A 72,089-nucleotide genomic window follows, 5' to 3' on the forward strand; every position below is an offset into this window, starting at 1 on the left:
GTATATTTAAAGTGGAAGTTGATTGGTTCTTTACTAATCAGGCATCATAGGGAGAAGGTGGGATATGGGTTTGGGAGCGATAATAAATCAGACATGATGGGATGACGGATCAGACCCGAATGGTCAGATAACCTAAGTCTAATGGTTTTATGGTCTGGACCACCTCATTGAGAGGTCTCATCGACCGGGTTTTGGTAATCCCCTTTCGGTGGGAGATTATTTAGGAAATAGTGACCATAAGATGTTGCTGCACTTGACAGCAGTGGCACATTGGTCCTAATAAAGGTGCATTTTTCCATTTTGTAACTCCTTTTTAGATCGCAACTCACTGCTGGATACTCAGTTGTTCAAGTACAGACAGATGACTCCATCAGTACCATCACAAGTTATTCAGTCATGGTGGAGCTGGATTATTGTGTATTATTGTAGTGTTGTCATTTGGCCTTGTTGTGTGCTGCTATGCCAAGATGTTGGGTGATCAAGAAATAGGGCGAGTGATTGTCTTGGATGTTTTTATTGGACTTGCAAGACCAGGTTGGACATTGGTAATGTAGAAACCTGCTACTCTGCTCTTTGGCTAGAACGACTGCAGGGGAACTGCATTGCCTTGGTTATGGTGGGGACTCGGCCTAGACCATGGGGTCACCTTAAATGACATGACCTGTTGCAGTTGCCAATGAGTGAAGAGCTGAGGAGGTGTAGGAGAGAGCAGAGGCCTCTGCTGAGCATGCTGGAACCAAGATGGAGTGAGTGCTAGCACCTCCTGTCTGTTCTGCCTTCAGGTTATCGCTAGGTGAACCAAAGGATCTACAATCATGCTTCTCAGGAGCTTTGGCTATCTTCTTTTCCTTTGTAACTCTGTTTATTTTCTAAAAGTGTAACCATACATGCTTTTTTCTGCTATGGGCGGTGTGACGTGTGCTCTTGGTAACGTGTTTTGCATTTTGGCACTGGAGGCACCCTGTTTCTTTTGTCTATATTCAGGTGTAGTTGGATGATATATAAACTTAAATTGAAACTAGAACTTAACTTGTCAAGGATTAATATAAGTATAGATGTCATACCACAAGCATGTCAGCTGAAACTTCCTTTGAAGCAAACTTACTTTGTTCCACTTGTCGTTCGATATTGCACAATTTGTAATTCAGTATTCCCAGAAAGTCTTTGCACTGGAAAATGAAACTGATGTACGAATCAGAACGCAATCTGCATGACTCCATCTCAGTCTGCAGAGTGGGAACCCAGGGCATACTTGAACATGTTCAGGGTGTCTTTCCCCTCCAAACATCACCACCTACATTAATAACAACTCCAGGATTCATTTAAAGGCACCTCAGCACATCAGATCTCCCAGCACAGGCGATTCTAATCAGCCTAGTGAAGCACAGAGTCTGACCCATGTACTGATAGTGCAAGTGGGGTCTCACAGGGAGTCCATTCAGATCATCGTTTCAATTCCTCATCTGCTGCAGACTGACACACGAGTGAAGCCTGTTGTTTTTGAGTGTTGTTTTGGTGTTTGTGTATGTGTGTGCGCGTGCACCATAGCTTGGGGTGTTTCTGTCAATTACTAATTTTTGGTTTAAATTGATATTTCCATTTGAAGATACCAAACCGCCTCTTGTTCACGAAATGACTAAGTGGTCAATAACAATCTACTCTGCACTATTCTATTGTAGTCAGTAAACTTAGTTCAGACTACAGAGCAGTACAGCACAACACAGCATGAAGCCACTGATCTCTGTTGTCTGTGCTGACCAGGATGCCAAAGGAAGTTAATCACATCTAAAATAGGCATTTCTTGTATTAACAAAGTGTACATTTTTTTTTTCTTTCTGAATGCGACTTAAATAATTTTATGTGCCTGTGATGCTGATTCAACAAAGTTTTAATTACACCTGTTCAGACATGTTCTTGTGTGTATGACGAACTTGATTTTGACTGTTTCATTTGCTGTACTGTACACCCTCTCCACTTCCTAACTGTTCCTGTGCCAGTGTAGAAGCATTTTGAATCTTGCTGTGGTATTAATTATTACACCCCAGTGTTCTGTAAATGGTAGCTGAGGAAATTGTGACTAATTGGAATGCTTGCTGAATGCAGTAATATTGCAAATATCACAACACCCTTTATGAAGGAAGGGTAGTTGAGAAAGGAAATTATATTCCAGATAGCCTAAATTCAGTGGTTGGAAAAATAATCTATTATTAAAGACGTAGTTTTGGGGTACTTGGAGTAAAATGATAAACTAGCCCAAAGTCAGCATGGTTTTCTGAATGCAAAACATTGGTTGGAATACTTTAAGGAGATAACAGCCAGGAGTATGTGGGCAGGTTTGTGGACAATATGCAGATAGTTGGAGCAATAGGTACAAAGCAAAAGGAAGCTGGGTATCTCTGAAGGACTGGCTGATTGGGCGAAATGGGCAGATGGAATATAGTGTAGAAAGTTACATTCCCCTGCACTTTGACAGAGAGAATAAAGGAGTGAACTATTTTACAAATAGGGAGAAAATTCAAAAGGCTGAGTTCCAAATGGATTGGGGTTCCTCGTGCAACGTTCCATGAAGTTTAACTTGCAGATTGAGTCATTGGTAAGAAAGGGAAGTGTAATGTTAGGATTCATTTTGAGAGGACTAGAATACAGAAGCAAGGACTAAGTGCTGAGGAACACACATGAAATGTTAGAGGAACTGAGCAGGCAGCATCTATGGAAATGAGTGGAGTCGACATTTCAGGCCAATACACCTCCTCAGGACTGGAGAGAAAAGATAACAAGTCAGAGATAGAAGTTGGGGGATGTTTTCTAGAGTGGGGGGCGTCTAGGAACAGAGGGCACAGACTTAGAACTGAGGGACGTCCACTGAGGACAATATGAGGAAAAATTCTTTTGCCAGAGAGCTGTGAATCTAAGGAATTCATTGCCACAATCACCTGTGCAGAGCAATTCAGTGGGTGTATTTAAAGTGGAGTTTGATTGGTTCTTTAGTACACAGGGCATCATGGGGGAAGGGAGGGAATGGGTTTGGTGTGATTATAAATCAGACAAGATGGAATGGTAGAGCAGACTCGATGGGCCAGATGGCCTAATTCTGCTCCTATGTCTAATGGTTTTATGGTTTAAACCAACTAAATGAGGGATGTCATGGACCAGGTATTGGGTAATCATACTGGGAATAGTGACCACAAGATAGCGGTGTGCTCAGAGGCAGCAGCCACTTTAGGTTCAAATAAAGGTGTATTTTTTCATTTGTAAGTCTTTTTTATGGTCACTATTCACTGCTGGATACTCACTACTTCAAGTACAGACAGACAGACAGACATACTTTATTGATCCCGAGGGAAATTGGGTTTTGTTACAGCCGTACCACCAAGAATAGTGAAGAAATATAGCAATATAAAACCATAAATAATTAAATAATAGTAAGTTAATCATGCCAAGTGGAAAAAATAAGTCCAGGACCTGCCTATTCTTTCAGGGTGTCTGACACTCCGAGGGAGAAGTTGTAAAGTTTGATGGCCACAGGTAGGAATGACTTCCTATGACGCTCAGTGTTACATCTCGGTGGACTGAGTCTCTGGCTGAATGTACTCCTGTGCCTAACCAGTACATTATGGAGTGGATGGGAGTCGTTGTCCAAGACGGCATGCAACTTGGACAGCATCCTCTTTTCAGACACCACCGTCAGAGAGTCCAGTTCCACCCCTACAAAATCACTGGCCTTACGAATGAGTTTGTTGATTCTGTTGGTGTCTGCTACCCTCAGCCTGCTGCCCCAGCACACAACAGCAAACATGATAGCACTGGCCACCACAGACCCCTTGGATGGAAACAGGGGTCACCGGTGCCTTAGCCCTCCTCAGGTCCACCACCAGCTCCTTAGTCTTTTTCACATTAAGCTGCAGATGATTCTGCTCGCACCATGTGACAAAGTTTCCCACCGTAGCCCTGTACTCAGCCTTATCTCCCTTGCTGATGCATCCAACTATGGCAGAGTCATCAGAAAACTTCTGAAGATGGCAAGACTCTGTGTTGTAGTTGATTTCCGAGGTGTAGATGGTGAAGAAAAAGGGAGACAGGACAGTCCCCTGTGGAGCCCCAGTGCCGCTGACCACTCTGTCTGACACACAGTGTTGCAAGCGCACGTACTGTGGTCTGCTAGTCAGGTAATCAATAATCCATGACACCACGGAAGCATCCACCTGCATCACTGTCAGCTTCTCACCCATCAGAGCAGGGCGGATGGTGTTGAATGCACTGGAGAAGTCAAAAACATGACCCTCACAGTGCTCGCCGGCTTGTCCAGGTGGGCGTAGACACGGTTCAGCAGGTAGACGATGGCTCCTAGTCTGTACTGATAGGTGAACTGGAGGGGGTCTAAGTGTGGTCTAACCATAGGCCAAATCTGCTCTAGAACAAGTCTCTCCTGGGTCTTCATGATGTGGGAGGTCAATGCCACCAGTCTTTAGTCATTGGAGCCACTGGGGCGCGGTGTCTTCGATACAGGAGCGAGGCAGGACATCTTCCACAGCACAGGAACCCTCTGGAGACTCAGGTTCAGGTTGAAGGCATTGTGAAGTACTCCACATAGCTGGGGGGCACAGGCTTTGAGCACCCTGGGGCTGACACCATCCGGGCCTGCAGCCTTGCTTGGGTGGAGACATCTCAGCTGTCTTCTCACCTGTTCAACTGTGAAGCCCACTGTGGTGGTTTCAGTTGTGGGAGGGGTGTTGTCACGAGAGCAGGGTGGGGGGCTGTGAGGAGGGGTAGGAGAAAGGACGATTCTATCGGTGACATCAGCAAGTTACTCAACAGCAATGACAGCAATGAATTGACACCATTGACACTATTTTATTGTATTATTATTGTGTTGTCGCTTGGACTTGTTGTTTGCTATTATGCCGAGACATTCGACAATCAAGGAAATGGAGCGAGTGATCATCTTGGACACTTTGACTGGGCTTGCAAGTTCTTGTTGGGCATTGTTACTGCAGCTCCATTCAATGGGAAGACCGACGGTGGGGAAGCTGCATTTTCTCAATCCTGGTGAGGTATAGGGATAGGTTGCTGGGTCCCCCAGATGCAGTGGCCTGTTGCAGTTGATCAGGCGTGGAGAGCTGAGGAATTGTAGGAAAAAGCAGAGGCCTCTACTGAACACACTGGAACCAAGCTGGGGTGGGTGTGGCCTCTCCCATCAGTGCTGTCTTCTGCTGTTCACTGGGTAGAAGGACAAGCTGGACCAGGACCAGGACAATCTACGCTCGTGCCTTTCCAGATCTTTGTCTATCTTCTTTTCCTTTGTGACTGTATTTTTTGCCCGAAACTGTTACTATATGTGATTTTTGTGTGATGTGCAATGTGCTGTTTGCTGTTGTGCTTTCAATACTGGCCCTGGAGGAATTATTTTTCTTTTGGCTATATTCATGTATCGTTGCATAATATTTAAACTTAAAATTGAACATTGAAATTAACTTTCTCAAGGTTTAATATAGCGATAGATAAGGATACGTATGGACCTTGTGGGATAGAATTACTCTGGAGCACACCAAATTACAAGACTTTCAGAAGGAACTAAGGAGAGTAAATTGGGAACAACAGAATCAAAAGGTGGTGTGAAGGGGAAGGTGAGAATAGAAGATTGCAGGTGATAGATGAGGCCACATGACTTATGTGGGTGAGGTACGGGTAGGAACCTAGGAGATGGAGGAGGTAAAGAATTGAAGAAAAAGAAATGTAATGGGAGACCACAGCGCTCCAAGAAGTAACATAAAAGGAGGGGAACCAGATGGAGGAGATGAGGGCTGGGGAATCGAAAATAAAGAAGAACAGCGAGGGGAGGATAGTGCAGGGTAGAAATTATGGGAGGATAGTGAAATCGATGTCATTCCACGAGGTTGGACACTACCCAGGTACTGGAATACATCCTACGTATGAGGTGGCAGTAGCAGTGGCCACAAACAGACCTATCGGTGTGGGGATCGGATGCTGAATTGTAATCAGTGGGCACCCGATGGCATGAACATCAATTTCTCCAACTGCCGGGAATCTCTCCCCACGTCCTCCACTCTCTTCCCCTTAACTGACAATATGGAGAGTGAGTGCTGAGTGAGTGCTTTCCCGCAACTCTGCAGCATGTCAGCAGAAACTTCCTTTGAAACAAAGGACCTCTGTCCATTTGTCTTTCGATATTACACAATACATAATTCACCGTTTCTCGGAAAGTCTTTGCACGGGAAAAGGAAACTGATGTGCAAATCAGAAAGTATATCTGCACAACTCCATTCCAGTCTGCGGAGAAGGTACCCAGGGCTGTACTTGAACAGGTCGCGGTGTCTTTTCTCTCCAAATATCGCCACTTATACTAATAAAAAGTCGAGGATTTGTTTGAAAACACCTCGGCACATCGGAGCTCTCAGCACGGGGAACGCTAATCGGCCCAGCGAGGTTCAGAGTCTGACAGTGCAGGCGGTGTTTCCAAGGGAAACCATTCAGACCATCGCTTCATCCCTCATCAGCTGCAGACGGACACTCGATCTACAGGTGAGTGAAACCTGTTGTTTCTGAGTAATGTGTTGGGATGTGTGTATCTGTACGAACACGTGCACAGTGGTGCGGGGTGTTTTTGTAAGTCCCTAATTTGTGTTTATATTGCAGTTGTGTATAAATGTATTTGTGTGTATGAAAATAAACTTGATTTTGACTGTGACATCGGGTGTACTGTGCACCCCACCTTTTCTTTTCCTGAATGTGATGCTGAGGCCTTATAAGACACTGGTGAGTCCTCAGCTTGAGTATTGTGAACAGTTTTAGGCCCCTCATCTTAGAAGATATGTACTGGCATTGGAGAGGGTCCAGAGAAGCTTCACAGGGATGATTCCAGGTATAAAAGGGTTATCATACAAGGAACGTTTAATGGCTTGGTGTCTGTACTCGCTGGAATTCAAAGGATGGGGGGCGGGGTCTCATTGAAATGTTTCAAATATTGAAATGCCTAGACAGAGTAGAGGTGGAAAAGATGTTTCCCATGATGGTATAATCTAGGAAAAGAGGGCACAACCTCAGGATAGAGGGGCACCCTTTCAAAGCAGAGGTGCAGAGAAATTTGTTTAGCCAAAGGGTGGTGAATTTGTGGAATTTGTTGGCACATGCAGCTGCAAAAACCAGGTCATTGAGTGTATTTAAGGCCGTGACTGCTAAGTTCTTGATTGAACATGGCATCAAATGTCACAGGGAGAAGGCCAGGAACTGGGGTTGAAGAGATGATTGAATGGCAGAACAAACTCAATGGTCTAATTCTGCTCCTATGTCTTATGGTCTTATGTTCCTGCGCCTGTGTAGAAGCATTCTGAGTCTTGCTGTTGCATTAATTTCCATCTCTTCTAACATATAAGAATGACCACCATGATACTGAGGAACTGGATGTTGGTCTTTTTTAATGGGGTCTTTCTGGTTTGTTTTCTGGCTGCCTGTAAGCGTACGAATCTCGTGGTTGTACAATTTATACATACTTTGACAATAAATGTATTTTGAAATTTGAACTTGAACTAAAGAGAGTAGAGATGAAATATGAAGGTAAGCGAATTAAGAATATATAAAGATTGAAATTGAAATCAGAGTGGATTTCAGACCACTGATTGATTACGCTGGAGAGGTAGTAATGGAGGTAAAAAAAATTGGCTGTGGAATTTAATAATCATTTTGTATCAGTCTTTACAGTGGAAGACACTAGCAGAATGCCAGAAATGCAAAAGTGTTTGAGGGCAGAAGTGAGTGTTTTAGCTATTACTATGGAGAAGGTGCTTGAGAAGCTGAAAGATCTGAAGGTAGATATATTACATGGACAAGATGGACTACACCCCGGTGTTCTGAAAGGGGTAGCTAAGGAAATTGTGACTGGATTCTGGAACAGTTGCTGAAGGCAGGAATATTGCAAATGTCACTCCACTCTTTAAGAAGGGAGGGTGGCTGACAAAGGAATTCATAGACTGGATAGCCTAACTTCAGTTGTTGAAAAGATGTTGGAACCTATTATTAAAAATGTGGTTTTTGGGTACATGGAGTCATTTGTTAAAATAGGTCAAAGTCAGCATGGTGTCCTGAAGGGGAAATCTTACTCGACAAACCTGTTGGGATACTTTGAGGAAATACCAGCCTGGATAGACAAAGCAAAGACACAGGAAATAGTTTATTTGAATTGGCAGAGGTCTTTGACAAGCTGCCACACGTGAGGCTGCTTACAAAGATAAGAGCCCCATGTTCTTAAAGACATGTACTGGAATACATAGATTAGTTGACAGGCAGGAGATAAAGGGTTGGAATAAAGGTGCCCTGTCCTGCTTGGCTACTGGGGCCTAATGGTGTGTAACAAGGGTTGGTGTTGGGACTGCTTTTTATCACATTATACAGTATGTTACGGATTGGATGAAGGAATTGATGGTTTGTGGGCAAGTCTGTGTATGAGGAGAAGACAGGTGGAGTAACAGGGAGATGAAGAGAAAGCAGGGTATCTTAGAAGGACTGAGAGATTGGGAAAAAAGGGCAAAGAAGTGGCCGATGGAATACAGTGTAGTAAGTTGCATAGTCATGCACTTTGGCAGAGAGAGTAAAGGTGTGAACTATTTTCTAAATGGAAATAAAATTCAAACGGCAGAGTTGCAAAGAGATTGGGGGTCCTCGTGCAGCATTCCATAAATGTTACCTTGTAGATTGAGTGGGTGGTAGGGAACAGAAATGGAATGCTAGCACTGATTTTGAGAGGACTAGGATACAGAAGCAAGGATGTAATGCCGAAGAACACACACAAAACGCTGGAGAAACTCAGCAGGCCAGGCAGCATCTATGGGAATGAGTGGATATGATGTTTCAGGCCGAGACCCTCCCTCAGGACTGGAGAAATAAAGATCAGAAGTCAGAGTTAGAAAGTGGAGGATGTTTTCTATAGTGGGGGGGGGGAGTCTAGGAACAGAGGGCACAGTCTTAGAACTGAGGGAGATCCATCCAGATCAAATATGAGGAAATATTCTTCTGCCAAAGGGGTGTAAATCTGACAAATTGATTGCCACAGACAGAGGTGCAAGGCGTTTCACTGGGTATATTTAAAGTGGAAGTTGATCGGTTCTTTACTAATCAGTCATCATAAGAAGAAGGCAGGATATGGGTTTGGGAGTGATAATAAATCAGCCGTGATGGGATGGCGGATCAGACCCGAACGGCCAGATGACCTAAGTCTAATGGTTTTACCATCTGGACCACCTCATTGAGAGGTCTCATCGATCGGGTTTTGGTAATCCCCTTTCGGTGGGCGATCATTTAATGAATAGTGACCATAAGATGGTGGTGTGCTTGGACACAGTGGCACATTAGTCCAAATAATGGTTTGCTTGTCCATTTTGTAAGTCCATTTTAGTTCGCAAGTCACTGCTGGATACTCAGTCAGTCAAGTACTGACGGACGACTCCATTGATGCCATCAGCAAGTTACTCAATAGTGATGGAGCTGGATTATTGCGTATTATTGTGGTGTTGTCGCTTGGACTTGTTATGTGCTGTTATGCCAAGATGTTGAGTGATCCAAGAAATGGAGCGAGTGATTGTCTTGGATGATTTTAGTGGGCTTGCAAGACCAGGTTGGACATTTGTAACTTAGAATCCTGCTACTCTGTACTTTGGCTAGAATGACTGCATGACACCTCGGTTATGGTGGGGACTCAGCCTAGGCCATGGGGTCACCTTAAATGACATGACCTGTTGCAGTTGCTCAGGACTGAAGAGCTGAGGAGGTGTTGGAGAGAGCAGAGGCCTCTGCTGAGCACGCTGGAACCAAGTCAGAGTGAGGGCTGGTGCCTCCCATATGTGCTGCCATCTGGTGCTCACTGAGTGGAAGAGCAATCTGGACCAGAGCAATCTACAGTCGTGCCTCTCAGGAACTTTGCCTATCTTCTTTTCATCCATGACTATGTCTATTTTCTGAAATTGTAACTATATATGTTTTTTGTGCCATGTGCGGTGTGCTGTGTGCTTTTGGTAATGTCGTTTGCAGTTGGCCCTGGAGGAGCTCTGTTTCTTTTGTCTATATTCAGGTATGGTTGAATGATATTTAAATATAAAATTAAATCTTGAACCTAACCTTCTCAAGGTTTAATATAACTATATTGAGTATGGACCTTGTGGGAGAGTATTCAATTAGAGCAACAAAGATTACGAAACATGAGGCTAGAACAAGGCAGAGTAAATTTGGAACAGCAGAATCCTAAGGTGGTGAGAGGAGGATGGTGTGAATAGATGATAGCAGGTGATAGGTGAATCCACATGGGCTGGGGGGGGGGCGAGAAGCTTAGGTGGGTGGGGGAGGGGCATGATGTAAGAAGCTGGGAGATGGAGGATGTAAAGGATTGAAGAATAAGAAAAGAAATAGGGGACCACAGTGCTCTAAACAGTAAAGGATAAGGGGAAGGGGAACCAAATGGAAGTGATGGGCAGTTCATGAGGATTGTGGATTGAAAAAAAGAGTACATCGAGGAGAATATGGTGCAGGGGAGAAATTATAGGAAGGTAGTGAAATTGATATCATACCATGAGGTTGGACACTACCCAAGCACAATATGAAGTGTTGCAAGTTTGGCCTCAATGGCAGTAGTGGGGGCCACAGGCAGATGATGTCGGTGTGGGAACAGAATGCTGAATTGTACTGAGTGGACACCTGATGGCCTGAACATCGGTTTCTCCAACTTTCGGTAACGCTCCCCAAACCCCTCCCCCACCCCCTCTCTTTTCCTCGACTGAAAATGAGGAGAGAGAGCGCGGTCCTGCAAATCTGCAGCACGTCAACAGAAGCTCCTGCTGTTGAAACCAAGCATCTTTGTCCCATTTGTAGTTCAACAGTGCACAAGATGCATTTGGTGTTTCTTGGAAAGTCTTTGCAAAGGAAAACAAAACTGATAAGCAAATCAGAAGGTTAATCTGCACTACTCTATTTTGGGTCCAAACAAAGTGTCTTTTTTAAGATCGCAAGTCACTGCAGGATACTAAGCACTTCAAGTACTGTGGGACAATTCCATCGATGACATAACGAGTGATTCAGTAGTGATGGTGTTGACACTTGAACTGTTACCTGCATTTGTGGTGAGGCCTTAAGCAATCCAACAAATGGAGTGAGTGATTGTCTTAGACATTTTTATTGGGCTTGCAAGACCTTGTTGCCCATGGGGCAGAGGGCTGAGGCTGTGTGGAAGAGAGCAGAGGCCTCTGAGCTTAGTGGAATCATGCTGGAGTGGGGGTTGGCCCTTCCCATCGATGTTACCTTCCGTGTTTGCTTGGTGGAAGAACAAGCTGGACCTGAACAATCTCCAGCCATGCCTCTCAGTAACTTTGGCAACATTATTTTTCAATGCGACTATATGTTTTTCTGAAATCGTAACCATATGTGATTTTTGCACAATAGCTATGTGCAGTGTGCTGTGAGCTGTTGGTAATGTGTTTTGTATTTTGGTCCTGGAGGAATGCTGTTTCTTTTGGTTATATTCATGTATGGTTGAGTTATATTTAAACTTACCATTAAAACTTGAAATTTAAACCGGAGCAACCAAAATTGCAAGAGCATTAGGCAAGAATTCGGTGGAGTAAACTGATACCTGCTGTTTTTGGACAAGTCCATATCTGTCATGTGGAGGGTATTTAAAGGTCAACAACAGAGAGTACAGGACAGATAAGTTCCAGGAAGAAGGAAAGGCAGTGATGGCAATGTTCAGGAACCTTGCATGTTAACTGAGTTGATGAATTTAGTCAAGAAGGAAATGGAAGCCTATTGTATGTAAGGTTTAGGATACAGTTGCTCTGTGTTCACAGGGAATCCGGTAAACGCCAGCTGACCTGGGTCCCACGTCATCTTTGACCCACAGGAGCAGTGATTTGAGCTCCTTACAGGTTTGTGAATAGTATCCTGATGATCCTTTCAGAAGCTGTGTAAATATGGGGAAGGCAGGCGGTACCATAAGGAGAAGGCGAGTCTTTTATTTTTTTTTTAGCCTTCCTTCTGTGATGCCGGATAAGGTTACAATTGATACCTGTACCTGGATGCAAGCCTGAGAAGAGTTTATTCATTTTGTAGATTGTTCCAAAATATTGCTAATGTGCTGCCTTATCCATTATTTCTGGCAGTTCATTTCAAATACAAGCCACATTTTGCTTGCCACTGATGTCCTTTTAAATCTCTACCTTCTGATGTTAAACAGGTACCACTTTATTTTTAGCAACTCCTCCCTGGAAACAAGACCATGTGCTCTCAATTTGTCTATGCCTGCCACGATCTTTTGTACATCTATCAGATCACCTATGAGACGGCTTTTATAGCAGCTCAGGGTTGAGCCCACTAGGGGATCAGCTATTCTGGATTGGGTGCTGTGCAATGAACCAGAATGGATTAGAGAGCTTAAGATAAATGGACACTTAGGGACAAGTGATCATAATATAATCAAATTTACCCTGAAATTTGAGAAGGAGAAGATAAAGTTAGATGTATCAGTATTAGACTGGAGCAAAAGCAATTACAGAGATATGAGAGAAGAATTGGCCCAAAATGATTGGAAAAGAACACAGGGAATATTGGCATCAGAGCAGCAACAGCTGGAATTTCTGGAAGCAATTCGGAAGGCAGAGGGATGTACATCCCAAAGAGGAAGAAGTATTCAAAAGGCAAGTTGACACATCCATGGCTAACAAGGGAAGTCAAAGCCAACATAATAGTCAAAGAGCAAAAATTGGTGGAAAGCTAGACAATTGAGAAGCATTAGAAACCAAGAGAAAGAAACTTTTAAAAACTCATTAAGTTAAAGATGGAATATGAATGTAAGCTAGCCAGTAATAGTAAAGAGGACACCAAAAGTTTCTTCAGATACATAAAGTATAAAAAGCAGGTGAGTTTAGATAGTGGAACATTGGAAAATAATACTGGAGAGGTAGTAATGGGGAATCATTATGGAATAAGTAATGAACAAGCTGTTTAAGTGTTTTGAGTCAGCCTTCACTGTGGAAGACACTAGCTGTATAGTGAAAGTTCCAGGTGACAGAGTTCATGAACTGTGTGAATTTACTATTAGAAGAGAGAAGGTTCTTGAGAAAATGGAAGGTCTGAAGGTAGAAAAGTCACCTGTACCAGTGGGGTCCACACTAGGGTTCTGAAAGAGGTGGCTGAAGAGATTATGGAGGCATTAGTAATGATTTTTCAAAAATCAACGATCTTGATTCCAGAAAACTGGCAAATTGCAAATGTCATTCCATTCTTCAAGCAAGGAGAGAGGCAGAGAACGTAAACTATAAAAGAGAAAATCTGCAGATGCTGGAAATCCAAACAACACACACAGAATGCTGGAGGAACTCAGCAGGCCAGGTAGCATCTATAGAAAAATGTACAGTTGCGTTTCGGCCGAGACCCTTTGGTAGAATTCAGCCTGAAGGGTCTCGGCCCAAAACATCAACTTCTTTTTTCCATAGATGCTGCCTGGCCTGCTGAGTTCCTCCAGCATTTTGTGTGTGTTGGAAGTAAACTATTGTCCAGTTAGTATGACCTCAGTGGTTAGCAAGATGTTGGAGTTGATTATTAAGAATGTGGTGTCTGGAGACTTAATGAAGAAATAACAAGCAGGATAGACAAAGGAGGATTGGAGGATATTGTGTAGTGGATTTCCAGAAGATCTTTCAGAAGGCGCCACACATGAGGCTGCTTAACAAGCTATGACCCCATGGTATTAACAAAAATTCTAGCATAGATAAAGCAGTGACTGATTTGCAGGAAGCAAAGAGTGGGAATAAACGGAGCCTTTTCTGTTTGGCTGTCAATGACTAGTGGTGTTCTACAGGGGTCTGTGTTAGGACTGAATCTTTTTATGTTTTATGTAAATGATTTGGATGATGGAATTGATGGCTTTGTTGCAACGCTAGCAGGCAATATGAAGATAATTGGAGGGACAGGTTGTTTTGAGGAAGTAGAGAGGTTATAGCAGGAGTTAGACAGATTAGTAGAATGGGCAAAGGAATGGCAGATGGAATACAGTGTTGGAACGTGTATGGTCATGCACTTTGGTAGAAGAAATAAAAGGCTTGACTATTTTCTAAATGGAGAGAAAATACAAAAAAACTAAGGTGCAAAGGGACTTGGTAGTCCTTGTTCCGGATTCACTAATGGGTAATCTGCAGGCTGATTCTGTGGTGAGGAAGGTAAATTTGATGTTAGCATTCACTTTAAGAGGCCTAGAATATAAAGACAAGGATGTAATGTTGAAACTTTATAAAGCACTTGAAAGGTTTCACTTGGAGTATTGTGAGCAATGTTGGGCCCCTTATCTGAGAAAGGCTGTGCTGAAACAGGAGAGGGTTCAAAGAAGGTTCATGAAAATGTTTCCAGGATTGAATGGCTTTTATTCACTAGAATTCAGAAGAATGAGGGGTGAACTTGTTGAAACCTATTGAATGGCAATAGGCCTTGATAGACTGGATGTGGAGAGAATATGTCCAACGATGGGAGAATCTAAGACCAGAGGACACATCCTCAGAATTAAGCAGTGTCCTTTTAGAACAAAGAAAAGGAGAAATTTCTTTAGCCAGAAAGTGGTGAATATGTGGAATTCTTTGCCACAGGCAGCTGTGGAGGCTGTCTTTATGTATTTTTAAGGCAGAGGTTGATAGATTCTTGATAGTCCAGGCCATGAAGGCCATGAAGGGATACAGGGAGAAGGCAGAAGATCATAATCAGACTCAGTATCAGGTTTATTATCACCAGTATGTGTCATGACATTTATTAACTCAGCAGCAGCAATTCAATGCACTAAATGATAATATAGAAAGAAAATATGTAAATGAATTACAGTAAGTCTATATATGTATATTAAATAATTAGATTAAAAATAGTGCAAAACAGAAATAATATGAGAAAAAAGGTGAGGTAGTGCTCATGGGTTCCATGCTCATAGAGGAATCAGATAGCAGAGGGAAAGAAGCTGTTCCTGAATCGCTGAATGTGGGCCTTCAGGATTCTGTAACTGCTTCCTTGTGGTAGCAATGAAAATTGGGCATGTTCTGGGTGATGGAGGTCCTTAATGATAGACGCCGCATTTGTGAGGCACTGCTCCTTGAAGATGTCTTGGATACCATGGAGACTAGTACCTAAGATGGAGCAGACGAATTTTACAAATTTCTGTAGCTTCTGTCAACCCTCTGCTCCTATATCTTATGGTCTTATTGTCTCTCAATCTACTAAGTTACAGGCAATAAAGTCCCAGTCTACACAATCTTTCCTTGTAACTTAGGCCTCCAAGTCCAGCCAACATACTGCCAAATCACTTCTGTACCCTCACAAGGTTAATAACATTTTTCCGATGGAAGGACAACCAAAACTGTACACAATACTCCAAGTGCTGACTGAGCAAATTATTCTGTAACTGTAAAATCCAAGTCCTATACCTGGTGCCCTGTCTGATGAGGGCTAGTAGGCCAAACAGATTCTTCACCACCTGAACGACCTGTGACACTGATTTCAGTCACCGATACACTTGTACTCCTCTGACCCACTGATCCATAACACTATGAACAGAGTTATCAGTCATAGTGTAAGTTTTTTCCTGCTGTGCACTCCCAAAACACAATACTTCACATTAAACTGGATTGATATCCATATGCCAAACCTCAACCCTTCGGTCCTGAACTGATCAAGGTTCCTTGTAATTTTACATAGGCTTCTACACAACCTACCTTAGTCTCATTACAGACTAACCATGACTTGTAAACTTTCATCCAAAAATACAAAAACAAACTACAAAGGTCGCAGCACTGACCTCTGTAACATGAAATTTGAAACAGGCCTTCATTCTGAGAAATACCCCTCTTCCTAACTCTAAACCAATTTACCATTTCCCCCCAGTCAAGCATAACTTCCCATGCACAAAGCCAGGCAGACTCCTCCTAATGAGACGGTCTATCCTAACGTTGTTAGATCTTGCCCTTCAGAATTCCCTCCAGAACATCCCCTCTACTCATATCAGACTGGCAGGACTGTATTTCCCTCACTTGTCTTTGCTACCTTAAATGATGGGACAGCAGTGAGTACCCCAGTCTTCGGAAACTTCACCTATGGCTAATAGTAAAGCAAACATTACCGTATGGGCCCCCTTCAGTTTCTTTATCCAGCCTCCCACAATGTCAGAGATTCTCTTGGTCAGACTATGGGGATATATCCACCTTAAAACACCGTAGGGCTGCAAATACCACCTCCTGATAATATGAAATTCCTCCAATACATCTTCATTGCTCGCCTTCTCTCTTACAAAACCATGACATTTTCCTCGGTAAACAATATTTATTAAATTTATTAAATATTTATTAAAACTCCCACCTGCAGCTTGCTCCCTAGCCACCATTAAAATTCAAACCTCAAAGCAATTGATTTTCAGAGTACATACATGTCCCTCACACAGTCCTGAGATTCTTTCTCTGCAGGTATACTTAGCAAATCTATAGAACAGTAACTGTAAACAGGATCTGTAAAGATCAGGAACAGTAAACTGAAAACAAACTGTGCAAATGCAGTTAATAAATAAATAGCAATAAATAATAAGCATGAAGTAAAAAAATAAAAGAGTCCTTAAATGAGGGTAGTGATCCCCTTTTGTTCAAGAGCCTGATGGTTGAGGGGTAGTAACTGTTGTTGAACCTGGTGGTGTGAGTCCTGAGGCACCTGTCCCTTCTGCCTGATGGCAACAGTGAGGAAAGCGCATGGCCTGGGTGGTGAGGAGCTCTGATGATCGACGCCGCTTTTCTGCAAATTCTTCTTATGGCGATAGAACTTCTTGGGACTTTCCTCAACCTTTCTAACCAGATGCATTTCGTACCTTCTCTTTGCCTTCCTGATAACCTCCAGAATATTGTTAATTTTTATTTAATGGTTTTCACTATTGTAATCATTTTTATAGTCATTTTATATTGATTAAGAGAAATTTCTTCTCCGAGGTAATGGTGAACATGTTCAGTTCTATTGTGTGAAAGTAATTAAAGTCAAATCATTTAGTATTCAAGAAGCAGTTGAACATTGTTTGTATCCAATGGATTCAAGAGATGGAGGAAGAAAGCTCTCGCCAAACAGCCAATCATGATTTACTACTTTTCCCCATCAGTTGTTACCAGGAGGAATATAGTCTCGCTGGATTCGCTGTTTTTCCAGGGCTTGCCTGAGGATTCAGTCGCCCTCTACAGGATAGACAAGAGACTGCAGATGCTGGAATCTGAAGCAACACATAAAATGAATCAAACAGCTTTACTATCACTGACATAGGTCATGAAATCCATTGTTTTTCAGCATCAGTGCAAAACATGTAAAAATGATAAATTCCAGCCATGACCAACCTCTCAAAGCATTTCATTACAGCGGTTGTCTTTGAGGCAGCTCACCTGATTTTTATTGGGCACAAATATGATTGAACCCATTATGAAGCATGTGGGAACCTCCAATTGTAACAGTGACAGATTGAAGGTGTTCTTGATCACTCCAGCCATTCAGTCGGCACAGTCTTTCAGTATCCTGCCAGGTACTCTGTTGTGTTCATCTTTCTGAGGATTCATCCTCTTGAAGGATGTTCCCACGTTGGCCTCTGATCAGAGATCATAGTTCAGCCAAATGCTTGGGGATTCGCACAGTTAAAGATATATTCTCCTTTTCAAAGCAGCCATAAAAGACATTGATCGGATCAGGGTTTGAAGCTGTCACTTGTGGTGATAGGTTTTGCCTTACAAGATGTAACGGCATGCAGACCCTGCTGTAGCGGTTGTGTGTCCGATTGTGTATCTAATCACATGAAATTGCCTTTTCTTTCTCATAGCGGCCTTCCATAGTTCATGTGTGGACTTCTTCATGATGTCTGGCTCATCGGTCTTGGGCACCACAGATCTGCCACAGGGTAAACTGTGAATCTTCTGATTCATCAATGGCTTCTAGTTCTCAAGACTCAGTATGTTCTCAAAAATACAGACTCATCCACACAAATCTTGATGAAGTCAGTGAAGGGTGTGACAGTTATTCAAATCCAAATAGGAAACCCTGAATATGGTTAAGTTCATTGATTCAAGCATTCCTTCAGTGTTCTTCACCTCCCTTGACTATACTTTTGTGGCCCTTCAATTTTTCTTTTTGTCGAGTCTCAGAGGCTAATGGGTGACCTGATAGGAGTTTATTGTGTTATGGGTGGTACAGATAGTCAGAGTCTTTTTCCAGAATGTCAAATACTGGAGGGCATCAGTTCAGGGAACAGAGGGATGTGGACAATGTGCAGACTGATTGGATTTTTATAACTTTGTTTTATGTTCAGCCCACGAAATTATAGACCAGTGAGTCTTATCTCAGTGGTTGGTAAGTTGATGGAGAAGATCCTGAGAAGCAGGATTTATGAACATTTGGAGAGGTATAATATGATTAGGAATAGTCAGCATGGCCTTGTCAAGGGTGGGTCGTGCCTTGCAAGCCCGCTTGAATTTTTTGAGGATGCGACTAAACACATTGATGAAGGAAGAGCAGTAAATGTAGGGTAAATGGCTTTCAGCAAGGCATTTGATAAGGTATCCCATGGAAGGCTTACTCAGAAAGTAAAGACGCATGGGATCCAAGGGGACATTGCTTTGTGGATCAAGAACTGGCTTGCCCACAGAAGGCAAAGAGTCATTGTAGATGGGTCATATTCTGCATGGAGGTTGGTCACCAGTGGGGTGCCTCAGGGATCTGTAGATCAGAGAAAATTGTAATTCATGAAGAACTAAGATTCAAAACTGAAATGTCAGTCATTCAAAAGTATCTATCCCCCTTTGCTCAGCATTTAGTTGAGCTACCTCTCACAGCTGTTACAGCAGGTGGTCTTTTTGGATAAGTCTCTTTTAGTATTTCACAACGTAATGGAAGAAAATTTGCCCATTCCTCCTGGCAAATTTGCACAAGTTGTGCCAGGTTAGTAGGTGAGTGGCAGTGCACAGTAGTTTTGAGGTCTTGCCAGAGATGTTTAATCAGGTTAATGTCCAGATTCTGAATGGGACACTCAAGGGCTTCAATTGTCTTCATTTAAAGCCACTCCGCTGCTGCTCTAGCAGTGTGCTTTTGGTCACTGCCCTGCTGAAAGACAAATTTCCTCCCCAGTTTAAGCTTTCTTGCAATGGCTTTATCCAGGACCTCTCTGTATATAGCAGCATTCACCTTTCCATCAATCCTAACCAGATTTCCAGTTTCTGCTGCCGAAAAGCTTGCACATAGCTTGATGCACAGAATTAAATTTACACCTCACGTGCCGTGGAGTGTTGAGGTGAAAATGTTCCACTTTAGTCTCATCCGACTACACGACCTTCTTTCACATCTGTACAGTATCTCCTAAGTGATACAAAGTTTTAATGGGCAAGGATATGCTTTTTGTGTTCCCTGCCCCCTTCCATAAATACCATTTTTGTGCAATGCCTTACAGATTGTGGAACCATGAACTTTATCTCCAATTGCAGCCACTGATTTCTGCAGCTCACTCAAAGTGACTGTTGGCATCACGGTGGCCTATCTTACAAGTGCCATTCTTCTCCAGCGACAAGGTTTAGAAGGGTGGCCTGACCTGGGCAGTGTGGCTATGGTTTCATATTTTTCCACTTTTCCACAATGGACTGCACTGTGCTTTGACTATGTTCAGTGCCTTTGAGATGGTCTTGACCCCTTCCCCATGTTAGAGCTTCTCTATTATCATTTACCTGACTTGTCTTGAATACTCTTTTGTCTTCATTTTGGATTAGTCTGTTGAAAATCTACCTTACCGTTGGACCTTACAGAGAGAGAGTGTATTTATTTTTATGAATTCATTGAAAATAGGTCATCCTCCAATTTTTTACATCAAATTGGGTGAGTTGGTATGGTAATACACAGTATTGGACCTGTGGAAAGTCAGGATACTAATTATAGTACATGGAAAAGGAAATTGCCCTTTAAACTCACGAGAGAGCATAGGCCATCAACTTTTTGCTCTTGATTTTTTTGTAGCAGGCAATTCCTTTTTTACGAGGTCGAGTTGCTAGCTCGACGCGCAACCCAGTACGGATGGAAAGCGTGCCTGGGGAGCTGGCTGGATTCAAACTCGGGAGTCTTCACTGCGAAGTCCGGAGCTGATGCCACTACGCCATCAGCCAGCCACAGTACAAAGGGAATGAATACTTTTTTGGCCTCAAAATTTTGGATTTTCATTCTCAGTAAATTGTAGACAGGTTTTGGAATGTTCTTTTCTATTGACATGATGCACAATGTTTTGTAGATTAAAGCCCCTGAAGCAAAGTGATCTGAATGACAGTGGTTCTCAGGGATTGTCAGCCACAATTTCCCTAATTTTGTGATGAAATAAATCAGCAATTTCCTCTCAAACCTCAGCAATTAATACACATGTAGAACTGATAATCTAGCACAAGCATGCTGAGGGTTGCCAGGGCAGGTGATTTTGCCTACTATTAGATGCTACTCTTATTATATTTTCATCACTTCCATTTCACTGTTTTCCCTAGAATATGAGACATAAGCTGAGTGAGTTCAATTATTATGCAAATAAAGGTATTTAAACTCAATGAGTTTTGGGGAATTTGGGAAGCAACACCTGGTGAGTTTCAGCCGGTATGTTTCAGGTCCACTCTCCAGACCCTGGCTCTGTACACATGCACAGTCCACATTCGTCATCCTGGCTCCAGCTCCAGATCCCAGCTCTGTTCCACACACAGGACCACCGGTCCACACTCTGGGCTGGGCTCCTAATGCACACTCTGTCCTCATTATTGGTCCACACTCCAGACCTGGCCTCTGCCCACGTACCCTGTGTGCAACCACAGTAAAACTAGGACAGCCTCACAAGTGGACACCTTGCAGATAGCAAAGATTTGATGAAGTAATGAGTAAGTCAGATGTCACATGACTGGAATTTTGAACACGGGATTATCAGAGTTTTTGTGTATGAGGTCTTGAGATTGGCCTCATTTTTCATCTCTAAACAGGAGTATATTCAATACTTTGCCTTATGTGTGGCAACTGAATTCAGTTTTTTATATTTTGTTACATCTTCCATTTCAGGTCACTGGTGATTACTGAGTTTCCAGCTCTCAGTGCAATGATGTGTGAAGTCATGGGACTGGCTGCTTTGGGCCGTCCCTTTCAGCTCGGAATGCTGTACGACTGCCGGTCGGACACTCTCATCCCAGGTATTGGAAGATCATCATATGAAACAGTCATGGTCAATACAGTGCGATAGATTCAGTTTACAAAGCACAAGATGGTGAGAAGAACTCTGCAAGTTTCAAAGTAGTTATGCAAATCCCTACAGATGCTCTGGGAATAAGGTTTCTGAAATGTGGTAAAACCGATTTCAATGTCATAAGGTAACACCTGGCAAAGTCAATTGGGAGCAGCTACCTGCAGCAAAGTCTCCATCAGGCAAGTGGGAGTCATTTTAAAGGGAAATAGAAACATAGAAAACCTACAGCACAATACAGACATATCAGCCCACAAAGCTGTGCCAAACGTGTCCTTACCTTAGAAATACCTGGGCTTATCCATAGCCCTCTATTTTTCTAAGCTCCATGCATCCATCCATCCAGGAGTATCTTAAAAGACCCTATCGTTTCTGCCTTCACCACCTCTGCCTGCAGCCCATTCCACTTACTCACCACTTTCTGTGTAAAAATCTTACCCCTAACATCTCCTCTGTACCTACTTCCAAGCACCTTAAAACTGTGCTCTCTTGTGCTAGCGATTTCAGCCCTGGAAAAAAGCCTGACTATGACACGATCAATTCGTCTCATTACCTTGTACCCCTCTATCAGGTCACCTCTCGTCCTCCATCATTCCAAGAAGAAAAGGCAGAGTTCACTCAACCTATTCTCATGAGGCATGCTCCCCAATCCAGGCAACATCCTTGTAAATCTCCTCTGCACCCTTTGTGTGATTTCCACAACCTTCCTGTAGTGAGGCAACCAGAATTGAGGACAGTACTCCAAGTGAGGTCTGACCAGGGTCCTATGTAGCTGTAACATTACCTTTCGGCTCTTAAACTCAATCCCACAATTGATGAAGGCTTTCTTAACCGTATGCCTTCTTAACCACAGAGTCAACAGGCGTAGCAGCTTTGAGTGTTCTATCGACTCGGACTCCAAGATCTCTCTGATCCTCCACACTGCCAAGAATCTTGCCATTAATGCTAAATTCTGCCATTGTAGTGATGTGCTACACACAGAGCTAAAAGTAATGACACATAGTCTGTAAGTTGCAGTCGAGACTAGTTTATTCAAACTTCATGTCACTGGCTTTTGGGCGGAAATGATGTCAGAGGAACATTACAAAAGTCTCTTCCTGTGCGCGGGCTTTCTCCGCTTGCTGGTGAAGAAGAAGGCCCAGCGCCATTTTGGGACTGACCTCTCTGCCGACGCACGCGCCATATTGTGAGCTGGTTCGCCTGCGTAGAAAGTGAATCGCCACATAACCCCCCAGAACCGGCGTTACACCCCCCACCATGTCCACAGTCTGGATCAGTCTCTGTTTGGGCGGTCTGCCTCTGTGCCGCGATGCCTGAACCTCGACCGGCTGCACCAAGTCCACATGAGCCGGTTTGAGTCGGTCCACTGTGAAAACCTCCTCTTTCCCCCCAATGTCCAGAACGGCCCTTGGTACGGCCGCTGTAGCAGTGTGCCCAGTGTGCCCCCCTTCGTACAAATACAAACTTACAGTTCTGCAGGTCTTTGGGTACGCAGGATGGGATCTGTCCGTGCTATGAAGTCGGTACAGGGGCCAGGTTGCCGAGCCTTTCGAGTAGTCTGTCTTCCTCAAGCTCCCTTGGGGCTGGTATGAACTCTCCTGGGACGACCAGAGGCGCCGTACACCAGCTCGGCCGACGAGGTGTGCAGATCCTCTTTGGGTGCTGTGCGGATTCCGAGCAGGACCCAGGGAAGCTCATCCACCCAGTTAGGCCCTTTCAGGCGGGCCATGAGAGCTGATTTCAAGTGACGGTGGAAGCGTTCCACCAGTCCGTTCGACTGTGGGTGGTAGACAGTTGTGTGGTGTAGCTGTGTTCCCAACAGGCTGGCCACAGCCGACCACAGGCTGGAGGTGAACTGGGCTCCTCTGTCGGAGATAATGTGGGCCGGTACCCCAAAGCATGCTACCCAGGTTGCAATCAGCGCTCGGGCGCAGGAATCAGCAGTGGTGTCAGTGTGCGGGACTGCCTCTGGCCATCTCGTGAACCGGTCTACCATAGTTAGGAGGTACCGTGCTCCTCGTGACACTGGCAGGGACCCCACAATATCCACATGAATGCGGTCAAACCTCTGGCGGGTGGGTTCGAACTGCTGCAGCAGGGCTTTGGTGTGCCGCTGCACCTTGGCTGATTGGCACCGTGTGCCAGTTTTGGCCCATTCGCTGACCTGTTTGCAAAGTCCGTGACACACGAACTTGCTGGAGAACATCCAGACGATTGTCCTGATAGATGGGTGCGCCAAGCCATGTATGGAGTTAAAAACTCGCCGCCGCCAGGCTGCCGGGATGATGGGGCAAGGTTGGCCGGCAGCCACATCACACAGGAGGGTCCTCTCACCTGGGCCTACGAGGAAGTCTTGCAGCTGCAAACCTGAGACTGCGGTCCTGTAGCTGGGCATCCTGTCGTCTGCCTGCTGAGCCTCCGCCACTGCTGCATAGTCCACCACCAGGGACAGGACCTGGAAAGCTGGTCTGGAGAGTGCGTCCGCCATGACGTTGTCCATTCCCAAGACATGCTGGATGTCCGTCGTGTACTCTGAGATGTAGGACAGATGTCGCTGCTGGCGGGCTGACCAGGGATCAGACACCTTCGTGAACGCGAAGGTCAACAGTTTGTGGTCCACGAACGCGGTGAATGGCCTGCCTTCTAAGAAGTACGTGAAATGTCGGATTGCCAGATACATTGCCAACATCTTTCGGTCGAAGGCACTGTACTTGAGTTTGGGTGGCCGTAGGTGCTTCCTGAAGAATGCAAGGGGTTGCCAGTGCCCCTCGATGAGTTGCTCCATCACCCCACTGACTGCTGTGTTGGATGCGTCCACTGTGAGGGTGGTTGGAACATCCGTTCTGGGGTGTACCAGCATCACAGCGTCTGCCAAGGCTTCTTTGGCTTTAACGAAAGTGGCCGCGGCCTCTTCATCCCAAGTAATGTCCTTGCCTTTACCCGACATCAGGGTGTACAGAGGGCGCATGATATGGGCTGCTGAGGGGAGGAAGCGGTGGTAGAAATTCACCATACCAACGAACTCCTGCAGGCCTTTGACTGTGTTGGGCCGGGCGAAGTGGCGGATCGCGTCTACCTTGGCGGGCAGAGGTGTTGCCCCGTCTTTGGTAATCCTGTGGCCCAGGAAGTCGATGGTGTCGAGTCTGAACTGGTATCTGGCCGGGTTGATCGTGAGGCTGAAATCACTCAGGCGGAAGTAGAGCTGGCGGAGGTGGGACAGATGCTCCTGACAAGTACTGCTGGCTATGAGGATGTCATCCAAGTAGATGAATGCAAAGTCCAGGTCGCGTCCCACCGCATCCATTAGCTGCTGGAACGTCTGTGCAGCATTCTTCAGGCCGAACAGCATTCAGAGGAATTCGAACAGGCCGAACGGGATGATGAGTGCTGTTTTGGGGATGTCTTCAGGGTGTATCGGGATTTGATGGTATCCCTGGATGAGGTCTACTTTGGAAAAAATTCTTGCCCCGTGCAGGTTTGCTGCAAGGTCCTGTATGTGTGGCACGGGGTAGCGATCTGGAGTTGTAGCCTCATTCAGTCTGCGGTAGTTGCCGCATGGTCTCCAGCCACCAGCTGCTTTGGACACCATGTTGGGGCGGGGGGGGGGGCATGGGCTGTCCGACCGCCGTATGATCCCTAATTCCTTCATCCTCTTGAACTCCTCCTTTGCCAGGCGGAGCTTGTCCGGGGGGAACCTTATTGCACGGGCGTGGAGGGGTCGTCCTTGGGTCGGAATGTGGTGCTGTACTCCGTGTCTGGGCGTGGCTGCCATGAACTGCGGTACCAGAATCAATGGAAAGTCTGCCAGGATTCTGGTGAATTCGTTGTCAGACAGTGTGATGGAGACCAGGTGTGGGGCCGGCAACCTGGCTTCACCCAGGGAGAAGGACTGGAAAGTCTTGGCATGGACCAATCTTTTCCCTTGCAAGTTGACCAGCAGGCTTTGAGCTCGCAAGAATTCCGCCCCCAGGAGTGGCTGGGCCACGGCGGCCAGTGTGAAGTCCCACGTGAACCGGCTGGCGCCGAACTGCAGCTGCCGTAGGTCCGTATCGTGCTGCCGTTTGAGGCCCTCAGGGTGGGTCCTGGCTCCCTGTTGCAGGTGTTGTACCCCATTGGGGGTAAGACATTGATTTCTGCTCTGGAGTCGACCAAGAAGCGACGTCCTGACTGTTTGTCCCAGACGTACAAGAGTCTGTCCTTGTGGCCAGCCGCCGAAACCATTAGCGGTGGCTGGCCCTGGCCCTTGCAGGGCGGGTGACAACGGCGGGCTTCTGTGCCCCACCGCTGGTGGTAGAAACACCACTGTTCATTGGCCTCCTCACTCCTGCCTCTGGGTTGTGTGCACTCCATTGCCGGGCCTGGTCTGGCCAGCTGTTGGGCACGTGGCCTGGTAATCAGTCCGACGGACGTCCTGCTCTCCATCTTAGCTTTCCACAGCACGTCTGCCCGGGCCGCCACCTTCCGGCGGTCACTGAAATCTGTGTTGGCCAACAGCAGATGTATGTCCTCAGGCAGTTGCTCTAGGAACACCTGCTCAAACATGAAGCAGGGTCTGTGTCCTTCAGCCAGGACCAGCATCTCGTTCATTAATGCTGACAGCAGCCTGTCTCCCAAACCATCCAGGTGCAGCAAGTGGGCACCTCGCTCACTCCATGAGAGGCCAAAGGTCCCTATGAGCAGTGCTTTGAATGCTGCATATTTGCCTTCTTCCGGGGGTGACTCTATGAAATCCTCAACCTGGGCGTCTGTCTCCTAGTCAAGGGAGCTCACCACATAATAGTAACGCATGGAATCAGAAGATATCTGCCGAATATGGAACTGGGCTTCTGCTTGGTCAAACCACATGCGCGGTCTCCAGAAAGTTGGCAGCTTTAGCGAAACTGCGTGAACAGATGAAGAGTCGATCATCTTTGGTCCAAATCCCGCTTGGACCGTCAGGGTCACCAATGTAGCGATGTGTTACACACAGGGCTATAAATAACGACACACAGTCTGGAAGTTGCACTCGAGACTAGTTTACTCAAACTTCGTGGCACTGGCTTTTACGCAGTTCCATTCCTGCCCTCTCCGGATGGAAATGACGTCAGATGTGCATCACAAAAGTCTCTTCCGCGCACGGGCTTTCTCCCCTTGCTGGTGAAGAAGGAGGCCCAGCACCATTTTGGGGCTGGCTTCTCTGCCGACACGCGTGCCATTTTGTGAGCCGGTTCGCCTATGTAGAAAGTGGGTTGCCACACCATCATATTTGACCTACCAAAATGAACCACCTCACACTTATCTGGGTTATACACCATCTGCCACTTCTCAGCCCAGTTTTGCATCCTATCAATGTCCCGCTGTAACCTCTGACACTATCCACAACAACCCAACCTTTGTGTCATCAGTAAATTACTAACACATCCATCCACTTCCTCATCAAGGTCATTTATAAAAATCACAAAGAGTAGGGGTCCCAGACCAGATCCCTGAGGCACGCCACTGGTCACTGGCCTCCATGCAGAATATGACCCATCTACAACCACTCTTTGCCTTCTGTGGGCAAGCCAGTTCTGGATTCACGAAACAATGTCCCCTTGGATCCCATGCCTCCTTACCTTCTCAATAAGCCTTGGATGGGATACCTTATCAAATACCTTGCTAAAAGCCATATAAACACTACATCTATGGCTCTACCTTCATCAATGTGTTTAGTCACATCCTCAAAAAATTCAATCAGGCTTGTAAGGCACGACCTGCCTTTCACTAAGCCATGCAGACTATTCCTAATCATATTATGGCTCTCCAAATGTTCACAAATCCTGCCTCTCAGGATCTTCTCCATCAACTTACCAACCACTGAAGTAAGACTAAGTGGTTTATAATTTCCCGGGCTATCCCTGCTCCATTTCATGAATAAGGGAACAACAGCTGGAACACTCCAATTCTCTGGAACCTCTCCTGTCCTCATTCATGATGCAAAGATCATCACCAGAGGCTCAGCAATCTCCTCCCTTGCCTCCCACAGTAGCCTGGGGTACATCCCTTCCGGTCCTGGTGACTTATCCAAGTTGATGCTTTCCAAAAGCTCAAACACATCCTCTTCCTTAATATCTACATGCTCAAGATTTTCAGAGTCTGCTGCAAGTCATGCATACAATCGTCAAGATCTTTTTCTGTAGTGAATACTGAAGCAAAGTATTCATTAAGTATCTCTGCCATCTCCTCCGGTTCCATACACACTTTTCCACTGTCACACTTGATTTGTCCTATTCTCTAACGTCTTATCCTCTTGTTCTTTACATACTTGTAGAATGCCGTGGTGTTTTCCTCAATCCTGCCTGCCAAAGCCTTCTCATGGTCCCTTCTGGCTCTCCTAATTTCATTCTTAAGCACCTTCCTGCTAGCCTTATAATCTTCATGATCTCTACTATTTGTAGTTTTTTGAACCTTTCGTAAGCTCTTCTCTTCTTCTTGACTAGATTTACAAAAGCCTTCGTACACCACAGTTCCTGTACCCTACCATCATTTCCCTGTCTCATTGGAATGTATTATCTATGCAGATCCCCAAACAAATATCCCCTGAACATATGCCACATTTCTTTCTGTGGGTTTCCCCGAGAACATCTGTTTCCAGTTTATGCTTCCAATTTCCTGCCTGATAGCCTCATATTTCCCCTTACTCCAATTAAACATTTCCCTAACTTGTCTGTTCCTATCCCTCTCCAATGCTATGGTAAAGGAGATAGAATTGTGATCACTGTCTCCAAAATGCTCACCCACTAAGACACCTGACACCTGACTAGGTTCTTTTCCCAATACCAGATCAAGTACAGCCTCTCCACTTGTAGTCTTATCTACATATATCTCAAAAAATCTTCCTGAACACACCTAACAAACTCCACCCCATCTAAACCCCTTGCTCTAGGGAGATGCCAATCAATATTTGGGAAATTAAAAACCTCCAAGCACAACAACACTGTCATTATTACTCCTTTCCAGAATCTGTCTCCCTATCTGCTCCTTGATAGACCTGTTACTATTGGGTGGTCTATAAAAACACCCAGTAGAGTTATTGACCCTTTCCTATTCCTACCTTCCACCCACAGAGACTCCATAGACAACCCCTCCATGACTTCCTTTTCTGCAGCCATGACACTATCTCTGATCACAGTGCCACGCACCCCCCCCCCCCACCTCTTTTGCCTCCCTTCCTGTCCTTTCTGAAACATCTAAAGCCTAGCACTTGAAGTGGTCATTCCTGCCCCTGCACCATCCAAGTCTCTGTAATTGCCACAACGTTATGGCACCAAGTGTTGATCCGCGCTCTGAGCTGATCTGCTTTATTCATAATGTCCCTCGCATTAAAATACACGCATCGTAAACCATCAGTCTGAGTGTGTCCATTCTCTATCACCTGCCTATCCTCCTTTTAGCACTGTCTCCAAGTTTTCTCTATTTGTGAGCCAATCTCCCTTTCCTCTGTCCCTTCAGTTTGGTTCCCACCCCCCAGCAATTCAAATTTAAACTCCTCCCAAAACCCTTTGCAAACCTCCCCGCCAGGATTCAAGGCAAATGTGTTCCAAAGGAGGAAAGGTAAGTCCAAAGAAACTTAAATGTTAGAGTCTGTCCATGGAGCCAGAGCACATGATCTTAAATTTATTCCTCAACTGAATTCAGCAAGGAGAAGCACATATTTCCAAAATATTAGATACTGTGATGGTGAAATTCCATTCTGTTCTATTAGTATGCTTAAATGCCCAGAGTCCAATGAGGTATCCCATAGGCAGACAGGGAGGCGATTACTGGGATTGTTAACTATTTGTTAGCCACAGGTGAGGTGTTAGCCCAGCCAGTTCAGGCAACAACTAGGGAATTTGAAACAGGGAATGTGTCAGACCAGAGATCATTTCTCAGCAATTAAAGCAGCAGGAAATTCCATAGCAGAGAAGGTGGGGAAAAGATGGAATGCAGAAGGGGAAGATTTCAAATAGGGCGAGAAATAATGTGCCAATGTGGCTGTTAGATGCATATGACACTGGAAGGGTCTGTCTCCTGTGCTCCATTCAGTTCAATTTCAAACACCGATACAACCTCCAGGACAGATTCCCATGACCTATCAACTGCTGCTTGAATGACCTTCCTTTCATCATGAGGTCAGAAGTGCGAATGTTCACCAATATTTCCACAAATTGGATTCTATTTGCAACAAGATGATCAGTGACATTGACACCACAGAGGTTTGTAACAGGGATCTTGTTTGGAATCAGGCTGGTGAGCAGTTGTGCTCTCATTTGGCTGAGGGGTAATTAGGACTGTTCTGGCAGGTAAAGTAACTGTTCTAAACCTGTAAATTAATTGGTTCTGTTTGCCCTGAATGTTATACATTCATTTGAAATGGACACAATTCTCTGTCAAAATATGATTGTGAGTCTCAAAGGATGTGTTAATCTGTCTGGTGCCTTTGTTCAGAACATCTCAACTGACATGCAGATGAATTTGGAGTAGAAGAGGAAAGATCCAGGTGTCATGGTTTTTGTGGGAACAAGGGGAGATGTTCTGTTGAGGGAATTTAAACAGCTAGTGACTAAATTAAAAGGCAGAAGCAAAAAGATAATGATCTCTGGATTGTTTCCTGAGCCATATGCAATTTAACACAGGGTAAATAGGTCACAGAACTAATGCATGGCTCAAAGATTGATAAGGGAGAAATGGGTTTGAATTCGTGGAACATTGGCCCCATGTTGGAGAAATAGGGAGGTGTTTTGATGGATTGGGTTCCACTTAAATTACTAGCAAATCACATAACTAGGTCTGTTAAAAGGTCTGTAAGTTAAATATTTAACAGTTGGAAAATGCCAGGAGAAGTTACAGAAGTCTCCAGAATTAAATGTAAAGACAAAAATCTTATCAAGGAATAAGAAATTAGCATGAAAAAAATTGAACAGGGTGGAGAATCCAGGACTGCATATTTTGTATTTGAATGTACACAGCTCAGGATATGTAACAAGGTGGATGATCTTGTAGTGCAGTTAGAAATTAGCAATTATTATGTTGTGGACATCACTGATTCGAGGCTGGAAGAAGATGATGGCTGGGAACTTAATATTGGAGAGTACATATCATATTGAAAGTACAGTTTGAGTGTCTATTAAAAGTATTCACACGACTCAGAAGTTTTCATGTTTTATTGTTTTACAATATTGAATGTCAATGGATTTAATTTGGCTTTTTTGACACTGTCAACAGAAAAAGCCTCTTTCATATCAAAGTGATCTAAATTAATTATGAATATAAAACACAAAATAATTGATTGCATGAGTATTCACCCCCATTAACTTGACACACCAAATCATCACTGGTGCAGCCAATTGATTTTAGAAGTCACATATCTAGTTATAGTGTCCTCACTCTAAATAAACTGTGTGCTGTCAAGGTATTTTAAATGATTGTGGTAAAAACAGACCTGTATCTGGAAGGTCCAACTGCTGGTGAGTCAGTATTCTGGCAAAAACTACACCATGAAGAAGATAGAACACTCCAAACAACTTTACAAAAAGGTTATTGAAAAGCACAAGTCAAGAGATGGATTCCAGAAAATTTGTTAGTCACTGACTATCCCTTGGAGTACAGTTAAGTTGATCATCAAAATATGGAAAGAAAATGGCACAGCTGTAAATCTGCCTAGAGCAGGCCATCCTCAAAACTGTACAAGAAAGGGATGAGAGAGGGAGGCCATCAACAGACCTATATCAACTCTAGAGGAGCTACAAGGTTCAATGACTGAGATGGAAAAGACTGTGCATGCAGCAACTATTACCTGGGTGTTTCACCAGTTGCAGCCTTATGAAATATTGGCACAGAGAGAGCCATGGTTGAAAAAAAACCTCACATGAAATCTTGGGTGGAGTTTGCCAGAAGGCATGTGGGAGACTCTGAAGTCATCTGGAAGAAGATTCAATGGTCTTATGAAACCAAAGTTGATCTTTTTAGCCATCAGACTGAAAGCTACGTTTGGCATAAGGAAAACAGTGCACGTCATCAAAAACGCACTATCCCCGTCATCAAGCATGGTGGTGGCTTCATCGTGCTGTGAGGATGTTTCATTGCAGCAGGCACTGGAAGGCTTGTGAACGAAGCAGGTAAAATGAATGCAACAAAATACTAAGATATCCTAGAGGATAACCTGATGCAGTCTGCAAGAGAACTGCGACTTGGGGGAAGTTTGTTTTCCTGTAAGACAATGACCCCAAACAAAAAGCCAAAGCCACACAGGAATGGCTTTTCAAAGCCTCAAAGTTAATGTCCTGGAGTGGCTAAGTCAGAGTTCAGACCTCAATCCAATTAAGAATTTGTGGCTCGACTTGAAAAGGGCTGTTCACTCACAATCCCCATGCAATTTGACAGAGCTTGAGCAGTTTTACAAAGAAGAATGGGGAAAAATTGCGGTGTCAACATGTGCAAAGCTGATAGAGACCCAGCCACACAGACTCAAGGCTGTAATTGCTGCCAAAGGAACATCTACTAAATACTGATTTGAAGGGGGTGAATACTTGTGCAGTCAATTATTTTGTCTTTTATGTTTGTAATTAATTAAATCACTCTGTAGGAATCTGTTTTAACTTTGACATGAAAGAGTCTCTCTCTGTTGATCAGTGTCAATAAATCAAAATTAAATCCACTCTGATTCGATGTTGTAAAACAAAATAACATGAAAACTTCCCGGGGGGTGGGAGTGATGTGGTTGATACTTATTTTATTTGTAGGTGGGCAGAAGTGGTGTGTATCTCTGTTGGTCAAAAAGTCACATTAAATCCTGAGAAAGAAGTGACGTAAGATCAGAAGATGTAGAAACGCTGGCGAGTAGAGTTAACCTGTGAACATAAAATGACCCTGCTGAGTGTCATATACCTGCCTCTGAAGAGTAGCCAGAGTGTAGGGTACAAATGACGACGGGATTTGGAAAAGACATGTAAAAAGGCATTATGATGGCAGTGTGATTTTCATAATGCAGAAAGATTGGGAAAATCAGGTTTGCGCTGGACCAAGAGAAAAAACATTTAGAATGCATATGAGACAGCTTCCATGCCCAGAAGGGAAATGAGAAGTTAATTCTGGATTAGAGATTGTGTAATGAAACAGATTTGATTAGAGAAATTAATGTAAAGGAATACTTTGGAAGTGGTGTTCAAAATACGATAGAATATACCCTCAGTTTGAGTGGGAGTAGCTAATATCAAATATATCAATATTAGAGTGGAGTAAAGGGAACTAGAGAGGTATAGGAAAGGAGCTAGTCAAAGTAGAGTAGAAGGGCACTCGAGGAAGAACAACCCCAGAGCAGCAATGGCTGGAGTTTCTAAAGTAATGCAGAAGGTGCAGGATTGGCTAATCCTCAAAAAGAAGCAAGGCTGAGAAGGGAAGTCAAAGACAGAAGTAAAGAAATGATATACTATGAAGAAGGAAGCTTTTAAAAGCAATAGAAGTCACCGAGAAAAGCAATAATGAGAGAAGATAAAATATGAAGGTAAGATCGGCAATGATACAAAAGAGGATACCAGAAATTTTTTAGCAGATTTATCAAAAAAATAGAGGCAATAGTAGTTATGAGATCACTGGAAAATTATGCTGGCGAGGTAGTAATGTGGGACAAACTAATGGTGGACAAACTCAATGAGTATTCTGGTCAGTTCTTCACTGTGGGAGACACCAGCAGTCTGCCAGAAATTTGAGAGTGTCAAGTGGCAGAAGTGACTGCAGTCAATACTGTAAGGAATACTTAATGAATACTTTACTTCAGTATTCACCATGAGAAAGGATCTTGGTGATTGTAGTGATGAATTTCAGCTGACTGAAAAGCTTCAGCATGTAAATGTTAAGAAAGAGGATGTGCTGGAGCTTTTGGAAAGCATCAAGATGGAAAAGTCACGGGACCAGATGAGATGTACCCCAAACTACTGTGGGAAGCGAGGGAGGAGATTGCTGAGCCTCTGGCGATGATCAATGGGAGAGGTTCCGGAGGACTGGAGGGTTGCAGATGTTGTTCCTTAATTCAAGACAGGGAGTAGAGATAGCCCAGGAAATTATAGACCAGAAAGTCTTAACTCACTGGTTGGTAAGTTGATGGAGAAGATCCTGAGAGGCAGGATTTATGAAGATTTGGAGAGGTATAATATGATAAGGAGTAGTCAGCATGGCTTTGTCAAGGGCAGGTCATGTTTTACGAACCTGATTGAATTTGTTGAGGATGTTACTAAGCACATTGATTAAGGAAGAGCAGTAGATGGAGTGTATATGGATTTCAGCAAGGCATTTGATAAGGTACCCCATGCAAAACTTACTGTGAAAATAAAGAGGGATGGGATCCAAGAGGACATTGCTTTGTGGATCCAGAACTGGCTTGCACACAGAAGGCAAAGAGTGGTTGTAGACGGGGCATATTCTGCATGGGAGGTCAGTCACCAGTGGGTTGACTCAGGGATCTGTTCTGAGACTCTTACGCTTCGCGATTTTTATAAATGATCTGGATGAGGAAATGGAGGGATAGGGTAGTAAGTTTGCTGATGACACAAAGGTAGGAGGTGCTGTGGATAGTGTGGTGTCAGAGGTTACAGTAGGGCATTGATAGGATGCAAAACTGGGCTCAGCAGTGGCAGATGCAGTTTAACTCAGAAGTGTGAAGTGGTTCATTTTGGTAGCTCAAATATCATGGCAGAATATAGTATTAATGTTAAGACTCTTGGCAGTGTGGAGGATCAGAGGGATCTTGGGGTCCAAGTCCATAGGATGCTCAAAGCAGCTGCAAAAGTTGACTCTGTGATTAAGAAGGCATACAGTGGGCATAGGACCCTGGCTAGACCCCACTTGGAGTACTGTGCTCAGTTCAGGTCGCCTCACAACAGGAAGGATGCGGAAGCCAAGGAAAGGGTGCAGAGGAGATTTACAAGGATATTGCTTGATTGGGGAACATGACTTATGAGAATTGGTTAAGTGAACTCGGCCTTTTCTCCTTGGTGCTACAGAGGATGAGAGGTGACCTGATAGAGGTTTATAAGATGATGAGAGGCATTGATCGTGTGGATAGTCAGAAGCTTTTTCCCAGGGCTGAAATGGTTGCCACAGGAGGACACAGGTTTAAGGTGCTGGGGAGTAGGCACAGAGGAGATGTCAGGAGTAAGTCTTTTACTTAGAGAGTGGTGAGTGTGTGGAATGGGCTGCCAGCAACGGTGGTTGAAGCGGATATGATAGGATCTTTTAAGAGACTTTTAGATAGGTACATGGCGCTTAGTAAAAAAAAGGGCTATAGGTAAGCGCAAACACGAGGAAATTTGCAGATGCTGGAAATTCGAACAACAACACGTACAAAATGCTGGTGGAACACAGCAGGCCAGGCAGCATCTATAGGGAGAAGCGCTGTTGACCTCTCAGCCCGAAACGTCAACAGCGCTTCTCCCTATAGATGCTGCCTGGCCTGCTGTGTTCCACCAGCATTTTGTATGTGCTATAGGTAAGCCTAGTGATTTCTAAGGTAGGGACCTATTCGGCACAGCTTTGGGGACCGAAGGGCTTGTATTGTGCTATAGGTTTTCTATGTTTCTATGAATAGGTGCTTGGGAAAGTGAAAGATCTGAAGGTAGATAAGTCATCTGGATTCACTGGATTCTGAAATGGATTGGGGGTCTGAAAAATTGCAAATACAGCTCCACTCTTTAGGAAGGGAGGGAAGCAAAAGACAAAATTATTGGTCAGATAGACTGACTAACGATTACTGTGGTTGGCAAGATGTTGGAGTCCATCTATAAGGATGAGGTTTCAAGGTACCTGAAGGCACATGATAAAATAGTTAAAGACAACATGGTTTCCTTATTGGAATATCCTCCCAGGAAAAAATCTGTTGGAATTCTTTGAGAAAATAATAGGAAGGTAGACAAATTAAAATGAGTGGAAAACACACAAAATGCCAGACGACCTCAGCAAGCCAGTCAGAATCTATGGAAAAGAGTGCAGTCGACATTTTGAGCGGAGACCCTTCACCAGGCCCGAAGCATCGATTGTAGGTCCTGTACTCTTTTTAGTAGATGCTACATGGCCTGCTGAGTTCCTCCAGCATTTTGTGTGTGTAGCATAGAGATCCAGTATCTGCAGAGTGTCTCTTGTTTGTGATTAGAATTGGTGGATGTTGTTTACATGGAATTTCAGAAGTCCTTTGATAAGCTGCTGCACATGAGGCTGTTAAACAAGAAAGGAGTCCATGTTATTGCTGGAAAGATAATAGCATGGAGATAATATTGGCTGGCAGGCAAGAGAAAAGAATAGGTATAAAGGGGTTTCCAGTGACTACTGGTGCTCTCAGTGGCCGTGTTGGGTCCATTTCTTTTCATGTTATTCTGTATGTCAAAGATCTAGATGGTGGAATTGATTACTTTCTGGCCAAGTTTGCAGATTGGTGGAGTTCAGAAAGCAGGAAGTCTGCAGAAAGACATGGACAGATGAAGAAAATGAACAACGAAGTGCTTTATGGAATACAGAGCAAGGAAGTGTATGTTCATGCATGTGGATGGAAGGAATAGAGGCATAGACTAATTTGCAAATGTGGGGTAAATTCAAAAATCAGAGGTACAAAGTGACTTGGGTATCCTAGTGCAGGATTTCCTAAAGGTTACCTTTCAGGTTAAGTCGGCAGTAAGGAAGGCAAATGCAAGCTTAACATTCATTTTGAGAAAAAACTAGAATATAAAAGCAAGGGTGTAATACTGAGGTTTAGAAGTGTTACGTACCCCGTAACTGTGTTTACAGACCAGCAGAGATAGAAGAATCCTTTGGAGTCTGGTGGTACTATATTCAAAGGTGTTTATTAGTAAAACAAGCAAAACAATAACAATAATGCAAATATACATATAACACGTTAGCAGTAATAAACCTAAAATTGTAGGAACAATAATAAGCAATAATAAACAAGCTCTATCGATGTCTAGGGGTAAATGAATTGTCATAGAAGAGTATAAAGTTCAGTTCATGCGTGCTGAGGTAGTTATGGTTGTTGCGTTGTAATCGTTAGAGAGAGAGAGAGAGAGAGAGAGAGAGAGAGAGAGAGAGAGAGAGAGAGAGAGAGAGAGAGCGCAAGAGATTAGGCAGCTGCAGCAGGCAAACCTTCTGTTGCTTTCTTATACCGTCTTATTGTTGTGGTCATTCAGCTATGACCCTTCTGTTCTTCAGCTAGACCATTCTTCTGTGGTGGACTTGTCACTCTGGCATGAGTGGACACACAGATAAGTCCCCACCGGGCCTGCCATCACACTGAGAGCTTTATTGACCGATCTCCTGATTCGATCTCCGAAGCCCCCACATTTCTGTGGGTTCACAACACTCAGTCAGTGTCCACTGGTGTGTCTGAGGGGTGTCTCCCCAGACCTGTCTTTTATCCCCACTGACAGGGTCTCAGCCATCCATCAATTCTAAATGACTGTGTCCATCAAACCAGGCCACTCCTGCTGTCTCCTGAGGAATGTTAATGAGCAAAATAATGTCCTTGTAGCGAAAGGTAAATAATCCAGGAAGAGCCAAAATATAATAAATCAACAATATCTCTCTCTCTCTCTCTCTCTCTCTCTCTCTCTCTCTCTCTCTCTCTCTCTCTCTCTCTCTCTCTCTCTCTCTCTCTCTCTCTCTCTCTCTCTCTCTCTCTCTCTCTCTCTCTATCTGTAGCAGATGTCCCTGCCTCTGTGCTTCATCTCTCTTCCTCATTAGCAGCATAGCAATAGCAATAACACTCATTCATATTTCTCAAAGGGGGGGCATGGTTAACTCTGCACCCCATTTCCATCAGGTTTGTTCATCACTCATAACAGAAGGCATTAGTCAAACTGTACTTGGAATATTATGATTAGTTTTGGCCCCTTATCTAAGAAAGGATGTACTGGTACTGGAAAAGGTCCAGAGAAGGTTAACAAGAATGATTCTGAATGAAAGGGTTAATGTCTGATGAGCATTTGATGTCCATGTGCCTGTATTTGCTGGGGTTACATGGATGAGGGACAATCTCACAGCAACAAATCAAGTGCTTATTACTGAGATAAAAATGAGCTTTATGAGGATATTTCTAATAGTCGGCGAGACTGGGACCAGAGGCCAAGTCTCAGAATACAAGGATATTCCATTTGAACAATGGTGAGGAGGATTTTCTTAAGCCAGAGGTTGGTAGATCTGTGGAATTCAATGTCACAGATGGCTGTGGAGGACATGAGAGGTACATTTGAAGCAGAGAATGATAAGATCTTGATTAGTAAGGGTGTGAAAGATTATGGAAAGAATGCATGGGGTTGGTATGGATAACGAATCAGCCATGATCAAATGGAGGAGCAGAGTTGATGAATGGCTAATTCTTCTTCTATGTCTTATGGCTAAAAGACAACCTTTTCAGGAAATCAGTCCACAATATAATCATTATTTACACAATTGATCTTAATTTGACTGTTTCCTGTTGTTTTATTCCACAGGCATCACCTTGTGGGATTCACAGACACTCCAGAACAACCTCAGTAGTCAGGATCAGCCCAGCACTGAGTTTCACATCATCACGTTGGACTCCATGGAGAAGAAAGCTGCCGCAATCAATGTGTCGGAATCACTGAAAGCAAGTCTGCTGAGTGGTGCAGTGGAGGTGAAAGGATCAGCAAAATATCTCACTGACACAAAGGGATCAAAACGACAGGCACGAGTTACCCTTCAGTACAAAACAACGACCAGATTTGAAAAACTGACAATGAGCCACTTGAGGAAGCTGAACATCAGCGACCCGAGTGTGTTTGACGAGGGGTCGGCAACCCATGTGGTTACAGCAGTTCTGTATGGGGCCCAGGCTTTCTTTGTGTTTGATCAGATGGTCTCTCCAGCAGAGAAACTGCAGGATGTCCAGCGCAATATGGAAGCAATGATTGAACAACTCCCTGAGTTTGCAGTTCAGGGGGAAGACTCACTGAAAATGACAGAAGAACAGAAGTCTAATGCTGAGAAATTTAGCTGCACCTTTTATGGGGATTTCTCACTGAAGAACAATCCCACCACATTCCAAGATGCCATCAGTACCTATACAACCCTCCCAAGCTTACTGGGATCAGGTGGGGAGAACTCAGTGCCTGTGAGAGTCACACTTTATCCTCTCAGTAAACTAAACTCAAAAGCTGCTCAGGTGGTGAGGGAGATAAGTGTGAGTTTGATCAGTCACTGCCAGCGTGTCCTGGAACAGCTCAGTGAGGCAGTGATGAGATGCAATGATATGCTGAAAGACAGAGTCTCCATTCAGTTTCCCGAGATTGGAGATGGGACAAAACAATTCCGAGAGATGTGCTTGGAATACAAATGGGTTTTCCAGGGGACTTTAGCAAGAGTTTTGCCATCTATCCGGAGAGGTAAAGAGAAGCAAGGTTTACTGGCAGATATACTGAAGAACAGTGAACTGTCACCATTCAGTCAGCAGACACTGGCCACCTGGTTGGATGACAAGAAACAGGAGATGAAGGCAGTGGGACATTACCTCAGGATGTTTGAAGAGATACCTTTGGTGAAATCAAAGAGAGAGTTGGATGATGAACTGATGGATCCAACAATAGACTATGTGGTCTGCTTCACATTTACATCACTGCATCAGGATGAGCTCTATCTGCCAGAGGCAAAGAATTACCTCCAATCTCTCTCAGCTCAGAAAATGCAGTCACAAACTCCTTCTACTGGAGACTGTGCGACACAACACAGCAAGCAGTGGTTTTGCCATCGGTCTGTTTCCCGAAAAATGGAAGAGAATTCTCAATTATTCCTGGACTTTGTCGCAGCCAACAAAGCAGCTGGGAAAATAAAATTTATTCTTGCGTCTGTGAAGGATGACAGCCAGATAGGAGCATCTATTTACCTGTATCGGGGAGGGTCTCTGTTGAACCCGTGCTTTCAACCCCCATCGCAGCCAAAGAGACCAATAGTTCGTCAAACATCACATGACAGTGTGACACTGCAGTTGCATCCACCCAGATATGGTGCCGGTGAGATTGTGGGTTACAAGGTAGAGTACCGAGGCCCCCAGCAGGAGGGATGGACATCTGTGGTTACACCTGATAAATCCCAGTCCTTCACAATATCTGGGTTGCAGCCACACAAGAAGTATCATTTCCAATACAGAGCTGTGTCTAAGGTAGGTGTCAGCAAGGCCAGTGACAGCTCTTGGTACATCTCTCGTCCTATAAGTTCACCTGGTCAGCTGGCCTTACAGTATTGTCCACTGATTGCCACTCTGACTTGGGACATTCCGAAACAGATTGGAGATGGTGTTAAGATAGTTCAGAACAATACTGAATACAAAGAAGAGACAAATGGTGGGTCCAAAATAGAGTGTGGAATATGGAAGGAAGTGAAGACAAATGATACACAAAGTCACCATCAGCTAAAGGAATTGAAACCAAAGAAAATATACAGAGGCCAAGTGTCTGCTGACTGTGGGGAAGCAGGTTGCAGTGCAGCAAATAATGAGCTTTTAATAGAAACAGTAAATGCACCAAACAGAATAGCCCAGAAACTTTTGAGTGGATCTCCATTGATATCCAAAGGAAACCCTTCCATTTACAAGCTCAACCTAAAGGAGAATACAGTTCATGGTATGAAACACCTTGTGAAATTCTCCTTTGGAAAGCATAATACAAAACACAAAATGAAGACCATTATGGTTCTGGGAGCAACAGGGTCAGGAAAGACGACTCTCATCAATGGGATGATCAACTACATCTTGGGCGTGAAATGGGAAGACGACTTCAGATACAAGTTAATAGATGAAGAGACAGGAAAATCCCAGGCTGAAAGTCAGACATCCTCCATCACTGCCTATGAGCTCCACCATCAAGTAGGATTTAAAATTGATTACTCTCTGACTATCATTGATACACCAGGATTTGGAGACACCAGGGGAATAAGCCGAGATCACTTGATCACTGAGCACATCAGAGACTTTTTCACCTCCCAACAGGGTATTGATCAAATTCATGCTGTGTGTTTTGTTGTTCAAGCCTCTTTGGCTCGCCTGACTCACACACAAAAATATATCTTTGATTCAATTCTTTCTGTTTTTGGCAAAGATATTGCAGAGAATATTCAGATACTGGTGACATTCGCAGATGGAAAGCATCCCCCTGTTCTGGAGGCTTTAAAAGTAGCTGAGGTACCATGTCTCAAAGATAAAAATGGTATGCCAGTTCACTTCAAGTTTAACAATTCTGTCATATTTGCCCAGTGTCTGGCATCTGGAAATGCTGCAGGTAACAGTACTTCTGGTGAAAGCAAGGAAGATGATGGTGATAATTTTGATGCACTGTTCTGGAAGATGGGAGAGGGCAGTATGAAGAAATTCTTTCAGGCTCTCAACAAACTTGAAACAAGAAGTTTATGTTTGACCAGAGAGGTTTTGAGGGAACGTGAACAGCTGGAGACTACAGTGGAGGGGTTGCAGGTTCAGATCCAAGCTGGCCTGACCAAACAGGAGGAACTCAGAAAAACACAACAGGTTCTGAACCAACACCAGACCGAGCTCGATGCAAATAAAGACTTGAGTATGAGATTGAGATTACGGTTCCTGTACAGGAAGATATCAGTGGGACTGGCAATTACATAACCAACTGTCAGAAATGTCATTTCACTTGTCACTATCCCTGTGGGGTTCCAAATGATGATAGAAAATCTGGGTGTGCAGCAATGGACAGAAATGGGAACTGCAACGTCTGTCCCCAAAAATGTGTCTGGAGTGTTCACTTCAACCAGAAATACAAGTTTAACTATGTAACCAAAAAGGAGAAGAGAACATACGATGAGCTGAAAAAAAATTTTGAGATGGCCTATGGTGAGAAGATGACTCAGCAGAAAATCATGGCACGGCTTGAGCAAGAGTTTAATGAGGTTCAGAAAGCAGTGCTGGTGTTTATTGAACAATTATCCCAGAGCATTAGAAGACTTGAAGAGATAGCTCTGAGACCAAATCCGTTATCCACCCCAGCCTACATTGAGCTCCTGATTCAGTCTGAGAAAGAAGAGGCCAAGCCTGGGTTCCTGGAGCGAATTCAGGCACTGATGGAGGTCAAGGAGCAGGCAGAGTTAATAAAGGAATTTACCAATGTGAATACGTCATCAGACGAACAGAAGCAAAATCCAAAAGAGTCTAAAAAAGGCTTTAGAAACCTGCTTAGAAAAGGCATGTCTCTCATTTTTAATTTGCCGTATGGTGATTAATAACTGGAAGACATTACAACCATTTCCAAAATGGGAAGTAAATGTTACACCCAACTGATAAACAATCTGCTGATTCCATTTCACCCTCCATCTTCTCCACCATCTGCCCAGAGAGTTTGAGACCACATCTGTTTTCCTCAATGCTTCCCTTCCTCAGATATGATGGAAGTTCTGTTCTTCAGCTTTTTCCCTGACTCCCTGTACTCACTGTGCAGGATCTCTTCCCCCATTTCTACCTGTCATTGGTTCCACTCTGCACCTCGACCTCTGGGATTTCTCCCTCCCTTGATATTCTTTTGCTGCCACTCTGAGACATACAACTATGCAATTGGGTCTGGATTCACTGAGCTCTACCACTTTGGATTTGTTGTCTATGACAATATCAGACACGAGCAAACAACAACCAGACTGTCCTTTGCAATACATTTTGTTACCTCTTCAAAATGTTACTTAATTGGTGAAGCATCTTCTCTCAACAATACTTTTTTGATAATCTATGAGTAATCACTAACTGAGCAAGCATGTATGATTCATGTCATTCAGATTTTGTTTCTGCACAACCTCACATCTTTGTACTTCCCTGGTTTATCAGTGCTACCATTCTGCAATACAACTATCACATTAACTGCTGTTTGTTCACCTTTCACTTTACTTGTGGATAGGTTAACAATTAAATTTTCTGTCCCAGAGCAATCTCTCACATACCCCACATAACAGACTAGGATACATCTTTGTTCCAGGAGGAGGAACTAAGACGATACTAAATCTGCTTTTTTCAATGATAACATGCTCCATGAAGAGGGTGTTCCCATTGGAGTCGACTTGTTTCCTGGTTACCCTTGCTATGCTCATTAAATACTTCTGTTTCATTTTCATGTTCTCCTCTATGCCATCTGTTCAAAGTAAAGTTTATTATTTGAGTACATACATAAAAAACACTGAGATTCTTTTTCTTGCAGGCATAATCAGCAAATCTATAGAATAGTAACTATAAACAGGATCAATGAAAGAGCACAGGCACAGAACAGACAGACAGGCATACTTTATTGATCCCGAAGGAAATCGCGTTTCATTACAGCCGCACCAAGATTATTGAAGAAATATAGCAATATAAAGCCATAAATAATAATACGTTAATCATGCTAAGTGGAAATAAGTCCAGGACCAGCCTATTGGCTCAGGGTTTCCGATGCTCCGAGGGAGGAGATGTAAAGTTTGATGGCCACAGGCAGGAATGACTTCCTATGACGCTCAGTGTTACATCTCGGTGGAATGAGTCTCTGGCTGAATGTACTCCTGTGCCTAACCAGTAAATTATGGAGTGGATGGGAGACATTGTCCAAGATGGCATGCAACTTGGACAGCATCCTCTTTTCAGACACCACCGTCAGAGAGTCCAACAAACTGTTGAAGTTAAACTATAAATAAAATAGCAATAAATAACAAGAGCATGGAATAACAAGATAACATGATAGATGCTGCTTTCCTACAACAGCATTTCATGTAGATGTGCTCACTTGCTCGGAGAGCTTTACCCCATTATGTACTGGGATGAATCCACTAACTTTTGTAGGATTTTCTGTTCAGAGGCATTGATATTCCCATACCAGACTGTAATGCAGCCAGTCAATACACTTACACTACACATCTCTCGAAGTTTGTCAAGATTTCAGATGTCATGCTGAATGACTGCAGCCTTCTAAGGAAGTTGAAGCACTGTTGTGCTTTCTTTGCAATTACATTTATATGATGGGTCCAGGATACATCCATTCAGATAGTGACTCTCAGGAACATAAGATGGATTAGTGGACCGTCTGTGCAAGCTCAGACCTATTTGATGGGAAGAGAACATCTTGTTCCAGAGACTGAAATTGAAGGAAAATGAACACACCTGCCAAATACTGATCAGGCTATCTTAAAACTGGATATGCAGAACGAGGTGAGTGTGTCCAAACGGGAATGGTGATGAGGTAAGAGAGAAGGAGCAGAGAAGAGTGTAACAGGTAAGGGGAGAAAGAGATTGTGATGAAACAGAGGGAGTGAAGGAGAGGAACAGTGGGGACAGAGAGTGCAAGAGCTGGGGTGTGGAGGGGAAGAGAAGCAACAGGGAGAGGAGGGAAGTAATAGGAAATGTGGGAGGGTGGCACACATCAGAGAGTTGGGGAGAGGAAGTGAAGCCATGGAAAAATAGGAAACATGATGAAAATATCAGACAACTATTTCCATATCCCTTCTGGAACAAGGTGAGTTTTTCCCCTGTAGTGTGAGATTTAGCTTGCTGTTGTTCAATCAGGTAATAAAATGTGTACTAACGTCAGTACCAGTCAATGTAGTTCTTGCTTCCACTTAGAGAAAAGACAATGTGATTATTTCTCCAAATTCATACCATAAATGAAAATGATGAAATGTGAACACACTACAGCTATGAAAACTGTGAAGACTTATCACAATCTCCAGAAGAAACACAACTTTGTAAAATAAGCATATAATAACATTGATGGTTTGATTCAAAGAAGGGTGAAATGATTTCATTCAGTAAGAATACAAGGAATACGAACATCAATTTATGTCAGTGTAATGGGACACAAGGACAATTGTCACATGTTCTAGCAGCGACAGTTCACAGCCAGGTACAGGGCCCGGTAGAGGGAGCGGGAGAAGTCCAGAGTCTGGCAAGAGTGGGGAGGGGGGATGGAGCAATGGGAAAGGGGAATTCTTATTTTGACTTATCTCCTTCCTTTCCAGTCCTGATGGAGGGTCTCTGCCTGAAAAAGTTAACTGATTACTCTTCTTCATAGATGCTGCCTCCTCTGCCGAGTTTCACCAGCAGTTTGTGTGTTTTTCCATTAATTATCACAGATTTTTTCTTTTAAGTTGTACCTCAGATTGTTCATATTCCCTCAGCAGAATTTACCTAGACCTGTCGGTAGGATTAGTGCCCACTTGGGCCGCAACTGGATCATTCCCTTCCACTACCAAGTTTCCCTCCAGCTCACAAGGGAAGATCCTTACCCAGTGGGGAAGGGCCACAGCATAGGGTTCTTCTACTGGAGAGGGAGGAGCTGAGTTAGGGGAGGAAGCTCCTTAATTTCTTTTGTGGAAGTATATCACATCAGAGTACTACCTGAATGGCAGCAGAGCCATTGATGTCAAAGAATGAGATTGAACAGTACAGAAAGTATTGACTATGAATGTAAAGAATAAAAATGCATTGAACAGTTCTTTTATTATGCATAAGTTTGTTAAAGAAAAACATCTTTGAGGAAATGAATCAGAGGGATGTGTCTGTCTCCTGGAACCCATTCCCCAAACACCATCTCATCCATGATGTGGCCCAGTCTCCAACAGTTCCATTATGTTGCCTGGATAACATACCACCTGCTTGGACAAACCTATTTTATTTAATTGATGAGACTAGATTTTGGAAAATAATACTTCCAATCTGGAACTCTCCTCACTCCAACATTCACTCCACCTTAAAACTATTTTCCAATGAGCAGAAACGTTGACAAAACACACTGACCTGCTGAGCTGTGATGTCACAAGTCAGCCCTGAAGACCAGAAGTTGCTGTGACCAGGTGTGTAACCTTTTTACTTTTTAATGCAACTTGTTCTCTTTTCAATGTCCCAACCTTTTCCCGCTCTCCCACCCCAACCCCCATTTATGAACACTTGACCACCCTGAGACCAATGCTCAGGACCCAGTCAGTGCGGATCTCTGCATCGATGCCTGTTTGAGCAGTGGCTCAGTGCTGACTGCTTGTGGTGAAGACTTTACCTCACCATACCCAGGCACTGTGATTGTCCATGTCACATGTTACATACCCCGTAACGGGTTGAAAAGGACCAGCAGAAATGGAACACACCTGGAGTCTGAGTCTTCTGTTAAAACACTATTTTATAAGTAACTACAAAATAAAGTAAGATAAAACAAGATAAGACAAACAGGTTAGCAGAGTTTATGCATATATAAGTGAGCAAATAAAGTTCCCAAACTTCTCCCAGCTCAGGTGAAAAATGATACAGTCTTACAATGGTATAGATATGAAGTCAGTTCAGTTCGTGATATTAAATTGAGGAGAGAGGTGATTTGTTTTCCCAGTGCCGATACCGTCGAATCTTCCACGTCATCCTCCTGCTTCTGAAGTCTTGTTAAACTCACCGACTGTGACCACACAAAAGAGTATCCCCCGTCACGTGGTAAAGTTATCAACCCAGGCGAGGGTTAAACACACCGATAGCTTCCCACCAGTCACCCCTTTTCCACACTGTGAGCAAAACCCACCTTTCTCGTGGGCACGCAAAACTCAACCAGTGTCAGTTTCTTCTGTGTGTCTGATTACAAAGCCAATTGACCTTGTATATATTCCACACCTGCTGAACACCAGCTGTCCGTCATAGAGCTCCGCCCTGCCGTAAACATGGCAACTCATGGGCTGTTCATTGCTCTCTCTCTCTCTCTCTCTCTCTCTCTCTCTCTGAATTAGCGCACACACTCTTTTTAAAGGGACAGTTGATAATGAGTAATCCTTCAGATCTTGTCACACATAAAATTAACAAAGAAACCCAGTTCTCTCACTTATTGCGTCTTCCATCCCTTACTGATGGATCCTGATGAAACAGCGAAGTCTCTTCTATAGGACTTATGGCTGAAGAGGCTCTGAGACATGTTGAAAGGCACGAGGAAGGGGTCATTGCAATGGAAGCATTTAATCATAACTATTGGTGATATGAATGACTTGGTCTAAAGGAACTGGATTGGTGACAAAGGAGTAGACCATTCGGTCCCTCTTGCTTGTGTGGTGAGGTGTTCTTCCTCCGTTATAAATTGGGTGGACACAGCTGTTCGGCTCACAATGCTGTGCCGAACATGTACTTACTTTAGAAATTACCTAGGGTTATCCATAGTCCTCTGTTTTTCTAAGCTCTATGTACCTATCCAGGACTCTCTTAAAAGACCCTATCATAACCACCTCCACCGCCGTTGCTGGCAGCCTATTCCACGCACTCACCACTCTCTGCGTAAAAACTTACCCCTGACATCTCCTCTGTACCTACTTCCAAGCACCTTAAAACTGTGCCCTCTTGTGTTTGTCATTTCAGCCCTGGGAAAAAGCCTCTGACTATCCACACGATCAATGCCTCTCATCATTTTATACACCTCTATCAGGTCACCTCTCATTTTTGTCGCTCCAAGGAGAAAAGGCCAAGTTCACTCATCCTATTCTCATAAGGCATGCTCCCCAATCCAGGCAACATCCTTGTAAATCTCCTCTGCACCCTTTCTGTAGTTTCCACATCGTTCCTGTAGTGCGCTGACCAGAACTGAGCACAGTACTCCAGGTGGCGTCTGAGCAGGGTCCTATATAGCTGTAATTGCTTGGTCTGCCATTGAGCACATCATTATGTGCCATGCTGGATAACTTTGGCGATCATGGTCTTTCCATGATCATGGCTGTTCTTGGCGAATTTTTCTACCGAAGTGGTTTCTTGCTCTCTGCTGTGTAGTGGGTTGACAATACGAGTGACCCCAGCAATTATCAATACTCTTCAGGAATTGTATGCCTGGTGTCAGTCAGCACATAACCAGGACATGTGATATACACCAGCTGCTGATACGACCATCCACCACCAGCTCCCATAGCTTCAGGTAACCCTGTTCCTGGTGGGAGGTGGGGCTTAGCAAATGTTACACCTTGCCCAAGGGTGAGATCCTGGCTAGTGGAGGGGAAAAGCACTTTACAACCCCTGTGGTAGAGACGTGTCAGCAGCCCGCTACTGTATACAGCATTCTAAAGGCACCACATTGATTTAATGAACAGTCACAGTTCCTCATTCCATCTCCCCTCACACTCCAGTGTTCTCTTCAAAGATTAGATTGGAAGGTCTCCCAAACTGGGCAATTCCTGTGTTGTTCATGTCACCATGCCAACACCTTCCCACTCCCTCCATCTCAACATCCCAGTGCTTGCAAATTTCAGTGTGAAATTCTCTTTTAACACAGACATGTAACGGGCCAAGCTGCTGTTTCCTGCCGACTCACGCTCAGCAGTGTATTTAGTAGCTTGTATATGAGCTGTCATGGCTGTTACCTGCCCCCCTCAACAATAACAAATAACAATTTATGCAACTATCACAGAGATGGATGCCGAGGTTATTGGGTTTTTTTCACTGCAGATCATCAAGATTGCTGAGTCTAAAATCTGACATGATGCAATCCTGTAAAAATGCATATATCTGAAGTCCAGGGAAAATGTTTTCCCAGAAAGGTGAGAAGTAAAGACAGCAAATAAAAGGGATCTTGAATGTGAAGAGATCTTGAGGGTTGGTTAAAAGGGAAGAAGATTGGCAGGAGCCAGAAGGACAGCAAATCTCATAGATTGGTTCAAGAAGTGTGACACAGATAAATAAGAATAAGGATTCCTGTTTGTAAATCAGTAGTCGGGAAACTCTGGGGACAAGTAGCGATGGATAGGTTTCATTTTCATTTGCAAAGTCAGTAACTCAACAGAGATTGTCAAAGAGCTCTTGAGAGGAGATTCAGTTTGACTATTTTGAAGCAGTAACAAATGTATTGATGTGATATTTGTATCTTTGACAAGGCCATCTGATCTGAGGAAGAACATTTCAACACGGAAGGTGATTGGAATTTGGAACGCACTGCCTTAGGGAGTGCTGCAGGCTGAGAATCTTGCATTTTAGGTGAAAACTTCCAATATTGAAATGGCAAAGTAGAAAAGGCTTCAGGCTGAATGTTGTGTAATGAGATCGACAGAGAAAGTACTAAATGACGAGAACAACATAGAGAAGAGCTTTCTTCTTTGCTGGCTGATTGTACATGAGAAATAGTAGTTTTCCTACTGCCCTGAAGGACTTTGTGTGAAAGGTTTTGAGGGCAACTGCAGAGTCAGAACTGTGATCTACATGGTGGAGTGGGGGGAGGGGGACCGAACAACTCTAGACTTTCAGAACAAAGTGACTAATGCACTGATGCCAATTGTCATCACGTGCTTTTTTTGGCTGATAATGGCACACATCAAAAACTCTATTCCTACCACATCGGACACTCACCAATATGCTTACTGACAGAACCACTCTACGACAGATCTGTCCTGTAGCATGTAAAGTAACATTTGTGACAGACATTTACTGTTGGAGCATTTCTTTCAAGACATGAACTTCCTTTTTATGGATATGACTTGAACCTCAAACACAAAGGCTTTTCTTTCATACAGTTTGTTTTACTGTAGCTTCAGAAACTGTTGTGTTTTCTGAAGTTCCTCCAATTTGGTTAGCACAATTTGCATCTGACCCTGCAAACCTTCATTGAAACTTCCAGCTGCTTACGTTCCATTGGAACCACTTTGGTAAAGCCATATTTTCTTGGTTCCATCACACTGCTTGCCCTAAAGAATTTCTTCATAGTGTCACTTCGAATTTTCCAGAAATCGCATCAAATTTATCTTCATTCTCTTCCTCTTCCCCACTGTCATCTGATCTCCTCTCGTTGGCAGCATCTTCAGAGGCTGGACACTGGGCAAAAATGACTGAATTGTTAAACTTGAAGTGAACTGGCATAACTTTTTTATTTTTAGGACATGGTATCTTAGCTACTTTCAAAGCCTCCAGACAGGGGGATGCTTTCCATCTGGGAATGTCACCAGTTTTGGAACTCTGCAATACCTCTGCTAAACATAGGAAGAACTGAATCAAAGAAATATTTCCTTGTCAGAAGCTAATCAGCCAAAGACGCTTGAGTAACAAAACACACATTGATCTTATCAAACCCCTATGGAGAAGTGAAAAACTCTCGAGTGTTGTCAATAATAGGTTTATCTTGGCATATCTGCATGGTGTTTCTGAATCCTGGCATATGAATGATAAACAGTGAATAATAAATTTTAAATCCCACCTGATTATCTACTTTGTAAGCAATGATGAAGGATATCTGACTTTGAACTTGGGATTTTCCTGTCTTTTCATGTAGTTACTTGAATTTGAAGTTGTCACCCCATTCCACTTCCAAGATGAAGTTGATCATCCCATTGATAAGGGATGTCCTTCCTGACCCTGCTGCTCCCAGAACTATAATCATCTTTATTTTGTATTCCTTGCTATATTTCACAAAGTGGTAATCTGCAAGGTGGTTGGACTCATCAAACATCTCCTTCTGCAGTCAGTTTTAAATGGAAGGAGTTTCCATGGAAATGAATTGACATTCAATGGAAAGGTTCTAGTGTATTCTCGTTATTACTTCTATATTTATTAAAACCTGTTCACTTTGTACAGTAGAACAATTTTCTCCAGAGTCAGAAGGCATTCAGTCTGCCTGAGGTTTCAATTCTTCTTTCTGTTGTCTTTACTTCCAACCTTAATACAGCATCTGTTTTGGATGTAACTGTTGCTGCTTCTATACATTCAATCCTGTACTTAACTAACATTAGTTACAATTTGACTTAGGCTGTCCCAGTGTAGTGTTGTGACTGTTGAACAATCCTGGAACACCGGGTTAGCAGTGGACTTGAGGGCCGTGTGATGACCCTGTAGCTGCCTCTCACCTTGCTGATACCAACCTGGGTCATTGCTCTGCATCAGAAATGATACTCATAACTGTAACGTGGTCAGTTCTGCAGGAGTGAGTTTTATTAAATGTATCCAGAGTTGTCCATCACTCCTGCTGGGAACCTTTGTTCAGTGAAATGTAACCCCCAATCTCACCTGCACCACATCTGGGTGGCTGTAAATGCAATGTTACACTGTCACGTGTCGTTCCACTAGCTTCAGGTCTCAGAGCCTGAGATGGCAATCCAAAGCACCAGGTCTTTCTACACAAAACCCCATACAGATCAATTGATGCTCTCATTTGGTGGTCAATCTTCACAGAAGCAACAAGGAATTTTATTTCCAGCTTTTATTTTGGAGTAGGAAGTCAGAGGATCAGAACAGGAGGGCAGCTGGAGCCATTTTAATTTTTTCTTATTCTCATCGGAGTTAAGAGAGGCGGGACTGCACAGGCATGTGATGTCAGGCAGTGAAGCGGGGAAGATTTAAAAAGGGCAGAAATTCTAAATCGGGTTTCATTTGAAGAAGGAAGTCGGAGGATCAGAACGGGAGTGCGGCGGGAGCCATTTTGATTTTTTCTTATTCTTACTGAAGTTAAGAGAGGCGGGACTGCGCAGGCGTATGACGTTGGGCAATGAAGCAGGAAAGATTTAAAAAGGACAAAGCCTTAAACAGCGGGCAGCGAAGTGATCCGGGAGCAGAGTGTAGGCTTAAGGGCTTTGGCTCAACGGGCTTAGACGGAAACGGGCAAGGCAAGGTAGGTTTAGGTTTCAGTTTTTCCTGTTATTTGAAGAAAGGGGAAGTATGAGTGTGAGGGCAGCTTGTTGTTCTCGGTGTTGGATGTGGGAGGTCCTGGAGTCTCCTAGCCTCCCGGACGTTCACATCTGCGCGAGGTGCGCCGAGCTGCATCTCCTGAGGGAACGAGTTAGGGAACTGGAGCTGCAACTCGATTACCTTCGTCTGGTCAGGGAGAGTGAGGAGTTGGTAGAGAGGAGTTACAGGCAGGTGGTCACACTGGGTCCACAGGAGGCAGACAGGTGGGTTACGGTTAGAAGGGGGAAGGGGAAGAGTCAGGTACTAGAGAGTACCCCAGTGGCTGTACCCCTTGACAATAAGTACTCCTGTTTGAGTACTGATGGGGGGGACAGCCTACCTTGGGGAAACAACAGTAGCCATGTCTCCGGCATAGAGTCTGGCTCTGTAGCTCAGAAGGGTAGGGAAAGGAAGAGGAAGGCAGTAGTAATAGGGGACTCGATAGTTAGGGGGTCAGATAGGCGATTCTGTGGATGCAGTCAGGAGACACAGATGGTAGTTTGCCTCACTAGTGCCATGGTCCGGGATGTTTCTGATCGCATCCAAGATATCCTGAAGTGGGAGGGTGAGGAGCCAGAGGTCATAGTACATATAGGTACCAATGACATAGGTAGGAAAAGGGACGAAGTCCTAAAAGGAGAATATAGGGAGTTAGGAAGGCAGTTGAGAAGAAGGACTGCAAAGGTAGTAATCTCGGGATTACTACCTGTGCCACGCAACAGTGAGAGTAGGACTGGAATGAGGTAGAGGATAAATGCGTGGCTGAGAGATTGGAGCAGGGGGCAGGGATTCAAGTTTCTGGATCTTTGGGACCTCTTTTGGGACAGGTGTGACCTGTACAAATAGGATGTGTTACACTTGAATCTTAGGGGGACCAATACCCTGGTGGGAAGATTTAATAGAGCTGTTAGGGAGGGTTTAAACTAGTTTGGCAGGGGGATGGGAACCAGAATGATGGAGCGGAGGAGAAGGAAAACAGAAAGAGATCTAAGGTAGTGAGCAGTAAGGATGTCAGGAAGGACAGGCAGGTGATGGAGCTAATTTGCAGCCACTGGGATGAGTTGCAGTGCAATCAATGCAAAAATTACCAAATACTGGACTTAAGGTGTTATACTTAAATGCATGCAGCATAAGGAATAAGGTGGATGATCTTGTTGTACAGTTACAGATTGGTAGGTACGACATTGTGGCCATAGACGTAGCTAAAGGATGCATGTCTCTGGGAGCTGAACGTCCAAGGATACACGGTGTATTGGAAGGATAGGCAGGTAGGTAGAAGGGGTGGCGTAGCTTTAATGGGAAGAAATTATATTAAATCATTAGAAAGAGGTGACATAGGATTGGAAAATACAGAATCTTTATGGGTTGAGCTAAGAAATCGCAGTGGTAAAAGGACCCCGATGGCAGTTATCTACAGGCCTCCAAACAGCTGCAAATTACAAATTACAACAGGAAATAGAAAAGGCTTGCCAGAAGGGCAGTGCTATGATAATTGTAGGGGATTTTAACATGCGAGTGGATTGGGAAAATCAGGTCGGCACTGGATCTCAAGAGAGAGAATTTGTAGAATGTCTACGAGATGACTTTTTAGAACAGCTTGTTGTTGAGCCCACTGGGGGATCGGCTGTACTGGATTGGGTGTTGCGTAATGAACCAGAGGTAATTAGAGAGAGGGAAGTGAAGGAACCCTTAGGAGGCAGTGATCACAATATGATTAAGTTCACTGTGAAATTTGAGAAAGAGAAGCCGAAATCTGATGTGTCAGTATTTCAGTGGAGTAAAGAAAATTACAGAGACATGAGAGAGAAACTGGCCGAGGTTGACTGGAAAGGGACACTAGCGGGAAGGACGGCAGAGCAGCAGTGGCTGGGGTTAATGCGAGAAGTGAGGAAGGTGCAAGACAGATATATTCCAAAGAAGAAGAAATTTTCGAATGGAATAAGGATTCAACCGTGGCTGACAAGAGAAGTCAGAGCAAAGCAGAGGGCATACATGGAAGCAAAAATTAGTGGGAAGACAGAGGATTGGGAAGTTTGTAAAATCTTACAAAAGGAAACTAAGAAGGTCACTAAGAAGGAAAAGATGAACTATGAAAGGAAGCTAGCAAATAATATCAGAGGATACTAAAAGCTTTTTCAAGTATATAAAGAGTAAAAGACAGGTGAGAGTAGATATAGGAACGATAGAAAATTATACTGGAGAAATTGTAATGGGAGATAAGGGGATGGCGGAGGAACTGAACGAGTATTTTGCATCAGTCTTCACTGCAGAAGACATCAGCAATATACCGGACTTTCAAGGGTGTCAGGGAAGAGAAATATGCGCAGTCACAATTATGACAGAGAATGTACTTAGGAAGCTGAAAAGTCTAAGGGTAGATAAATCTCCTGGACCAGATGGAATACACCCTCGTGTTCTGAAGGAAGTAGCATTGGAGATTGCGGAGGCATTAGCAATGATCTTTCAAAAGTCAATAGATTCTGGCCTGGTTCCAGAGGACTGGAAAATTGCAAATGTCACTCCACTATTTAAGAAGGGGGCAAGTAAGCCTGTTAGCTTGACATCGGTGTTGGGGTGGTTGTTGGAGTCGATTGTCAAGGATGAGGTTACAGAGTACCTGGAGGCATATGACAAGATAGGCAGAACTCAGCAGAACTCAGTCCTGACGAAGGGTCTCAGCCCGAAACGTCGACAGCGCTTCTCCCTATAGATGCTGCCTGGCCTGCTGTGTTCCACCAGCATTTTGTGTGTGTTGTTGTTTGAATTTCCAGCATCTCCAGATTTCCTCGTGTGAGAACTCAGCATGGTTTCCTTAAAGGAAAATCCTGCCTGACAAACCTAGTGCAATTTTTTGGGGAAATTACAAGTAGACTAGACAAGGGTGATGCAGTGGATGTTGTGTATTTGGATTTTCAGAAGGCCTTTGACAAGGTGCCGCACATGAGGCTGCTAAACAAGATAAGAGCCCATGGAATTACGGGAACGTTACGTACGTGGATTGAGCATTGGTTGATTGGCAGGAAACAGAGAGTGGGAATAAAGGGATCCCATTTTGGTTGGCTGCCCGTTACCAGTGGTGTTCCACAGGGGTCTGTACAGGGGCCGTTTCTTTTTACGTTGGATATCAACGATTTGGATTTGGATTATGGAATAGATGGCTTTGTGGCTAAGTTTGCTGATGATACAAAGACAGGTGGAGGGGCCGGTAGTGCTGAGGAAACAGAGAGTCTGCAGAGAGAATTGGATAGATTGGGGGAATGGGCAAAGAAGTGGCAAATGAATTATAATGTCAGAAAGTGTACGGTCATGCATTTTGGTAGAAGAAATAGATGGGCAGACTATTATTTAAATGGGGAGAGAATTCAAAGTTCTGAGATGCAATGGGACTTGGGAGTCCTCGTGCAGGATACCCTTAAGGTTACCCTCCAGATTGAGTCGGTGGTGAAGAAGGCGAATGCATTGTTGGCATCCATTTCTAGAGGAATAGAGTATAGGAGCAGGGATGTGATGTTGAGGCTCTATAAGGCACTGGTAAGACCTCACTTGGAATACTGTGTGCAGTTTTGAGCTCCTTATTTAAGAAAGGATTTGCTGACATTGGAGAGGGTTCAGAGAAGATTCACTAGAATGATTCCGGGAATGAGAGGGTTAACGTATGAGGAAAGTTTGACCGCTCTTGGACTGTACTCCTTGGAGTTTAGAAGAATGAGGAGGGACCTCATACACTCCAAGGGAGTGGTTGTAAAGTTTGATGGCCACAGGTAGGAATGACTTCCTATGACGCTCAGTGTTACATCTCAGTGGAATGAGTCTCTGGCTGAATGTACTCCTTTGCCTAGCCAGTACATTATGGAGTGGATGGGAGACATTGTCCAAGATGGCATGCAACTTGGACAGCATCCTCTTTTCAGACACCACTGTCAGAGAGTCCAGTTCCACCCCCCACAACATCACTGGCCTTACGAATGAGCTTGCTGGCTGATTGTACATGATAAAGAGTAGTTTTCCTACTGCCCTGAAGGCCTTTGTGTGTAAGATTTTGAGGGCACCTGCAGAATCAGAGCTGTGATCTACAGGGGGGAGGGAGCAAGCCCCTCAAGGCAAACTATGCCCTCCATTTCAATAGGCAGGATCTGCAGGTAGGCCAGATGTCACAACAGCACAGTTAAAGACCATGAGGTGACCCTCACTTGGTGTAGATAAGTGATTGGAGCATATATCTAAACATGGGAGTTGTTGGGAGCACTGCTCAGGTCAGACAGCATCTGGGAGAAGAGAAACAGTTGACGTCTTGGGTCCAGACCGTTCATCTTAATCACCATCTGTGTTGCAGTTGCTCCAGTGTTGAAACATTCCATACAAGTGTCTCTGAAGATTTCAATAAACGTCGCTGATCTGAAATGTTAACTTTCTCTCTCACCAGTTGGTGTCTGACCGGCTGAATGGTCCCAGCAGCTTGGGAGGAGGTTTCCGGTCATCCCATGTGGATGGAGAAATGAGTCGTCTGACAGGACACAGAGACAGTGGGGTCTGAGGAAGGAGGTGTAGCCATGGATTGGTATCACCCTACAGCAAGGCTTATAGAACCTCAGCATTATATCCTTGCTCTTGTATTCTAGACCTCTTGAAACGAAGACTAACATTGTATTCCTAATCACTGACTCAACGTGCAAGTTAACCTTAAGGGTGTTCTGAACAAGGACTCCCAAGCCAAGTCCCTTTGTATCTCTGAGTTTGGGTTTTCTCCCCGTTTAGAAAATAATCTGCGCATTTATTTCTTTTACCAAAGAGCATGATCATGTATTTTCCAACATGGTATTTCATTCTCCTAATCTGTTTTATTCTTTCTGCAGCCTTCCTGTTTCCTCAACACTAACTGCCCCTCCACCAATCTTCGTAGCATCTGCTAACATGGCATTTATTCCATCATCCAAATAATTGATTTACACCTTAAAATGAAGCGGTCCCAACATCGACTGGTGCGGAGCACCACTAGTCACTGGCAGCCAGCCAGAACAGCCTTTTAATCCCGCTCGCTGTCTCCTACCAGTAAGCCAATGCTCTAACCATGCTAGTAAATTCCCTGTAACACCATGGGCTCTTAACTTCATAAGCTGTCTCATGTGTGGTGCCTTGTCAAAGGCCTTCTGAAAATCCAAATATAAAAAATCCACTGCATCCTTTTTATCTATCCTACTTGTAATCTCCTCAATGATTTCCAACAGGAGTGTCAGGCAAGACTTTCACTTTAGGAAACCATGTTGACATTGTCCCATCTTGTCCTGTATGCCTAAGTACTCCATAACCTCATCATCAATTTTCCAGTTTTCTGGAACCATGACAGAGTCCAGTGATTCTTGAAAGATCATTACTAATGCATTTACAATCTCTTCTGCCACGTTTTCAGAACCATAGGGTGCAGTTCATCTGGTCCAAGTGACTTATGTATGTTGAGGTCTCTCAGCTACTTGAGGAACTTCTCCCTTGTAATAGTAACCACACTCAATCCTCTTCCCTCACTGGTACACTGCTTGTGTCTACTACAGTGAAGTTTGTTGCAGATTATTCACTTAGCTCATATGCCATCTCTTTGTCCCCCATTATTATTGATCTTACATTTTCTAGCGGTCCTATATCCACTCTCACCTCTCTTTTATTTTTTACGTACTTGAAAAAGCATTTTCTATCCACCTTCATATTGTTTGCTAGCTTGCTTTCATATTTCATCATACCCTCCTAATGATTCTTTCAGCTGCTTTCTGTAGGTATTTAAAAGCTTCCTCTATCTTCCTGCTAATTTTTGTTTTGTTGCCTGCCTTCTCATTTGCATTTACATTAACTTTGAATTCCCTTGTCAGCCATGGCTGTATTAATTTGCCTTTTGAGTATTTCTTTGTTTTTGGAAGACATCTATTCTGCACTTTCCTCATTTTTCCCAGAACATTGAGCCATTGCTGCTCGTTTGTCATCCCTGCCAGCATCACCTTACAATTTATTATCACCAATTATCGAAAGTTAGATTGCATGGCATCCAGAGAAAACCAACCAACTGGATAATGGATTGGCCTTGTGGCAGGCAGCAGAAGGCTATGCAGGAATGTTGTTTATCAGATTGGAGTCCTATGACTGGTGGTGTTCCCCAGTGGTTGGATCTGATTTTGATGAGATTGGTTAGAACCTTTGGAAGTGACAGGAACATCGATGGTTTCATTCAGAATGAAGTTGGTTATTAGAATTTTCAGAGGGATCCTTATCAGCTGGATAAGTAAGGTGAGAAATGGCAAATGAAGGTAATATACATAAACACATGGCTTTTCACTTTCAGCAGACAGATTGGGGTAGGATAATCAGTTAATGTTAAGACTCTGGGGAGTGTTGCATAACAGAGGAATCTCGGAGTACAAGTACAAAGTTCACTGAATGTAGCATCGCAGGTAGATAGAGTGGTGAATGAGGCTTTTGGCATGCTAGCCTTCTTTAGTCAGGGCATAAAATAGCAGCCTAAGTGCTACACCTGCCCATATACCTCCTCCCTCACCTCCATTCGGGCCCCAAACAGTTCTTCCAGGTAAGGCAGCTTTTCACCTGTGAATCTTCTGGGGTCATCTATCATGTCCGGTGCTCCTGATGCAGGTTCCTCTGCATTGGTGAGACCTGTCATAAATTGAGGGACTGCTTCATCAAACACCTCTGCACCATCAGCCACAAGCGGGATGCTCCCAGTGGCCAAATATTTTAATTCCCATTCCAACATGTCAATCTATGACCTCCTCGAGTGCCAAAATAAGGCACCCTGAAGGTGGAAGAGCAACACCTCATAGTTCATCTGGGTACCCTACAACCTGATGGTATGAGTATTGCTTTCTCCTCTGGTGAACACATTCTCTTCCCCCCCCCCCACACATTTTCTATTCCCCACTCTGACCTTTCACTACTTCTCACCTGCTTGTTACTTCTCACTGGGTTCCCTTCTTCCCTTTCTCCTGTTGGCTACTATCGTCTCTTGAGGGATTCTTTCTCTCCAGCCCTTGACCTTTCCAAACCCACCTACCACCTTCCATCTGGCCTCTTTTCCCACCTGCCATCTTTATATTCAGAATCTCCCCACTTCTTGCTGAGTCCTGAAGAATGTTCTCAGCCTGAAATCTCATCTGTGTATTCTTTTCCATATACGTTGCCTGACCTGCTGCATTTCTCCAGCATTTTGTATTTGTTGCTTTGGATTTCCAGCATCTGCAAGCTTTCTCCTGTTACTGAATAAAATAGTTGGGATGTTATGTTGCAATTCTACAAGACACTGTCGATGCTACATTTGGAATTCTGAGTTCAGTGTTGGTCACCCTGTTAATAGCAATGATGTCATTAATCAGGAAGGAGATTTAAGAGATGCTGCTGGGCTTGAGGGACTGAGTGCTGTAGAGAGGTTGAGCAGGTTAGGACGTTTATTCATTGGAGCATGGGAGATATTGGAGAGGTGTACAAAATGTTAACCGGGGCATGGACAAGGATGATGCATACAGTCTTTATCACCGGGGTTGGGGAATCAAAAATTAGAGAACAGCACTTGCACCATGCTGGAGGATCTCAGCAGGTCTGACAGCATCCATGGAGGGCGATGTTCCATGTCAAGACCCTTCATTAGGACTGGAAAGGAATGGGATAGAAAGCAGAATCAAAAGGTGGCGAGAGGCCGAAGGAGGGAATGCGAAATAGCAAGTGATAGGTGAGACCAGATCAAGTCAAGTTAAGTCAAGTCAACTTTTATTGTCATTTCGACCATAACTGCTGGTACAGTGCATAGTAAAAATGAATGGCTACAAGATGGCTTTTTGGAGCATCTTGTGCTTGAGCCTACTCGGGTAAAGGTAATCTTTGGTTGGGTGTTGTATATTACCCCAGATCTTACTGAGGAACTTAAAATAATGAAACCCTTTGGAGGCTGTGATTTCAATATGATTAAATGCATACAGCAATTTAAGAGGGAGAAACATATGTCAGATTATTAGTATCACAATGGAATGAGGGCATTACAGTGGCCGGAGAGAAGAGCAGTTCACAAGGCGCAGGATGGAGATGTCCCACAGAATCAGTTCACAACAGTCAGGGGTCGGCAACCGTGGCTGGCAAGATAAGTTCAGGACTGCATACAAGCCAAGGAGAGGGAACATAGTGTAAGGAAAGTGAGTGGGAGGTTGCATGATTGGGAAGTTTCTAAAATGTAACCAAAAATCTATAAGAAGGAAAAAAAAATGAGGAAAAACTAGCCAATAATATAAAACAGCATCTATTTTTCTTGGCAACACGACTGAATCTGCAGATGCTGGAAATAAATGAAAACACAAAATGCTGGCATAATTCAGCAGGCCATACAGCATCTATGGGAGGAGGTAGTGACGACGTTTCGGGGCGAAACCCTTCATCAGGAGTGTGTTTTCATCTATTTTTGTTCTTTTTATTTTCAGTTATATAAAGAGTAAAATGGAGGTGAGAGTTGACATTGGACGACTGGAAAATGATGAGGGTGAGGAAGTAATGAGGGAGAAGGCAGTGTCATATGAACTTAATAAGTACTTTGCATCATTTTCACTATGGGAGACATTAGCACTGTGCCAGAGACACGTGCCAGTACGCAGGAGTAAGTGCTATTGCAATTCCAAAGGAAAATATGCTAGGCAACCTCAAAGGCCTTAAGGTGGATAAGTCACGGGGACAAGATGGACTACACCCCAGATATCGGAGAGAGATTGTTGAACAAATAACGGATACATTGGTCATGCTCTTTCAAGAATAAATTAATTCCAACATGGCCCCGATGGACTGTAAGGTTGCAAATGATGCTCCATTTTTTAAGCGAGGACGGCAAAAGGAAGAATGTTATAGGCCAGCTATTCTAACCTCGGTGGTTGGGAATGCGTTGGAGTTTGTTCTAAACTTAAACAGGCTGCGAGAAGCTTCAAGAATGCTCTGCAAGACAGCACTTTCTCACCAGTTAGCATATCAAAGAAGCAGTTTTACTTTTAACAAACAAAGAAACCATTTTGATTAACATACGCAGTACACTCTGATGCTCAGTATTCTGTGCTTTATGGTCAAAGAATTGAACAGAAGTATCAGATCAAAAGCTGCGAATTGAGTTAATATATTTCCAAACCACAAATACACTACCCAAGAAGGTGAGGTGTAAAAGTTGGACTTTGCATAACAAACATATTCTTAATTATTTCTCGAAGTTTAAATGTGAAATAGTTTGGAATATTTTATAATATGTTTAACAAAAACACCGTTGCTGTAACTGCCACAGAACTTTTTGTGATGCGATATTTTGCCCGCTGTGACAGGCAACAATTGAAATATACCAATCAACTGTAATGTGAAAGGTTGCCAGTCAGAACAATCAAGCGAAATACATATTAGTGGGAAAAGAGGACCGCAAGCAGATGTGTGATTCAGGAACGGATGCAAAAAAAAATGCTCCTTAATCTCAAATAGAGTTATATTGAATACCAACACCATAGATTCTGGTGCTAACATTGCTGTAACTTTTAGGTTTTTACATCTAGAGAGGCCACAATTCCTCGAGGACAAATGGATAATTGCCACCAATTTGGTTGAGAACAGGAAGAAATTAACAATTAGGAATGAAAAAGTAACTGGAGGAATATACTAGCCTTTTTGTTGCAGCTTGTTTCAGATGCAGAGATTCCCCCTAAACTTGGAGAAAGAAACATTAACATTATGAGTAAAACAATTTGCTAATCATTCCTGGGTTATTCCGATAATTCTTCCTTCATGAATTCGAATCACATGTCTCTGCAGCCTAGGATTTCGAAATTCCAGTGCAATCGGTATTTCTGAATTTTTCATTCCCATAGATGTTTTGGTTTAATTTTGTCTCAGTAGCGTCAATGTTCGCATTATGAGGAAACGAGGCTGCCCATTATCTTCTACACATTGACTCAATGTCCACACTGACAACTCCAATACTGTGGGTCGGAAAACTTACTTTCTATGTTGGTACAAATACTGTATAAAGGATTAGATTCGTTCTCAGGCTTTATAATTTGAGGCCGAATCACTTGGACATCTGCCTGTGAGGTTGAAAATCGATAATAGACTACGATAAAGTACTGACATCTCAAAGTATATTGATTTTCTTAAACGACATTAAGCGATTGACGAATGATGCAAAATCAACTTGTGGATGTACTTAACTTCCATTTCTGAATCTGCATTCTTCCTTAAATGTTCAAATGTTGATGTCTTCCCTCGCGGTAAAAATTAATAGCCAATGTTGGTTGCACTCATACTTCCTCTTCAGCCGAGCATTGGTGAACTGAAGGAAAGTCTACTATTCAATTCCAGCTCCCAATGCAATTCCACTTTCAACGTCGGGAATGTTGATGTACTGGAGTACCAACAACAATGGTAAATAGACTGTTGCTTCCGGCTCAACCATCGGCGGGCAGCGGGATTTGGCTAATAGAAAACGAGCGGATGGTGCGAAGCGACACGAAGCCCGTAACAAGTGTACATTTCCAGTCCTCTATAGTGTTCGCATTTCATCACTGAATCCCCTCCCTTCACAATATTGTAGGAGTCTAGCTTCATGGGACACTTTATAACGCTAAGTGATCGAAAAATATGAAGGGGGTGCCGATTGGTGGATGGCCTTTGACAGACGATTGCGCATTTGTATCTGATGGCCTTTGACAGTCAGTTGGTTTTTCCATTCTCTAATATAATCTACAATGAGTGTAAACAACCGTGCATCTTAAAAACTATCAAGTAACATTTTGAGATGTCTTGATCTACGTTAATGTTGATGAGCTGGGAAAACAAAAACGTGCTTTCTGCTCAGGAAGTACAGGTGCTGAATATTGCTAAATCTGCGCGATTCAAAACATAGATAAATAACTGTTTATATATTGATTTAATAATTTGTTTATTTGTAAACAATTGTTTGTATATGATAAGGCTCAAATCTCTCAATTCCATGATGGTTCATATAGCATTTCTTATGATATACTGTATAATGAAATAGGTGGACATCAACAGCTGAAACACAGAGAAACGATCGCTTCTGCCTAATGCCCCTTCGCCACTATTCATTCGGTTATCCCATCAATCCGGTGAAAATGCAGATCCCTACAACCAGAAAGAAATATCTGTTATCTTTCTTCCAATTATTTGTCAAATTCAGAAATCAATTTCGAAATCAAAGCTTCCAAAACACAAATTCCAAGAAATCACTAAATCTTGATCTTTATCCTATTATGGCATATTAATTTGTGTCTTCAATATTACAAAATTATTTGACCGTTATTTGTTTATACATTACGTATCGCCCAATAAAAGCAATAAAAAAGGATTAAAATCAAGGACTGTCAGGAACACTAAATCTCTCTGAGTCAGTGTCTATCAAATGTGTTCATTTGGAGTAAAGTACTAAAACAAGTCACTCGTTATATCCTATTGGTTCTGCATACTTTCCAGCAATTCAGCAGTCAAATGAAGACTGAAATACCCTTCTGTTGTGGATGGATTCGCTGCATAAGCAGCATATTTTGATCAGAGATTCAAGGTGAAAGGAGGGTATCCATCTTCTGCAGTCATTAAGATTTGCAATGCATTTCAAGTTGGAATTGTTCCTGATCGTTGATGCTGAGCAAAGATTGCACGTCGCTAAACATGTTTATTTAGCGTAACGAATCTGGTGCGTAGAATAGGGGTCAAAAAGACACCGTACACCTCCAAGAGAAAAATGCGTTATTGAAGGAGGTCTATTTTCCTGTCGGCTGGAATAACACGAGTCTATAATTTCACCCGTAAAACATTTTTAAATATCGTTCATTTGGTTGCTCAAGCAAGTGCACACATTCAAAGCAAAATATTGCCTGTCAGCTATGTTCCTGATGACAGAGAGTCAGATTTTATAATTTCAGGAAAGTGACTGCAGGAAATCTGCTTTTTAAAATCTGTTTTATTAATGTCAGGTGTGTGTGTGTGTGTGTGTGTGTGTGTGTGTGTGTGTGTGTGTGTGTGTGTGTGTGTGTGTGTGTGTGTGTGTGTGTGTGTGTGTGTGTGTGTGTGTGTGTGTGTGTGTGTGTGTGTGTGTGTGTCTGTGTAAGAGAGAGAGAGAGAGAGAGAGAGAGAGAGAATATGCGTATTCATTCTGTAAGAGTAGGACAGTAAATACTTTCCGTCTGCATGATTACAGGTTGTCTCGGAGGGAGACTGTCTCTAGAAGCATTATCTGACACCTCGATTTCTGTTGTCAGTTTGTCAAACTTAGCTGTTACTTATACCTCAAAGGAATCATCCGTGTAAAATCAGCAAGCAAGATGTCAGGAATGATTGCGTCATGCAACTTGATTGGATTAATTTGGCTGTATTTATTATGTGCCTTTGATCACGGTTAAAGTAGAAAGCTGTATACAGATGTTAAAACATATGCATTTGTCAAGGAACAATAGCAACCGAAAGGACCTGTAAGGTTTGTTATATTGCACTTGACAGTATCGATTTAACAACTGAGCGTTCCTTCGGTTATTTTTAACAAAATGTTTTTTTTTGTTTGCAGAATCTTTCCATTCCGCCACCGTCGTTGACATATTCTTATCCGCAGCTCACATTAGACAAATAAAATTAAAAAAATATCCCAAGTACTTGATGCGGATGACAAACCTCCAGAAATATAACACAAGAATACCAGCAAATTAGTTTTCAGAGACCGTAAACATTTCAAATCTAATTCATTTGCGAATCGTCAACTGCATGTCACCATCATAAGACATCTCTATGGTTTGCAAACATAGTTCAGGGGCAGATGCTTGTTGAAGATAAACATAGAAACTAAAGTGATATAAAGTAAGAAGTGTCGATCATCAAATTAAATACAGCGTACTCTGTGCTCTAGATATATCCTACTAGACATTTATTTTAAATTATCTGAGTCTATTGAAGGATTTTGACAAATAACTGCGCTCTGTGCTCACTCACCATCTCGTGATTCTGGTTGCACAGTGTTTTAAATTTCCGTACTTATCACACACAGACCTTCCTGTCCTCTACCTTCTGCATTGCTACAAAGAAGCCAAACGTGGAGTACAAAAACAATATTGTGCTACCTGCTCTGGTGCCATAAAACATTACAAAAACATTGGAGTTTCCAATTTCCTCTTTCTGTGCTCCTAAAATATCTAACGATTTGTCTGCTCCCTTTGTACACCCCCACCTTTTGTCCTTTTAAACAATCACTTCTGCCTGCCATCCCATCCCGCTCTATTACATCTATCACAGAATAGTTGTTGTACCTCTCCTTCTCAAGCAGGCCAATTCCAGATTATCCTTTCTCAATTCAGATTCTACAACTCTCCATCCCTCTTGTTTTACATATCCACTACATAAGTGCTGAAAGGTGTTCCCCTTCCCTATTACTTGCTATGTTAGGACACGACTCGAAACGTCGACTTAATCATATTGTTGTCAAGTTTCCTGATGACCCATTTGTTATTCCAGAATTTTCTCTTTAAGCCTGGACAAACGACCTAGCAGAAAAGCCATTTATTCACACTATGCTTGGATCAATCAAACTTAACGGAAGATAAAACCACTATTCGCCTAATTATGAAAAAAAAAACATGTTGTTAAACTCCGGCTTTTCAGAAGCCAAATCACTCTTCCACCGTCTTGCATTCAGGTCTTTCGATGAAAGAACAACCGCAAACTGAAGACATCAAAGGCAGCCTTTTTCATTCATTTGAAAATAAGTTCAATTTATATAATCCGTTTAGGATGAAAGGTCGGGGACCAACATCAACATTTTTGGTCACATAGTACATGTGTTGATGTGTTGGTCAGGAGGCGACATGAAACATAACAAAAATATTCAAAAACTAGAAAGAATGAGGAATTAGATGAAAATTTATTTTGAGGTTAATATACAGACATGGAGTAAAACAGGCATAAAACCAAAAATTCCACTCTGTATTTACAATATAAACAACTTAATACAAATAGTTTAAAGGAATTAGAGTGCAGTACATTGACTGTTCTAAGAGGCAGAGGCATGTCGAAAGGACTGACTAGAATTATTGATCAGATTTAACCGCCTAGAGGAATGGTTTGAGATGTGGATAGGTTGTTTTTTTTTTTTTGTGCATGGTTTAATAGCTCTGTAGCGCTTTCTAGAACAGAGCTTTTGTAAAAGTCATCTCAGAATATGTTGGATGCTAGGAGAGAGTTTGAACAATCCGGATTCTTGCAATTATGAAGGAGTTAAGGCTCACAATTCAAGCAATCCTAGCACAAATTTGTTATTTAATGATGTTATGGCCTTTCAGTTCCAATCGTTTGTTCTCAGTTAGAAAGAGGATAGTGGGAAAAAGTTGCACAATATTGAGCCGTATTAGATATTCAATATTACTTGGAGTTTGAGAGCATAAATAGCAGAACATAGTAAGTGGTTTTGGAATTCATAGTATAGTTTATTAAATAAGTATATTGACAAGACTGTTTCACAACAATTTAGAAACCAGCTAACTGGGAGTTGTCGGACTAGGTCAGAAATGTGGAAAAGACAGGCAGAACTTAGACCATAAGACAAAGGAGCAGAAGTCGGCCATTTGGCCCAATTGAGTCTGCTCCGCCATTTTATCATGAGCTGATTCATTCTCCCATTTAGTCCCACTCCCCCGCCTTCTCACCATAACTGTTGATGCCCTGGCTACTCAGGTACCTATCAATCTCTGCCTTAAATAAACCCGATGACTTGGCCTCCACTGCCGCCCGCGACAACAAATTCCACAGATTCTCCACCCTCTGGCTAACAGAATTTCTTCACATCTCTGTTCTGAATGGGCGCCCTTCAATCCTTAAGTCATGCCCTCTCGTACTAGACTCCTAGGAAACAACTTTGCCACATCCACTCTGTCCATGCCTTTCAACATTCGCAATGTTTCTATGAGGTTCCACCCCCATTCTTCTAAACTCCAAGGAGTACAGTCCAAGAGCGGTCAAACATTCCTCATATGTTAACCCTCTCATTCCCGGAATCATTCTAGTGAATCTTCTCTGAACCCTCTCCAATGTCAGCACATCCGTTCTTAGATAAGGAGCCCAAAACTGCATACAATACTCCAAGTGAGGTCTTACCAGTGTCTTATTGAGCCTCAACATCACATCCCTGCTCCTATACTCTATTTCTCTCGAAATGAATGCCAACATTGCCTTCGCCTTCTTCACCACCGACTCATCTTGGAGGTTAACCTTAAGAGTATCCTACATGATCACTCCCAAGTCCCGTTGCATTTTAGAACTTTGAAATCTCTCCCAATTTAAATAATAATCTGCCCGTTTATTTCTTCTACCAAAGTGCATGACCATACGCTTTCCAACATTGTGTTTCATGTCATTTCTTTGCCCATTCTCCCAATTTATTCAAGCCTCTCTCCAGATTCTCTGCTTCCTCAGCACTACGGGCCCCTCCACCTATCTTTGTATCATCAGCAAATTTAGCCACAAAGCCATCTATTCCATAATCCAAAACGTTGATATACAGCGTAAAAAGAAGCGGCCCCAACACGGACCCTTGCAGAACACCACTGGTAACCAGCAGCCAACCAGAATGGGATCCCTTTATACCCACTCTCTGTTTCCTGCCAATCAACCAACGCTCTATCCACGTATCGAACTTTCCTGTAATTCCATGGTCTCTTACATTGTTTAGCAGCCTCAAGTGCGGCATCTTGTCAAAGACCTTCTGAAACTCCAAATTTACAACATCCACTGCATCTCCCTTGTCTAGGCTACTTGTAATTTCCTCAAAAATTGCATTAGGTTTGTCAAGCAGGATTTTCCTTTAAGGGAACCATGCTGAGTTCTGCCTATCTTGTCATATGCCTCCAGGTACTCTGTAACGTCATCCTTGACAATCGACTCCAAAAACTTCCCAACCAACAATGTCAAGCTAACAGGTCTATAATTTCCTTTTTGCTTCCTTGCCCACTTCTTAAGTAGCGGAGTGACATTTGCAATCTTTCAGTCCTCCGGAACCATACCGGAATCTATTGTCTTTTGAAAGATCATTGCTAATGCCACCGCAATCTCCACAGCTACATCCTTCAGAACACCAGGGTGCATTCCATCTGGTCCGGGAGATTTATCTATCCTTAGACTATTCAGCTTTTGCCAATATTGAAATTCAAGGCTTCCCCTCAAGTCTGCAGAAGGTATTGGGGGACGAAGAGGTAAGTAGCTCAAGTGCAATCTTCCATGTAGCAGAGGGAGAATTGTGGCGTATGAACGGAGGAAGTTTGGAATTTGAACTGTTCAACATTACCAATGAAAGGGTAAGCATGGCTGTGATCCACGCATTAGTCCATCGCTACCCCACGGGTCTTTTAAATAGAGACGAAGAAGAACTCGTTGAGGGTGAGGACCATTTCTGCCAGACAGAGGAACTTGGTGGTGGACGAGAGATGGTTCGTTCTTTAATTGACAAAGAAGTGGAGACCCTTAAGGTATTCTTGTTTTGCGTGCGTGGGCGGTGTAGGAGTGTATATTGGACATCCATGGCAAAAATGAGACAGGGAATTGAAAGTTAGTGAGAAGGGTAGACGATGTAAATGGGAAGAATTTGATACAAGGGGGATAGAATGGAGTCGATGTATGAGGTCATAATTTTAGTGGGGTAGAATCAAGCAAAGACAATGGGCCTTCTCGAAGAGTCAGATTTCTGGATCTTATCGTGGGGGCAGGGGGAGGGCAGAAGCGACCAGTGCGGTGTAAAGGTGTTTGAGCTTAGTGGCAGTGGATGGGAGTTCTCCAGATTTAGAGATGGCAGTGATGGTGTCAGAGAGAGCTTTCTGATGGGCTGGAGTGCTGTCCATTTCAAGGTTTATGGAAGAGGATGTGTCTGACAGTTGCTGCTTGACGTTAGCAAGGTAAAGGTCAGCTGGCCAAACTGTAACAGCACCGATTTGTCTGCGGGTGAGGAACGATTTTTTACAGGTGATGCATGATATGAGCATCGTTAATATAGCATTGTTAAACTAAGAATCTTTCTCACATATATTTTGCAAAATGGTAAACTACCAGATGTTCACATTTTGAAGATTTATGTTTATACATTTCTGTTGAACAAATGCTCAGCTTCCTCTATGGACGACATTTTTAGTGTTCCAAGGACATATAAACAGCGTTATTATGTTAGTAACAAAGACGAAATGACGTTTAATCACATTCTTCATTTCGGCTCTGAAGTGGCTTTGGGAGGCGGCATATATGAACGCGTTTGTACAGGTGCTTAATGATCTTAACTTATACCCAACATCTTCCACAACAGGGAAAATGTCATTGTCCTTCGATTTCATCAATTGATTATCTGTAAAGAATAGAGAGATGAAACTGGCAAAATTTACCGCCCATAACACAATGAAACTTGCAGATATGGCCAGCAGTAAAACAATTGATTTCTTTCTGTGCTCGATCTCTTGATCTTTCTGCCTCTTTTCAAAGTTATTGTGCCAAAGTCTTCGTCTGACTCTGTTAGAAAGTATAATATGCTTTTTCGTTACTGCATTGAACAAAAGGATCAACACAAACGGTAGAAATGGAGTCAAGATTGTTTGCGACCATAAGAATGCAGTCCAAATTGGTAAGGTGTAGAAGCTAGGTTTTACACTGCAGAACCACGGCACGCTGGCAATTTTGTGTTTAGGTTCATACACAAAGTACACTGGAACATTTTCCAAAATGCATACCAAACAAACTACTGTTATTACCCTTCTTGCATTCTTCTCAGTGCAATATTTTCTTCGTAATGACTGGCAACAAATCCCGACAAATCGATCAAATGTAAATGCCACTGTTAGCCAGACAGAGCAATCAATGGAAATATAAATGAGGGCCAGATTCAAACTGCAAACAGGAGTGGAATTGAGAAATGAACGTGAAAGATACACGCGCATAATCCGGTAAATCAGTCCACTAACAACCAAATGCATTAGGTTAGCTGCCGCTGTCCATACCAGATAATGGGTGATACATCCAGCGAGGCCACATTTTCCAGAGGATAGGACTAAAATTGTCAGTACATTAGCTGCAATCACAGAGAAAATGCACAAAAAAAAGTTATTTCGATGTGAGTAACAATTGAATGACCTTTCTATCGCACTGGTTTCACTTCATTTCTTATTGAACATCTTTCAGATTTGATTCCAACGGAGCCTTAGGTAAACATTTCAAATTATAACTACTTACTGTGTTTAGAGCCACGCCACTAAATCCCTTGAAACCCTATTGCCAGTTATTTCAGTTATTTCGTACACATACATTCCGTTTCCAGAAACACCAACAACACAGCGAAGAATTTTACCATCAGCTGTACCTAAGACACTTAGCAACAGAGTGGTCGGCAAACTTTCAGATAGATTGAGGTTAAAGTATCTCTGATAACTTATAATTTGTCGAAATATATTTGAAACCTTGAAAATGTAGAAATATTTCAAAATATTACATAAGTTACTTTAAATATTAAGATAAATTTGATTAATACACATTTGGAATGCCATCATTTGTTTGAACTTGGGCGAATTCCCTGATTGAAACTGACGACGGGAATACATCTGATAGTTCGGGTATAGAACATATCACGCTCAGCACAGTATAGTACATACTGAATCTGAATTACTGCAGAGTTTTCGTCTGGAACGCTGCAATGGTTCCCTATGGTGGGATCTGTAGCATCGCGATAATGTCTCAAAATTACACGATATGTATACTAATACTGGATCGAATCCCAATTTTAAAAAAAATCATTCATCTTGTTCCCCTTTACAGCTGTGTCCTGTAAATAATCTTGTATTTTGAGTCCTGACATAGTCTAAATAGATGCTTAGACTCGTGGATTAGTAGGAGCAGCATCTTCCTAACCACTCCAAACACGCCAAATTTCCCAACACTCTGTGTGTTTGACACTACTTTTAAACCATCGATATTTATAGTATGCACCTTTGGCTACTCGGTAGAATATGTGCAGCCAGGTCGCGTCAAGTGAGTTCCTGAAAAATCTAGAGATGTAAGCGTTTGCAGATTGAACAGTTGAGACTAGATTTTTCAAACGTGATAAAAATAGACATGTGCTTTTATACTTCACATCTACCTTTTTGTATGCAGGTGTACATTTTTATTATTTTCTTCAAATATACTGGTTTTTAAAGAAATCTGCTGAAAAATACTTTAATCCAGTTACTAAAGAAAATATAATATAATAAATAAACCCCTCTGGCTCCGAAAGTCATTGCAATGCAGAATAACTCTCTCATTCGTACAAGGATTTTGATCCAATATAACGTCAATTCAATTAAACTCGCTCTGAAGATTTAATAAGCGATGAACATCAAAAACAAAGAAGAGAACTATCAATAATAAAGAGTTCTTCCTTTATTCCCGTAGACCAGATTTCCTTCTGTTATTTGTACATAAATATAGGGGGAAATGCAAATTTTCCGTTTTGGGTCCCACCTTTAGAACTGCAATTATGGAATGATTCTAGAATCAAATGCAAACGGGACCCAGACACAAAACCTGAATTGAATCCCTTTATAATGACAACTGGTCAGGGTGCGTTTTATGATTCTGGCCACTCCAGAAAAATCTTCAGAGATTTTAGATGGCAGCTATCTTGGGTAACACGTAAACCATTGCAGTAAATAACTGTGTAAATTCCAAAAGTCACTTACCGGGAACGCCCACTATGACAAGAAAATGGTAGAATATTCTTTCAGTCAGAAATTTCCCAGCCAATCCCATAATTGCAGATAAGCTATATGATCGCTGCGTGGAAGAATAGTACAGAAATACGTGCTGCTTACAAATTGTGTCTTATTTATACGTCAGAGTATCCTCACGAGTGGAATTAACGCGACCAATTTTTAAAAATTATCCAGTCCCTCTGTGTCTGTGTGGGTGTGTATGTATATATGAACAATGAAAGGAAAGTTAATGATGAGAATAGATATCTGTCATCACATACCACCCTAAGATTCAATGATCTGCCGGCATATGCACCAACTGTATAGAATCGTTACTATAACAGGATAAATAAAAGATCAACCATCGATCAACAAACTGTGCAAATGCAGTTTTAAAGTAACAATAAGTAACAACAAGACGAATTAATAAGATAAAGAGTTCTTAAGATGAGATAATTAGTTCTGGGAGCATCTCAATGGATGAGCAAATGAGTTGTTCAGGAACCTGATGGCTGAACGTTAGTAACCGTTCCTGACCTGCTGGTGTGAGTCCTAAGGCTCTTCTTCCTAATGACAACAACGAGAAAAGGGCATGGCCTGGGTGGTGAGGATTTCTGATGATAGATGCTGCTTGCTTACGGCAGCATTTCATATAGGTGTGCTCAATTATTTTGGACGTGCATGTTTAAAGCAATATATCAAACAGAAGAGATTTGCAGTATTATTATACGGCGCATGAAAGTGTTCAACTTACGTCAAAGAAAGGAAAATCTGAATCTTTGACTACGACACACAAAATCTTCATTTAATGGGTCATAGCATATGAAATTGAACATTTGTCGCGCAGGAATAGGAGGTTCTTCCCTCCGAGTATATGGAAAGTAATGCCAGTCTATGTATTAACCTACCTGGCTGTACATAACCCGCTTTACACCTTGGAGTACCTGTTCATTTGTCTGTCTGAATGCCTCTGAGCATTACTTCCGTATCTGTTTCGACAATGTTCCCCAGCAGTGTGTTCAAGACACTTGCAAATATCTGTCAAACAGAAAGTATATTTTGCATTTAAAATACCATTTAAAATTAAAATCCCCCTACTCCCTCCTTAAATTTATGCTTTCACATACTGAGCTTTTCCCCACCGAGGCTTATCAGGGCTGGTAGTGTGAAGACTATACGTATTTTTTCTCTTAAGCTGCTGGTTACATGCATGCGGTCTTCGACATCGATCCTCACATGTTCTATTAAAATTCATGTTGTCCATACGTTCGTGTCCACTAAGCTTGTACCGGTAATACATTCTAAACAACTATACTGTGCAGGTGAAGCGGTACGACCGACCTGGCATGTTTAGTCTTTTTGTCTCTCCACACATGTAGCCTAAGCTACTGAATATTTCCAGCTCAATATGCCTTTCGTGGCTTTTCTACAAAACCTCTTC

At 43.1% G+C, this 72,089-nt stretch overlaps 1 protein-coding gene across 1 annotated transcript; it reads left to right on the forward strand.

Moving 5' to 3' along the window:
- The first annotated feature begins 6,274 nt into the window (after positions 1 to 6,274).
- On the forward strand, positions 6,275 to 40,907 carry LOC140721176 (uncharacterized). Its single transcript, XM_073036043.1, has 3 exons — positions 6,275 to 6,540; positions 21,106 to 21,233; positions 37,756 to 40,907. The coding sequence occupies exons 2-3, from the start codon at positions 21,143 to 21,145 to the stop codon at positions 40,905 to 40,907; spliced, it is 3,243 nt and encodes a 1,080-aa protein (XP_072892144.1). The 5' UTR covers positions 6,275 to 6,540; positions 21,106 to 21,142.
- The last annotated feature ends 31,182 nt before the right edge of the window (positions 40,908 to 72,089 follow it).

The sequence above is a fragment of the Hemitrygon akajei genome, chromosome 2 (genome assembly GCF_048418815.1).
Source record: "Hemitrygon akajei chromosome 2, sHemAka1.3, whole genome shotgun sequence".
In the NCBI taxonomy this organism is placed as follows: Eukaryota; Metazoa; Chordata; class Chondrichthyes; order Myliobatiformes; family Dasyatidae; genus Hemitrygon; species Hemitrygon akajei.

What these genes read in the sequence shown, in the direction of transcription:
- LOC140721176 (XM_073036043.1), top strand. Translation starts at nt 21,143, where the DNA reads ATGATGTGTGAAGTCATGGGACTGGCTGCTTTGGGCCGTCCCTTTCAG. An exon ending in GTCGGACACTCTCATCCCAG is followed by an intron (nt 21,234 to 37,755) that starts GTATTGGAAGAT and finishes TTTATTCCACAG; the next exon opens with GCATCACCTTGTGGGATTCA.